Source organism: Borostomias antarcticus (genome assembly GCF_949987555.1).
Source record: "Borostomias antarcticus genome assembly, chromosome: 8".
NCBI lineage: Eukaryota > Metazoa > Chordata > Actinopteri > Stomiiformes > Stomiidae > Borostomias > Borostomias antarcticus.
The window spans coordinates 25,567,469-25,628,459 of record NC_140241.1 but is presented as its reverse complement, the minus strand read 5'-3'; the positions used below and the strand labels follow the sequence as shown (position 1 = coordinate 25,628,459).

The 60,991-nt window shown below is 47.3% G+C and overlaps 2 protein-coding genes across 2 annotated transcripts in view; both read left to right on the top strand.

The window, feature by feature from the left end:
- The first annotated feature begins 3,405 nt into the window (after positions 1-3,405).
- Positions 3,406-31,920, top strand: LOC311312079 (patatin-like phospholipase domain-containing protein 7). Its single transcript, XM_084441946.1, has 36 exons — positions 3,406-3,525; positions 3,824-3,870; positions 4,190-4,264; positions 5,086-5,173; positions 5,321-5,403; positions 5,871-5,959; positions 6,076-6,216; positions 6,353-6,512; positions 6,686-6,766; positions 7,238-7,366; positions 8,128-8,208; positions 9,283-9,418; positions 9,543-9,614; positions 9,759-9,847; positions 9,966-10,121; positions 10,384-10,461; positions 10,635-10,840; positions 11,830-11,961; positions 12,201-12,324; positions 14,416-14,529; positions 14,641-14,707; positions 14,897-15,046; positions 15,765-15,828; positions 16,498-16,666; positions 18,121-18,303; positions 20,018-20,136; positions 21,014-21,170; positions 21,495-21,611; positions 21,875-21,944; positions 22,152-22,268; positions 27,869-28,017; positions 28,374-28,526; positions 28,661-28,777; positions 28,960-29,044; positions 30,115-30,230; positions 30,399-31,920. Exons 2-36 carry the CDS (start codon positions 3,826-3,828, stop codon positions 30,588-30,590), a joined length of 4,104 nt encoding a protein of 1,367 aa, XP_084298072.1. The 5' UTR covers positions 3,406-3,525; positions 3,824-3,825; the 3' UTR covers positions 30,591-31,920.
- Positions 31,921-57,514: 25,594 nt separating this feature from the next.
- Positions 57,515-60,991, top strand: part of nsmfa (NMDA receptor synaptonuclear signaling and neuronal migration factor a) — a gene marked incomplete at both ends in the record, with an annotated part of 27,654 nt that continues 24,177 nt past the window's right edge. The window contains 1 exon segment of the mRNA XM_084441911.1: positions 57,515-57,585. Within this exon segment, the coding sequence (XP_084298037.1) occupies positions 57,515-57,585 (71 nt within the window).

Here is a 60,991-nt window from a genome sequence, read left to right as displayed (position 1 = left end):
CAGCCAGCTAAAAGACAAAGGGTAATCAGAAAAAGGGTGGAGAAATACAGAGATGTCAGCCACTTATCCATGAAATTACGCTGGGCTGGAAAGAGTTGCTTAAAACGGTTCTTGGCATTGGAAGATTTAGATGGATCGCCCTCTGGGTTAAGAGCCCAGCACGCTTACGCTGTGCCACTCTACGTCCCCTGTACAGCCAAGTAAAGGATAATAGGTAGACAGCAAAAGGGTTGAGAAATACAGAACTGCAGCCATTTACCAATAAAACTACACTGGGCTTGAAAGACTTGCTTCAAATGGATCATAGCAGAGGATGGTTTCGATCCATCAACCTCTGGGTTATGGGCCCAGCACGCTTCCGCTGCACCACTCTGCTTCCCCTGTAGAGCCAACTAAAAGACAAAGGGTAATCAGCAAAAGGGTGGAGAAATACAGAGATGTCAGCCATTTATCCATGCAATTACGCTGGGCTTGAAAGAGTTGCTAAAAGGTGGGCTAGGTAGTTTGCTTTTGGCTTTATCTGCTAAAATTGGCATAATATCCTTTCAGCTATCAGTAACAGAAGTGCTCTGAGAATAAACTTGGATCTTCGTGTTTACCGCTGCCTCTGTATTTTGGATTCAAAGAATGCACTTGAATGCACAACTTCTTTAGGTTTTCCTCCAGTCAACTTACTGCTTGTGTGTGTGAAGGGGGGGGGGGTTGTCCAATAAAAATTATTGAAATTGTTTTGGCTTGATTTGTTTCAGCCAATTAAATTTTAGGCTGGTCGATTACATACTTACGTGGGTCGGTTGGGCGTGTGATCTGCTGAGTGCTGAGCTGTATTCTGTCAATGTGGTTGACGAGTTCGTGCACAATTAAAGGCAATATTTCTACTCTCTCTCTGTATCTACAATCAGCCTTCTCACTAAGTGGCAGACAAAAAACTTTAAAAAGTCAAAGAAAAGGACGCTAGAGAAGCTGCACTTCTTACAAAGATCACCAAATTAACGGGGTATTTCACAAAAGCCAGCGATCCTACCCCACCTCAGCAGCAGCAAACAGGTGAAGGTTCAGCAACACCCTCGGACCCACAGCTGCCAGATCTTGGTAATTTATATTGTAAATTAGCTATATATAGGCTATGTAAAAGAAAAAAAGAAGGATTTGTGTAGTGTAATGGGTGTTAAGTGTTAGTACTATAATGATTTGATAAATTGCCCAGCAGAGGCTTGTTAGTGTTGCTAACGTTAGCTAGTAAGCTAGCTAGACTAGGTAACGTTAGATTGCTAGCTAGCACTAAACTTTCTAATTTAGCTACCACTAACTTAACGTTACCAAGAACTAGGCCACATAGAAGTAAGCCGGACACTTTGCTTTTTTCAAATTTTTGGCTTAGATGATGAACCGCGGCCACCATCCACCCCAGAAAGCACTGCATCTGGGTAAGTTGCCCTGCCAGTGCCACACCCACCGGAGGTGGAGCTGTCAGGCCAAAATCTGTCCGGGTGACGTAATTGCTTATCATTGCTGTGGAAACGTACACGCTTGTGTTATTTTCCTCACATTCCTGACATAGCTAGCTAGCTATCTTGTCATTGATATCAAATATTGGACGTTTCTAATGTACTTGTAATAAAATATGAAAAGAAATCCTCGGACTAGCACTAGCTAACATCGTTAGCTAACTTAGCTAGCTAGTTTGAATAGAACTGAATTTAAATACTACACTTATAAAGACAAAACTAGGTTGTTAAATCATGAGATATCTCAGAGAAAAAAATGGGGACCTTAAAGGAAAATGCTCGTTTTTGACAACCTGGACCTTATTTACGACATATTATAAGAAGTTTGACTCACCCAGATCACTTTTGTGTTGTTCGGAGGCCTGTAGAAGAAATTTAAAATCCAGCGCGAGCCAGTATATCCATGTAATGGCGGCGCACGGGGCATAGGGAATGCAGTTTCTCAAAATCCATTTTCGGCCGCTAAACGGTTGTTTTCATCAATCACATTGCATGAATCGACAGTTGATATTCCTCTACGCGAGCCATTCTTTCGGTTTTCAAATACGTGGTCTGTAGCCTCTGTAATATGATCTTTACAAGCCTCTCCCCCACTTGCTCCAGCACGCATGCGCACAGGCCAGCGCGCAGCCTGCTATTCTCCGGCTCACATTCTCTGCGCTACGATCGTAGTTGGTGCCGAGAATATTGTCGTCGTCATTCGTCAGCAACAATCCGATCGTAGCGCAGAGAATGTGAGGGAGCATAGCCAGTGTAAAGATCATATTACAGAGGCTACAGACCACGTATTTGAAAACCGAAAGAATGGCTCGCGTAGAGGAATATCAACTGTCGATTCATGCAATCTGATTGATGAAAAACACCGTTTAGCGGCCGAAAATGGATTTTGAGAAACTGCATTCCCTTTGCCCCGTGCGCCGCCATTACATGGATATACTGGCTCGCGCTGGATTTTAAATTTCTTCTACAGGCCTCCGAACAACACAAAAGTGATCTGGGTGAGTCAAACTTCTTATAATATGTCGTAAATAAGGTCCAGGTTGTCAAAAACGAGCATTTTCCTTTAACCTGGTCAAAGCCCTGGGCCCTACATCATGTTCATCCGGCCCTGTGTGCAGGCGGTGTCCATTCAGAATATCTTACTGTGCAGACGACACAGTACCTCTGACCCTGCTGAAGCTCTCTGAGTTCTCTCCTGTAAGAAGACCTCACACAGGTTCTTCAACACCCAACACAACACACAACAACATGCAGAAACCAACACGCGAGCAGAAACTATCTCAAAGGAATTTCTAACTAAAAGTCCCGCAAAACAATTGTTATTTTGTGGATTCATTAATCTGCGTGAGAAATGTGAAGTGTGGCGTGTGAGAGTGTGAACTACTTGAAATGCGTGTCTCACGGCCAATGCGTGAGTCTTGGCAACACTACTTTGCATTTTATCAGCAACTTTAGGCTGAAGAAGGAGCCAGCTAACAGCTACTACTAGCAATGTCGTGCAAAGCATTTGAAGCAACCACTCTATCATGCTCTAGTCTAGACACACTACATTTTGACAGCTGTGTCAATGTTTCCCTGATTGATTGGAACTGATGTCTCAATATTTTGTGTGTTCTTTGTCGTATGGCTGAATGTCTGTATGCGCACGTTATTCAATAAAAAAAAACAAAAAATAAAAACATTTTGACAGCTGTAGCCATAGTAACCAGGGGTTTAATGTAAACAGGAAGTATTCCCATGAAGGGAATGCATTAAACACCGACTCTGATAGGATGAATACAGCCAATTGGAATGAACGACACTGCTGGCAGATTGTGCGGTATCAAGGCGATAGCTGCGATTGGTGAGTGTGGTAAAATGGGTGGGGCCCAGTGATGGCCGTGTTAAGCGAAGAAAAGTTTTTTGCTATCACCAATGAATGCAAGAGCCTGGCTAGCAAGCTAGCAAACAATGTACGCTAGCTACGTCGTTGTAAAACAGACAAAACAGAGGTAGCCATCGAGAGCAGCAAGCCCTGGTAGGTAAACTGCCGCCAAGCCAAGTTCAACTAACGTTGGCTACCCAGCTAGCAGTTCCTCTTAGCAAGCTAGCTGTTATTTTATTTGCTTCATCAATAATGCATTGTTAACGTCAGCTAACGTTAGCTAATTACGTAACGTTACACGGGGTTGTATCGAGGAAGCTAGACGGGTAGCTAGCTAGCGAGACAGTACGCTAACGTTAGCTAGCTAGCTAGAGATTCACTCTCCAACTCCTGTCTCTTGTTGTGATTATCAACGATATCCCTCCCTCTCACCTTGGTCGTGTTTGTGCAGCAATGGATGAAGAGGATGACCAGTGTATCGTAAGCTGGCCCAGCTCGGTGAGTTATATCATCACAACCGACATGACTTTCTTTTAAGTTCTCTGCATTGATTTTCCTTCAGTCCAGCTTGAACCGAAACTTTGATTCAACGTATACAATGCACTAGGATAGATAACTATCACTCAGCCATTCAGCGTGTCCTCATCAATCCAGTGATTGTTTGCTTCTTGACCCAGACATAAATGTTACATTTGATGTGTTGTCTACTCCAGTTCCTCCCTCTGTAGCTGTAGCTCCATCTTATTTTATATTAAAGTAAAAGGAGATGACACATGGATCTAATGTAAACTGAAGTTTACACATTGTGTTTGTTCAGGTCCAGGTGCCAAGCGGGCATGAAATCAGGGCACGGGTGCAGCAGTTTGTGGAGGAGAGGATGCAGACTACCATGGTAACAGAACCTATACTGTCAAAACTTTTTCCAACATGCCAGGCTTGCAAAGGATTCACTTCCTTTAAGTATTGGTAGAATGTACTGGTGGAGAGATAGGACAGGAGGGACATTTACATTTCCAGTGTAGTTGGTCAGTGTAAGCAGCTCTCTGAGAAGCACCCACTCCCCCTCTCAGCCGGACCTAACAGAAGTGAGTTTGTTTACCGGGCTTTCTCCTTGTCAGAGCAGAAAGCCCAGGGAACAAGTTTACCAACACCCAGTGTCAAACTTGAATGTCATTGTGTGCCACATTAGAAATCAACGTCTTTAAAGTAGACCCACCTGGTCAAACACTGTTTGTAATACCCAACACTTGTCATTTCTGTATGCCACAGTTTTAGAATAGAAATGTCAATGATTTAAAAGCTGGTCTTAAATTCCTCAACAGAGGTTGTTAGCAACCTTGTCCATTAAAAACCTCTGTAGTAACATAGACCGTAGTGAAATTCCTCAAATAAGTTTGTTAGCAAAATTATCCATTAAGACTCCTGTCACTTAAGTTTTGAGCTTCAGATTGTCAGTCCTCACGAGTGCATAAATGTTGTGAGTTTTGTGTTTATTTGGATGCTCTCCACAACCTATAGATGTTGAACTACCAACAAACTTTCAACTTACTTTCTCCCTAATGTTAATCAAAGCTTAGCCATTTGTTGCATGTTAAGAGTTGCAGTGTATTGATAGTTAAGTCTATACAGATCATCTGTAGATAATCCTTAGGGGCCTTTCAGTTAGATTAGATAAGGAGTTGCGTGATCTGAGAGTGTTGTTTTGCTGTCTAGCTGACAGGTGTGCTGATCGGGGCGGTGATTGCTGTCTCTCTGATCGGCATCGTGGTGCTCTTACTCTACAAGAGATACAAGCTGGCCTGTGAGTAGTGATCCCATCAACTCACCTTCTCAGTGCAAACCTCAGCAAGGTTTAGATGACATTTTAATTGACACCTCTCTCTCTCTCTCTCTCTTTCTCTGTCATCCTCTGTTCTCTCTCCTCTTCTCTCTCCTTCCATTCTATAAGTTGGGCAGCAGGCTGGCGGGCCTCGTTATCGCTTTAGAAAAAGAGACAAAGTTCTTTTCTACGGCAGAAAGATTATGAGAAAGGTCAGTTACCTTTATTTTACAACCCTTGTCTCTTCAACAGTTCACTCATTTTCATTCCATTTTTTCATATTAGGTACCTCAACATACAAACGTACTTGGCTTACTGACTATGCTGCAGGGCCTTTAACACGCCAGTCTTCATTTCAACTCATTTGATTCAGATTTAGAATCTCTTCAGCATGATCTGTTTGCCGATCCAATCGGTCAGCGCAAATGTACTGTGTTGCCAGTGTCGAGCTCTAAGCTATTTTGCATAAACCCTGAACACTTGCTGGGGCCTCTATGGAATTCGGTGGGGACTGTTAAGATTCCAGATTATGTAAATAACAGCAGTTCTATTTTTCCCCCACTAGAGGGCAGCACAGTAAACAATATCACAGCCACTACCTGTGAGGTTTGTATCTCTGGTACCTCACTTCCCTCTATAGGTTAAATACTCCTCCCTCTCTCCATCTACTTCTCCCCAGGTCCAGACCCTGTCCTCCACTCCATCCCCTACCTCAGTGTCCAAGCAGCGCCCGCGAAAAAGACCCAAAGTTCTGAGCATCGCTCGCAGGTAGGATCTCCGAAAACAACAGACCCTCCACTCAAACTCAAATGATAGAGACCTGTGTACCGATGTCTGGACATGTTGCGTGTGTGCCATGTGTGTATGTCTGTGTGTCCTTGAAGGATCCTGCGTATTCGTAAGGAGCCCCCCACCCTGCAGCCCAAGGAGCCCCCTCCCTCTCTGCTGGAGGCCGATCTGACAGAGTTTGACGTCCAGAGCTCCAACCTGCCCTCAGAGGTCCTCTACATGCTCAAGAACGTCAGGTAAACGAGGATGTCCGGTATCTATACATAGACCCAAACACTGTCATTGTCTGTCACATTGTCACTGTCACATTCATTGTCCACTATCGTGTGTGTGTGTGTGTGTGTGTGTGTGTGTGTGTGCGTGTGCGTGCAGGGTCCTGGGTCACTTTGACAAGCCCCTGTTCCTGGAGCTGTGTCGTCACATGGTGTTTGTGGAGCTACAGGAAGGGGAGGGCCTGTTCCGACCCGGCGACGATGATGACAGCATCTACGTTGTCCAGGATGGACGCCTGGAGCTTTGCATCCATGAGAATGTAAGACCCCCCCAACCTCACTCTACCCAACACTGGTCATTCATATACAAATCCCAAAACACAATTTCAAGCCGTTTGGCCATGTACTGTACATTAACGTGTGTGTGTGTGTGTGCGTGTGCGTGTGTGCATGTGTGTGTGCGTGTGTGCGCGCGTGTGTGTGTGTGTTCCAGGACGGCACAGAGTCCATTGTGAAGGATGTGCTCCCAGGGGACAGTGTCCACAGCCTGCTCAGTATTCTGGACATCATCACCGTGAGCTTCAGCATCTGTCCTCCATCTGTCCGTCTAAACAGCCTGCCTCTGTCCTCTTCCCCCCTCCCCCCTCACCTGGATTCTCATCTGTTCATACCCCCCCCCCCCCCCCACACACACACACACACACCTTTCGGTATTCATCTCTCCGTCTGAGGGTGTATCACCCTCCCTCCGTCCCTGTCCTGTGCAGCTATACCTCTGTTCATCCGTCATTCTGTTTGCCCGCTGCTTTCTTCATCCACGTTATTTTGATTCTGTCCTTTTCTCCGTTTCCTCTCCTCCCCCCATCATGTTAATCCCCCATTGGCCGGTACCTGCATCCTGGTCTTTGTCACAGCGCCCTCCTCTCAGGTGTACCCTATCATGGCCTAGCTCTGTCGTACCCCTGTCTGTGGCTTTCAGTTCGGCAGGTCCTGAGCCAGCACCCTGCCCTCCCTGTCTGACTGTACCCGCCGGCGTGTTCCACAGGGTTACCCTGCCCCCTATAAGACGGTGTCTGCGCGCGCCGCATCTCGCTCCACTATCCTGCGTCTGCCCGCCTCCGCCTTCCAGTCCGTGTTTGAGAAGTACCCCGAGACTCTGGTCCGCGTCATCCAGGTAGGACCCCCGCGCTCAGGTCAAAGTTCAGATAAGGAATGAGGAAATGGAATGAAGTGAACTAAAAACTCAATCGGAGGTTAAAGGTGCCCGATGGAGTATCATTTTAAACAACACATTCTAGGGCTGGGTGGTATTGACGGTGACGGTCTAAATCTGTGGCACGGTGTAGCTTTTGGCTTTACTGTCAAACCGTGTCTCTAACAGTAAAGTAAAAAATACTAAGCGTGTCATCAATATGTAGTGATGACAGAAGCTACAAAAATGAACTGCGCTGTCAGATTACTCACTACACAACGAGCGATCATTTGGATGGATATAGGCGGCCTGAAAAAAAATGTATCCCCCCAAAACATAGCATGTGTCCTTGTGGTTTAATACGTTTTTTCTAGAACAACGTTATCGACGAGCCAATTGGAGGCATGCAACCTACTTTGCTACTCGGCATCTGCGAGAGTTATTGCGTTCTTAACATTCAAAGAAGAACACTTTGCGAAGGAATTATAGGTAGGAAATACATTCAGCATGTGTATTAGCTAGTCTAGACCACAAGGAAACCCAATGTTTTGGGGGGAGAAAATTTGAATGTAAACAAAAAATGAGTTTACAATGACGCTACATCAGTCCTCTTTAAATAGCTGCCCACACGTTGTCAAGTCATCATATTGTCATGTTTAATCGTGTGTGTGTGTGTGTGTGTGTGTGTGTGTGTGTGTGTGTGTGTGTGTGTGTGCGCGCGCGCGCGTGTGTGCGTGTTCCAGATAATCATGGTGCGACTGCAGAGAGTGACCTTCCTGGCGTTACATAACTACCTGGGCCTGACCACTGAGCTCTTCAATCCGGTAGGGGGTATACAACAATATGTCATATTCCAAGGAGCTGCTGTAGTGTGCTACACACATTCACACATATTCAACATAGTCAACAACACATGCACACACACACAAACTCATTTCACACAACGTTAAGCACAGCATCATAATTCCAATCCTACATAAAGTCATAAACCTCAGCGAAAATGAATAACATAGATCACAAACCTTCTAGAATATAAAGGAAGGCAACCTTTAAACCCACTAGGGATGTTAACGGTTAAACATTCCCTTGCTTGATTATCGACATTAACGATCAATTAACCGACCAAAAACATTTTGCGTAGTGTCCTGCAAAACCATTGGACAAAAAGATTTTTTCTGGTGTCCTGCAAACTCATTGGACGAGAAGCTGTAAAGCTGCATAGGAATCCCATGTGGGTCAGAGAGAGCATGCGTTTGCTGCCGCATAGTAAAATATTTCCTCACATTTGATAGGTTTACAATTCAAGATGACGCTGACCAATGTTAGATCGATATCAAATTCCACGTGACTGATGAAATTCTTAACAACCATTAATCGATTGTCGTTTAACCATTGACATCCCTACCCACTAGCCTCTGAGGGCTTTGTTATTGCCCTTGAAAGAGGAGGCCTGGGAAGCGTCACATGCATCCTGACCACACTGGCCTAGTCATTCATGCCTCCTGCTCCATTCAGAACACTTCCATTTCACTTTCTTTGTTATATGTTATACATTATGTAATTCATTCATTCATTCATTCATTCATTCAATCAATCAATCAGCTTTATTGAGAACACTCATGGTCCATTAAGAAACATGCAAATACACATACACACAACAAACATATTATTATTGTATATATTATGTTGTATTGATATACTGTATTGTATCTTCTACGACTCCCATCTCCTTAACCATAATCTATTCTCTGGTTGAGACACATTTCTTCTCTTTCTGCCGGTGTGCCAGTTGTTTTGATACATGACATTGCATGAAAAGCGCCTCCGTCAATCCCCAAAGGGACCTGAACGACCAGAGTACGTCTTGACAGATTGAACGGTGTGCTTTTGATTGACAGGAGCGACAGGCGGTCCCCTTGGTGGCCGTGGCTAGCGTGATTGGAGAGGGGAGTCCGGGCAGGTCGCCCCGCCGACCTCACTTCCAGGAAGACCCTGCCCTTCCCGGGGCCGCCGAGACCCCCCCTGCAGAAACAGGTCACACACACACGCCCACACGCACTCTCTCACACACATATACACACACACGCACACAAACACACACACACACACACACACGAGACCTGTTCATCCACTCATTGTTATCTTCTCTTTTGTCCAGATGGTGGTAAAGACAGCGCTGCCAATGCGTCCAGGAGGCCGCGCTCCATCTCCGGGCCTGCTGACAGCACAGGTCAGCCTCATCATAGGTGTTAACTCAGTAGGGCAGTTGGGCCACTTAGTAAGGGCAGTGGGGCCACTCCACGGTCTGCGACAGACCCATTCACACCGATAAACCCGCTCACACGCATCTCTGTCTCTGTCTGTGCGTGTCCAGGGGCCGTGGCGGGGAATGACCTGAACATGGCCTACGAGAGAGCCAGGGTCACCTTAGAGGAACCTCCCTCCAGCCCTGTCATCTACAAGGTGATTGATGATTCCATACCCTTGCTTCACCGGGCAAACTCATAAATAGTAGAAATTGAACTGATCCCCACTCTCTCTCTCTCTCTCTCTCTCTCTCCCTCCCCCTCCCTCTCCCCAGTCCATCCTGAAGAAGAGTGTGACCATGCAGCAGACGCCCTCTGTGGTGTTCCACTACACGGACACCGGGGGGCGCTGTGACCCGGCCCACCCTAGCAAGGTCAACGCCATCTTCCAGGCCGCTAAGAAGGACCTGCTGGGCATCTTCCATCTGCAGGTGAGAGAGAGAGAGAGAGAGAGTTATAGAAATAGTTATCCCAACAAATGGGTACCCATATCAGTTCTGATCTTAGAGGGTGTGATTTTTATTGGAGATTGTATAGCTTGAATGAAGAATTGTACTCTCACTGATTCTTTTCTGTCCCTTTCTCTGACTCTGTTTCTGTGCTCGTCTGTCTGTCTGTCTGTGTGTGTGTGTGCGTGTGTGTGCGCGCGTGTGTGTGCGTGCGTGTGCATGTGTGCGTGCGCGGGTGCGCCAGGACCCCAGTCTGTTGGAGGGCAGGGTCACCCTACACCAGGTGAAGGCGGGGTCGGTGGTGGCTCGCCAAGGCGACCAGGTCAGACCACAAAAATGTTTTATTTGGCTTTTTTCGTCATGGAAACGGTTTATCTCTCACGCCAGGTTTGTTTTGCACCCCATCTCAAGGCTTTGTCCCTGTGTGTGTGTGTGTGTGTGTGTGTGTGTGTGCGCGTGTGTTTGTGTGTGCGTGCGTGCATGTGTGTTCTGCAGGAGGTGAGTATCCAGTTCGTGATCTCGGGCGTGCTGCATGTGTACCAGCGGATGATCGACCGCGAGGAGGACACGTGTCTGTTCCTGACCCACCCCGGGGAGCTGGTGGGTCAGCTGGCCGTCCTGACCGGAGAGCCCCTCATCTTCACCGTCCGGGCTCACAAAGACTGCAGCTTCCTGTCCATCTCCAAGACGCACTTCTACGAGTCAGTCCACTCGCGAACACACTCATACACACTTACACACACACACACACATGCTTGTACTGGATACAGTATGTTCTTTCAGCTTTTTTCATGCAGTTAAGTTTTGTGTGTGTGTGTGTGCGTGCACCAAGCCCCCAGGGTTCGAACTCAAAAGTGAAGGTCTATTGAACCGCGCCATCTTGGCAAATTCCGCGTCGTTTCACGTATGACCGGTGACTTTTGTACCTGCGCAGTTGTGCTATTCTGGCCTACTCGCAACTGCGCAAGTACAAAAGTCACCTGACATACGTCAAACGACGTCAAATTTGCCAAGATGGCGCAGAATTTGCCAAGATGGCGCGGTTCAATAGGCCTTCACTTTTGATAGCGGTCAGTGAATGGAGTGGCTGTATCCAGTTCTATTAATACATCCATGGCGTGCACTCTAGACAGCCCTGAAACTAAACGCTAATGTGATGAAGATGGCAGCGTGCCCCTGCAGTGGAAGCAGTGGATAAGCACTGCATGTGCTCAGTGAGAGTTGAAGCATAATAGTATTATATCCTCTGTGAGTGTGCGTTTATGAGTGTGCGTCTGTGCGTGCGCATGCGTGTGTGTGTATGAGTGTGTGTGTGTGCGTGCGTGCGTGTGCACACGTGTGTGTGCGTGTGTCAAGTCAAGTAACACTTTATTGTCTTTACAGAGATTTTGCTTGGGCTACCTCCCCGCGCTGCCAGCCAAACATTTAACATCAAAACAGACAGAGACATACAATAAATAAAAAGTGTATAATACAGCAGCAGGAATAAGTACAGTCATATGAACAGTGTAGTTATTTCACTTCGTTCAGAAGTTTTATGGACAGGGGAACGAAGGATTTTTTGAATCTGTTCAAATTACGATGTGTGTGCGTGTGTGTGTGTGCGTGTGCGTGCGTGTGTGTGTGCGTGTGTGTGTGTGTATGTGTGCGTGTGTGTGCGTGTGTGTGTGTGTGTGTGTTCCCCCCTCAGGATCATGCGTGTGGAGCCCACGGTGGTGCTGAACGTTGCTCACACGGTCGTGCGCAGGATGTCCTCCTTCGTCCGGCAGATCGACTTCGCCCTGGACTGGATGGCAGTGGAGGCCGGCAGGGCCGTCTACAGGTACGCACACACACACACACACACACACACACACACACACACACACGGGGTATTCCCTATTGAAGACTTGAACCCCAGCAGTAAGCGGTCAGTTCCTTGCCATAAACACGATAGTAGGGAACGTCATTAAATCACTATGTGACCCATACAGACGATTTGGGCTCCTGGCTCTTGTTTGCGAGCGGGTCAACGTTGTGGTAACATTGTGGTAACGTTGTGGTTGCGTCGTCCTCGTCCAGACAGGGGGATAAGTCGGACAGCACCTTCATCGTCCTGAGCGGCCGCCTGCGTTCCGTCATCATGAAGGAGGATGGCAAGAAGGAGTTGACTGGAGAATACGGCCGCGGTGACCTCATAGGGGTGGTAAGGGTTGAAGGTCAAATGTCTTCTGCTGTTAATGATTAGTCGGCTCCTCTCTCAGACCTCTGTGTGGTTGTGGTAGATGTGGAGGCTCAGAAGCCGTCAGTGGAACAAACGAAAAAAAGTCACGCTGTTCAAGAATCGTCGAGTCCTGTCGACGAAAGCAAAGGGTATTTTTATCAGAGCTCACTACATCTGCAGGATCATATTTAAGCCCCATCTCTGGACTCTTCCTAGTCATATCTTAGAGGTGTGTGTGCGTGTGTGTGTGCGTGCGTGCGTGTGTGGGAGCGGGGGGGGGTCGGTCTAGACAACTGTCTGATTGTCCCAGTGAGATGACAAAGGATACAGTCTGTTAAACTCTGTTACCTTCTCCGTTGACACCGACCGCCACCTGGCCATCTGCCACGTCGCCATCCGATAGGCTGGCGTATCCCCCGCGGCGCCGCCCACGCCGCCAATAATACCCGGAGCCCAGCCGATGCCATGGTTACGGGCCGGGAGAAGGTAGTCGCAGCGATGGCATCTGCAGGGACAGGTAGCGATCTGCTCATCAGGGAGGCTGGCGCTAGGAGACAGGCGCTAGGAGACAGGCGCTAGGAGACAGAATTAGCTGGCGTGTGTGCGTCAGCAGTAGCTTATTAGAGATCCACTGCTTTGATAGAAAAGGTCACCAGCTAGCTCCAGAAATAGACACCCGGGAGGAACCTCAGGGGCTCAGAGCTAGCACCAGCTAGCTCCACCGCTATCCGAAATAGACGCCCGGGAGAAACTTCAGTTCCCAGTGTTTGGAGAACATTGGACCTCATTCCTGAACATTTTCTTAAGTGTCTTCTTAAATGTCTTCTTACGAACTTCGTGAGACCAACCCTAAGAAAGATCCCCACCGGATTCATGAATGGGTGGAAATGTGTTCCTAAACCGCCAAAGTGTTCTCAGCTGTGCTCCCCTTCTTAAGTTGAATGCGCGTTCTCGTACACCTGAATTTGCATACATAAATTCCCCGCCAGCTCCTTACTACAGGGTCGTGTGCACATAGAATCCCCAGACAGCGCGGAAAAAGTTGATTGATGTTCAAGTTCACGTGCAAATTCGACGTTTTATTTGTCAAGCAACAAACCAGTAAAATGAGCAGTGAGATGTTTCTCCGCTGGCTCTTACAACGTGCACACTAAGCTTAAGCAAGGGGGAAAAAAACAATACAAAATAACAATAGAAAACGAGACAGTATATGGACTTTTAATACAAAATGCAAAATATATAGCCTACATGAAAGGGATGGGATGTGCTGAGAGCAGATTTAATTGTACACTTTAGTTAAATGCATTAGTAGGCTACTTGTGGATATTGATAGGCCCTATATCTATATTATGTAGGACCATATGATATATTTAAGCTATGGATATTTACATGTTTATTTACAGAATGTAGATGTGTCCATTTTGACGACTATGGAATATAAGGTGCTGTTGTGCTGAGTCTGATTGTAGCGACTGAGTTTAGTGCTTATTTATTAATTCACTGCCATTTGCAGTATTTGTGGAGAGCTTTTATTTATTTTAGGACACCACAATGCCTTGTAGAATCATGACTATAAATGTGAAACGTAATTGGAAATTACTCGTATTAATGATTATGATTATTATTTCAAGCCTAGGATGTCTGTAGAATTGATGTGAATGCAGTCACCTCGGATTTCCCATAAATTCAGCCCTTGCGAACGGGTGCACTCCAATCTGGCCTACCTACCACTGCATTTCTGCGTTCTTAAATCCTGTTCTTAGATAAGAACAAATCCCAGATAAGAAACCATTCAGGAATGCCAAAATTGTCCCGGGAACTTCGTAAGTGGAGTTAAGAAGAAATTTCTTCTTAACTTCTTTTTAACTGCGTTCAGGAATGAGGACCATTGTTCTTGTAGTAAGGCCAGGGTGAAAGTACAGTATTCCCTCTCACTGAAAAAACAAATCAGACGTGAGGTTTTCCTTTCCACTTTTGTATCAGAACATTTGATCTGAGGTGTCCGAAGGATGATTGATTGACAGTGCCTTTGACCAATCGGACCCTGGGGTTCTCTATTGTGTGCCCGCCCAGGTGGAGGCCTTGACCCATCAGAACAGAGCGACCACGGTGCACGCTGTACGAGACTCTGAGCTGGCCAAACTACCTGAAGGGGCGCTCAGCTCCATCAAGCGGAAGTTCCCTCAGGTACACACACACACACACTCTCTCCGACACACACAGACACACACACACACACAAAAGTTCAATATGCTTTCAAGTATACAAACATACAAAAAGGTGTTTTATTTATTTCAGGTGGTCACCAGGTTGATCCACCTTCTTGGCCAGAAGATTCTTCAGCAAGTCAATGGTCCTCTCACAGGTGTGTATGTGTGTGTGTGTGTTTGCATGCGTGCATGTATGTGTGTGTGTGTATGTATGAATGTGTGTGTGCATGCATGTGTGCGTGTGTACGTACGTACACCTGGTCATCCGCCACGTGCGTACGAGCGTGTGTGTGTGTACATGTGATCTAACCCTTTGTACTTGTATGTGTGTGTGTGTCCTCCAGCCCGTAGCCTGGCCCTGCACACCCCAAGCAGTAAGTGGGACGTAGGGAACCCGGCCTCCAACCTGTCCACTGTCACTGTACTGCCTGTGTCCGAGGAGGTCCCCCTCACTGCCTTCACCCTGGAGCTTCAGCACGCACTCATCGCCATCGGTAAACACACACACACACACACTCATAAATGCACACTCACAGAGGATATAATACACATATGCTTCAACTCTCACAGAGCACATGCAGTGTAGGGCTGCAACGATTAGTCGATTAATCGATGACTAATCGACAATACAAATAGTCGCCAACAAATGTAATTGTCGTTATTGTCGTCTGGATAGTCCGAGTCGCACATGCGCATTTTGCAATAGCGTTCAGAGTTCACTCAGCAGGACAAAATAGTCAAACAATCGTTTCAATAATCGGTGACTACTCGACTATTGAAAAGTCGTTTGTTGCAGCCCTAATGCAGTGCTTATCTACTGCTTCCACTGCAGGGGCACGCTGCTCTCTTCATCACATTACCGTTTAGTTTCAGGCCTGTCTAGAGTGCTGAGCAGCCACAGATCTCTCTCTATATGGATAGGCTGGAGGCGTGGTGTTTATATGCCTGGATGCCCAGCCCTATCATTTAACCTGTCGCTGGAGCTCGTTGCTGGAGCCTGAATGATTGATCTTGATACTTAATGACCTTGGATAGATATAATAGGCTGAGGCCCCCTCCTCTCCTCTACACCCCATTGTGAGAGAGAGTGTGTGTGTGTGTGTGTGTGTGTGTGTGTGTGTGTGTGTGTGTGTGTGTGTGTGTGTGTGTGTGTGTGTGTGTGTGTGTGTGTGTGTGTGTGTGTGTGTAATGACTGATTCTCTCTCACGACAGGCCCCACTCTCCTGATGACCAGTGACACGATCCAACAGCGCCTTGGAGCAACCGCTTTAGACAAGTAGGCAATGGCCGATAAGAATGCAGATCAGGTCACAATGAAATTGATGATGAAACTATGTCTTTGGCTGTATTCCAAATTAGGGCTGTGCAATCGATACAGCAATACATCACAATGTTCATTTCCGCAATACTGTATCGATTTTCCACGGTACAGTATTGATAGTTTTTTTTTTTTTACTTTTTTTTTTTTTTTTTACTTTTTTTTTTGCACAAGGAAAATATACAGAACTATAAATGGTGCTCAGAGAGCACAGACTTCCGCACATGAATGCATTTCGTGGCTCTGTGCATGAGCACGTGCGTGCATGCGAACAGGACGTTTGGTATTGCTGCATTCGTTAGGTCGAGAGATTTATGCTAGTACAAACCCTGCGTCTCTGTGACCTTCCCATGTCGAGATATGGGCGTTCTTTTGCACACTTTGGATTGGAATGCCCTTCAATATGGCGATTATATTCACTTCAGCCCTACGCTTTGGAATACAGCCTTTGTCTGTTGTCTCGTCCTGTTTGTGTCACTGTCCGTCTCACAGTCCTCTCTCCCTGCCTGCGTGTCTGTCCATCTCCCTGGCTGTCTGCCTCACCGTCCTCTCTCCCCGTCCGTCTGCGTGTCTGTCCATCCCCCTGGCTGTCTCGTCTCATTCTCTCTCTGCATCACCCCGTCCCAGTGTGCATGAGTACCGTCTGTCCAGCTGGCTGGGCCAGCAGGAGGACATCCACCGCATCGTGCTCTACCAGACGGACTCCACGCTGACCCCCTGGACGCAGCGCTGCATCCGCCAGGCCGACTGCATCATCATCGTGGGCCTGGGGGAGCAGGAGCCCACCGTGGGGGAGGTGAGGGGATGGGGGGGGGCATGGGGAGGAAGAGAGAGAGGAGGGGGGAGGTGAAAGGGGGAGGGATGAATCCGACACAACTCTTGAGAATGCAGGTGAACAGTGGCTGTCTGGGTTATGCCACCGCTAGTCTCAACGCCAGACCCATGAGAGTTCTTTCGCTGATGCACTATATGAGCTATGCTAACTATGTCAGAAAATCAACTTGGGCACTGAAGTGGCACAGTATGTGGAGCGCAGCGATTCAACGTTATATTTGGGTCTGGAGAGAGACTATGCCACCACTATCGCATAACACGATACTGACAATAGCCACCATGTTTGAGAATGGCTCAGAATGGCATCTTCGTCCGCGCAGACAGATATAATGTATATTTACCTCTGCAGAGGTAGTCGAAGCTCAGAGGTTGGCGGTAGCTGGGGTAAGGTGGTGCGTGACTGTGTGTGTACCCAGCCAGGCCGGGGCAGGGCGGGGCCCCGGTGGCGCTGCGGACATGGTGCTACAGTACTGGCGTGGGGCCTGGCGGAGCAGGGTGCCTCACGGTGTTTGATGTGGGATTAAGGTCAGCTCGGAACATTAGGTCCTGTAATCATGGCTTTGCTCCGGGCTTGAACCAGCTTAATGGTCTGGACCGGTATGAACGGCATGGAGGCTGTTTGAACCTGCGAGATTGGGGAGGGAGGGAGGGAAGGAAGGAAGGAAGGGAGGGAGGAAGAGAGAAGAAGAGTGAGAAGGAGAGAGTGAGAAGGAGAGAAAAGGAAATGAGGAGGGAGAATGGTAAAAAGAGAGAGAGTGTTGGAGAGGGAGAGGAGGAGAGGGGGGTGTAAGTCAACCTGATGGGGAAAGTAATTGCCTCCCCTGAAAAAGGCCTGAGAAAAAGAATGTGTACACTCTAAAACGGATCTCATGACAGAAATGGAGAGGTGGATCGATATTTGCCATCAAGCACAAAATGAGTCATAGCTCTGGGGGATTATATCTACTGCCCCCTCTCTCTCTTTTTCTCTCTCTCTCTCTCTCTCTCCCTCTCTCTCTCTCTCTCTCTCTCTCTCTCTCTCAGACACTGTGGGCATGAGGTGAATGGCCTATTGACTACTGTTGTAGACAACAGTAGTGGTCTGTGTTTTGGTGGTTACAAGTGTGACCTTGCTGACTGTTTTTTCCTTGCTAAGCACTCTGGGAGGGAGAGAAACGCCACATCGCCACCACAAAGTGGTAGCCATTGTATGGCTTTTAACTAGACGAGGAGTTGTAGGCTATCATGCTTTTACTGTGGAGGGAAGCGTCATTCTGTGGGGTGGACAGGAGGGTGCAGCCCTGGACACGTGTTAATTCTGTTGACAAAGCAAGAAAAGTGCATTAAACGAGGATGAAGGCGGACGAGCCGTCAAAGGACCTTGTCATCTAACCTTGACCTTGACCTTCCCTGCCTGGCGTGTGACCCCTCTTCCAGCTGGAGCGGATGCTGGAGAGCAGCGCGGTGCGGGCCCAGAAGCAGCTGGTCCTGCTGCACAGGGAGGACGGCCCCCCGCCCAAGGGGACGGTGGACTGGCTGAACATGAGGAGCTGGATCTCCAGACACCTGCACCTGTCCTGCCCGCGCAGGGTCTTCTCCAAGAGGAGCCTGCCCAAACTGGTACACACACACACACACACACTCTCACACACACACCGTGTCATGCTCTTAGGGCTTAAACCTCATTACGGCGGAGCGTCGCAAGTGCGCGTGGCCTCCGGTGCAGACTGATATCCGGATGTGGAGGACCCCAGAGTGCACTCGTTTTCACTCGCCAAGGAATGCAATTCCAGCCGCGCGTTGGAAGATAAACTATCTGCTATGTTGTTGCTTGTTGGTTCAGTTGTTAGAAGTGTGTGCGATGTTTACCTTTTTAGATCCGCTCTCCCGAGTCGTGTGGATGATCTCAGTTGTTGACCTATGTTGTTACCGTTTTTGATAAGCTTTCGGGTCCATATCCGTAGGCTACATAGTCTAATAATTTGTATTTACCGTGGAAGATAGTACCTCCCTTGTTCTCTGTAAAGCGCATTGTGTTGCCTCTGGGTATGAAATGCAAATAAAGCTTTGATTGATTGATTGATAGTGAAAATTAAATTGTAGGTTATCCCCTGTTGTTAGGCTATACTTGTATGTTCAGCTGTTAGAGGGAAGCACTTGTACGGTATGTTTACCTTATTTCAGATCTGGTCTTGTGCATTCAGCTCCATATCCGTAGGCTACATACAGAAGTCTAATCATTTGTATTTACCGCGGAAGATAATGGAAATTAAAATTTAGGCTATCCCCTATATCCCCATTTTCTCCATCATAAACGGCATTAAACTAGACATAGTTTAAAAGGTTCCGATTATACTTTACATGTTCTTGAAAGGTAGGCCTACTAGAACGAAAATAGGCTACACACGAGATGACAAGTAGGCCTTGTATATTTTTTTCGTTCTATACTATATGTTGATACTGTTGGTTAAATTTAAATCGAATCGTTCATACATCGTCTTACTCGACAATCTGAAAGTGGCCCACACTATAGGCCCACACATGTCGAAATTAGACATTTGCAGCAATTTGATTTGTGGCCTGGGGACAGGTGTATTGAGACCCCTATATTTACAATATACATGTTAATAAGACGGCACATTAAACTGATTTACATTCATAATGCTCCGTTCATAAAAGGTAGCCTAGGCCTTAACAAAAAAAGACATGAGATGAAAAATAAGGCCTATAATTTGTGTTTTTTGTATGGTATATTTATGTTGATACTGTTGAAACTACTGTGTGTTGGCCAAATGCAATTAAATTGAATCGTTCACTATACATTGTCTTACTCAACAATCAGAGAGTGGAAAGTGAGTAGCCAAAACGTCAACATTTTGGACAACATCACTTTATTCTGACAAAGCAAAGTGACAGCAAACGTAGGCTAAAGGTGACACTGTCGGTGAAGGACTGGTGAAATTAGACAACATATGCATAATTTGGTGATAAAGTGTATTAATGCTGCCAGTTAAAGGAATGGACAATAGCTCTGAGGTAATCCATCAGGTAGGGCCTCTGACCCATAGGTAGGCACCATCGTCAGCATGTGTACGTGCATTTGTATCTTCCAGACTCGACTAATGCCCTTTTCTCTGGTCTTCCTAGTGGTGCTACTAGAAGCAGTTACACCCAGGCCCAGGTGGTATAAATACTGTCCCGTGCGCGGTGGTCATGCCAGTTTCAGGAACCTATAGGCTATACTTATGGAGTTAAATAACCCATTAGACCCATCCTCTCCTCCTGTTTGCCTCCCCTCCGTTCCCTCCCTCCATCCCTCCCTCCTCCCCTCCAGAGAGAGATGTACCAGCGGGTGTTCCAGAAGCCGGCGGACCGTCACTCCGACTTCTCCCGTCTGGCCCGCGTCCTGACCGGAAACGCCATCGCCCTCATCCTGGGCGGGGGAGGGGCCAGGTAACCTTAAACCTCTGAACTCACGGTAGGGTCGCTGACATCACAGCTGTACCCTGAACACCAAGTCATCCTTCTAGTGTCTAGTAGCCATGGATTAGGGCTTGGGGTCCTCTCTGTCAAACAGCGTAGTGTAGATGTCGCGTTCAGGTCTGTCCTCCCAATGCCTGTCCTAAATACTTGTTACCCCTCGCACACAACTACTGTCTTCACTTTTCTACCTGTTCCACCCTTTTTCATTTTGTCTTCTCATTTGTCTCTCCTCTTCTCCCTCTTTCCGTCTGTTGTTTTGTGTAGCTTTGTTCAGAATGGCTGAAGGTTGGTTCCTCTCGCGTCTGTCTCTTCTAACCCACTTGTGGTTCTGCTACGTGCTTCCATAAGTAAACTGTGTTGTCCTGTTGATCGTCTCTCGAGACTGTGGCTGGTGCTGTTGTGACACTCAGAAACGTGACGTTCCAGCCGAAAAATGGGTGAGCCTGTCCGGTACAGAGGTTGTGCTGAGAGGTGTGGCTACAGGAAGCTCGTTTGAGAGCAGTCCTCCGGGACTAGTCCCTAGTCCTCATTTCAGATTATGATGATGATTGTCGGAACTTCATCACATTCACATTCCTCTCACTGCAATTCAGTTCACATTATCTGTCTCTTTTTCTTTCTTTCTTTCTTTCTTTCTTTCTTTCTTTCTTTCTTTCTTTCTTTCTTTCTCTCTTTCTCTCTTTCTCTCTTTCTCTCTTTCTTTCTCTTTCTTTCTCTCTTTCTTTCTCTCTTTCTTTCTTTCTCTCTTTCTCTCTTTCTTTCTGTATCTCTCTCTCCCTCTCTGTCACCCATTCTCTCTCTTTCTCATTCTCTCTCGCTCTCTCTCTATCCTCCCCCTCCTCCCCAGGGGCTGTTCCCAGGTGGGTATCCTGCATGCCCTCAGCGAGGCGGGCATCCCTGTGGACCTGGTGGGGGGCACTTCCATCGGCTCCCTGATGGGGGGGCTCTACGCCGAGGACCGCAGCCACAGCCGCATGAGGATGAGGGCCAGAGAGTGGGCCATGGTGAGACACCATCCACCATGCCAGATCTAGAACCTCTACTCCTCTTTTTAACCCTTTTAGTGCCAACATTTTGAATATTAATTAGATTTTCCCCATATTACTAGAAAGCGCAGTTTCTCAGCTTTCAGGAAGTGTTGGAGTGACGGAATGTTTTAGAATTTTTGATCTGACACGCCTGTACAGGCGCCACTCTGTACAGATATTACTAATCCAGGTACCTGGTGAGGAGAGGGGAATGCATTTCAAGAGTATTCAAGCGAGGCCTCGCTCTCAGTCCTGTCGTGTGTTTGACCCGCCGCCCCCCGACTGTGTGCGTCCCCGTAGGGGATGACGTCGGTGTTTAAGAAGGTTCTAGACCTGACTTACCCCATCACCTCCATGTTCTCTGGCGCCGCCTTCAACTCCAGCATCAGCAACGTCTTCAAGGGCAAGCAGATCGAGGTGAGAGAGGCCGGCACCGGAGACTGATGGTGTTTAATCAGGATGAGTGTGTTCATAAGAGATGGTACTGTCGGCTGCCTGGTCATGATTTAGCGTCAGAGGTCCCGTTGAGTACTCTATGATGATGACTTGTTTACAGGGTTTGACACTCATGAGTGGTTTTATGGGTGTGCCTGTCGGCGGAGGGCAGTCAGATTCTGTGTGCTGCGTGTGTTCTGACCATGATGAGTGGTCTTGTTAATGTGACCCCCTGGTCCTTACAGGACCTGTGGATCCCTTACTTCAACATCACCACTGACATCACCGCCTCCACCATGAGAGTCCACACCGACGGTACCTGTCCCCTTCTTCGCTTTCTCTCTTCTATCTCTCTCTCTCTCTGCTGTTCTTTCTCTCTCTTGTCCCTCCTCTCTCTCTCCCTCTCTCTCTCTTTCTCTCTCTCTCTCTCTCTCTCTCTCTCTCTCCCTCTGTTGTCTTATGTCCTGCATTCAACTCTCAGTTATAGGAGCTGGTCTCTCTCCTCCTCTCTCCCTCTCTCAGGGTCTCTGTGGAGGTATGTGCGCGCCAGCATGTCTCTGTCTGGGTATCTCCCCCCGCTCTGTGACCCCAAAGATGGACACCTGCTGATGGACGGAGGCTACATCAACAACCTGCCAGGTCTCTAGATGTCCACATACACAGACACACACACACGCGCACACACTCGGGGAGAGGAGTCTTTACCCCCCTAAACCCTCTCACTTGATCACAATGAACTTCACACCATGCTGCCTCAGCCTCGAGGCGATTGGTTGCCCCATTCCGAGGCCCTAGTGGTCGATGGACCCGGTTACGGCTTCTTTCTGTCCTGGCCCTGCTGTGGTGGAACGAACTGCCCGCTGACGTCAGGACAGCAGAGTTGCTGCCCATCTTTCGCCACAGGCTGAAAACTCACCTTTTCAAGAAGTACTACCCTGACCCTCTTATCATCTATTGTATTTGTACTTGGCTGTTCTTGCACTTTTACTTCAGCATTAGGCTGGGCTGTTAGACATAGGCTGGGAGCCAGGTCCACCCCTCAGGTCACAAGTTGATAACAAGCACTCCCAACTCAGGGCCATTTGGTCTCGGGCCAAAAGAAAACCTTTGGGGGAAATGTTTCTGGTGAAATGATTTAAATGCAAATATTAAGGTACTTACTTACTTCTTTACTTAGGCCCGTCACTCCCAGTGGAACATAGGCCATCGATGACTCTTCTCCAACGAGCGCGGCTTAGGGCTATATTTTCTTCCTCCCCCCAGCTGGTTCCATGTCTCTTGAGCTCTGCCTCAGTGTCCCGTCTCCAGCTGTTTTCGGGCCGTCCTCTCTTCCGCTTCCCCTGGGGGTGCCAGGTCAGGGCCTGGCATGTGATAGTAGCTGCCGGTTTCCTCAAGGTGCGGCCAATCCATCCCCACTTAGGATCAGTTTGATGTTGTCCCTCTCGGTGGCGAATTTGGCGGCGATGATTGGTGGGTTCACCGGTTCCCAGCCTATGAGAGAGCGCCTTGCCTCCGGAGCCAGCATCCGGGCCACACCTTCTGTGTGTGGGGCACCCTCTTCTGTGAGACCGGAGTAGAGCACCATCTCCCCCGATGTTAGTCTCAGCTGCCCTGCTTGTATCCACCTCGTCTCGCACCGTCCCAGAAGAGAGATGTTGTAGTTTCTCATCTCCTGTGCTACCTGGACTGTCTTACCTGATTCGAACATCGTCCCGATGTTCCATGTGGCAATTTTAGTGGTTGTCCTGGGGGTTAGAAGGGGAGTCGGCCTTGCAGCTTCCTTTCGGCTTTGACTATGCTGCGTCATATACCTCCTTTGTGGAGGCCCTTCCTCTCCCCAGCCGTGTTGGTTTTGAGTTGTCGTCGTTGATGCTTCTGTAACTTATTTTTCTAGGTAGTGGTGTCGGCCCTACGCGAACCCTTTTAACCTCTGGGGTGAGGTGGTCCAATTTTGTCTCGCCTGTACCCCTTGACCTGTCCAGCTTGGTTAACCCTGCGAGGTGCTTGCGCACCTGCTGGCATAGCTCTCCGGGTCACTGAGGTACTCAAGCCACCGCCCCATGACCAGGAATGGACCGTGCGGTGGTAATATATAAAATAATAGTAAATATGAAGGTACTGCAACTGCATAAATAGTCATACAAGTATGACATTTTGCATGGAGTATCCCAAAACAGGGGGAACTAGCAAAATAAGATTCTCGGGCTTGCTGCCTTTCTATTTTCAAATATCACCCTACCCAAAAAGACAAAAAAAAGTCTGTCCGCTTGACAAATTCTCATCAGAAGTGATTATTTTCAAACACTTTATTGTACATGTCACTGCCTCACTTGTATAAACAAAACATCCCAAGTTTATGGATATGAGCTATAGATATGAGCTCTTCTAGATGGCTTTCTATCTAGAAGATTACACTTCCTGTGGCCAAAGGTCTTCACTGTAGGCCTACCTCAAATCGGAGAAAACTGAATTTTCAATCACTACCCTTCCAAATGGGAGTAAGCATGTTTCATGCATCTAACAATACATTAATATGTACTGCTATGCTATCTGAAGTGAAGAACATGAAAATAATTCATTTTTGTTCTTAGATCTCTTTGCTGCTTATCTATGCTGCAGTCTGGCCACAAATCATATTCCCTTTTTCCTTTTTCAAATTGCTATGAAATATGTATCTTTTGTTGCAAAACGTATTAGAAAATGAACGGAAGAGTATGTTATCTCTTACAGAGAGGGGTCTGGGTTGCTGCATGTTCAGCTCTCATACACAGGCCCAACCCTGCGGGTGAGTATAGTGGTTATGTGTGAGTGCTTAAAGGAGTAGTAAAGGGAAAAATCATGTTTAGCCCTGTTTTAAGGTTACTTATGATCATATACAATGGTTCAGATCAAAACTAGCACTTTTGAGAAAGTTGATAATTGCTCTATCACCGTTTAGGTCATACAATGGATGTGGGTGGGCACCGTGAAAAATCATTCAAAAACATGTTAAACTCTCGATTTCTGTACTGCACCAAACAGAAATATTTTAACCTGTACTAGTCGGATACATGCCAGGGAAGCCAGGAATAGGGCTAAACATGAAATTCAGTGTCCTTATCCTTTAATTGTTACAGTTATCAATTGTATTCAAGCACATGTTACGAGATTGTTGTAGTGCATTAACATTTACCGGTTGTGCAATGTGTAAAACAACAGAACAACTACTACACCTGACTGGCCTGCTGCCATTATTCCCCAGCTGGTTTGATGCAGCTACTAGCCTTGATACTGCTGGTATCCCGGCTGATACCGCGGGTAGCATAGGTTGATGCTAGTGCACGCATGCGCACAGCGTGCTGGAGCAACGATTGCGCGCTGTGCGCATGCGTGCTGGAGCAAGTGAGGAAGCTATTTTGTTTCGAAAGACGTTTCTAAAGATCATATTACAGAGGCATGTGAAAAACCACAACAGGCCTATGCTCTATGTAAGCACAATTAGCGATTCATAAAGACAGATTGATGAAAACAACCGTTTCGCGGCAGAAAATAGATTTTTAGAAACTGCATTCTAAGTGCTCCGACCACCGCCATTACATGGATATACTGGCTCGTGCTGGATTTTAAATTTCTTCTACATGCCTCCGAACTACACCAAAGGGATCTCGGTGAGTCAAACGTCTTATAATATGTCGTAAATAAGGTCCAGGTTGTCAAAAACGAGCATTGTCCTTTAATCCACCGTGTTGACCAGGATGTTTCAGCATAATCATTTTACTTTATGATAGTCTGTGTAGTTATGATTTGATTTTGATCTCAGTTCAGCTTTCGACACAGTCGATCACTCCATCCTGTTAAACCGTCTATCAACCCACCTCAGCATCAGCGATTCTGCACTATCTAGGTTCACCTCTTACTTAACTAACAGAACTCAGTGTGTCTCATATAAAAGCTCTTTGTTCACTCTACAGTAAACTTTGGCGTTCCACAGGGATCGGTTCTTGGCCCGCTGCTTTTCTCATTATACATGCTTCCTCTTGGATCCATTCTCCGTCGCTATGGTATTCCATTTCATTGTTATGCAGGCGACACTCAAATTGACATACCGCTCACTCCCGATGACCATTCACAAATCATTCATCTAGAATCCTGTATACACGCTGTCACAAGTTGGATGTCCCACAACTTCCTAAAACGTAACCCAAATAAAACTAAGCTGCTTGTTGTTGGCCCCAAGAACAAACTCCCTTGTCATGCAGACCTCAATCTCACCTTAAATGATTGCAGAATTACCCCTAGCACTATGGTTAAAAACATGGGCATCCTCCTTGACTCCAGTCTATCCTCAAATGCTCACATTCAAGATATCTCCAAAACGGCCTTCTTTCACCTCCGTGAAATTTCCAAGATCCGTTCGATGATAACCACTGCTGATGCCGAAACCCTGATTCATGCGTTCGTCTCATCCAGACTTGATTATTGTAATGTCCTTTTTTCTGGCCTACCCATATACACTACTAAAAAGTTACAACTTGTTCAAAAAACTGCTGCCAGAATCCTCACTCGTACCAAAAAATTTGATCACATCACCCTGGTTCAGGGTGTCACTTCACTGGTTACCTATCCAAGCTAGATCTAATTTCAAGGTCCTACTGTTTTCTATAAATCTCTACATGGTCAGGCCCCTTCATATCTTTCAGACTTTATCACCCCTTACTCTCCTTGCCAAGCACTTGCCGTGCTCCCTTCCTCTGGAACCAGCTTCCACTCAGTGTCAGAAATGCTACAACCATTCAATTGTTCAAAAACCAGACTTAAAACTCATCTCTTTACACAATACTTTGCCCCTACAAATTGATCTTTATGATCGTATGGCAGGGGGGGCTTCAATAACTACCTCAATGGCTCAAGCTGTTATTGCACGATTCAATGTTTATAGTGTTCTATTTATATATTATATTGCACAATTTATTGTTTATATTGTTCTATGTCACCACTTTGATGCCTGCACGGTATATTGCTTGTCGTTTTCACATTTGTCTGTCTGTCCATGTTCTTGTCTGTTCATTTCAGTGTTGTTATTCATTTTGTTGTAAAGTGCATTGAAGCACCTCGGTGTGATTTTGCACTCAAAGAATAAATTCAATTCAATTCAATTTTGTAAGGATACATAAACACTTAAAGGAGTAGTAAAGGGAAGGGAACTTTAAGCACTCACACATAACCACTATACTCACCCGCAGGGTTAGACATGGATATGAGACCTGGACATGCAACAACCCAGACCCCTCTCTGTAGGAGATAACATACTCTTCCATTCATTTTCTAATACGTTTTGCAAAAAAACATGAAGACATATGATTTGTGGCCGGACTACAGCATAGATAAGCAGCAAAGAGATCTAAGAACTAAAAATGTGTTCTGTTTTATGATTGAACTGTGTTGTAGTTTCTCCTTTTGGCTTTATTTAGTGTTTATCTGTAGGTTAATAAAGTTTATTCTTCTCTATTGATGGTTGGCTTCTTGATAACTAGTGATGACTGTACACTACATGAATGTATTGATCATCTACATGAGTGTATTGATCATCTAGACAAGCATAATATATGGTATTTAAATTAAATACCATTCAAAAGCCTTTCCTTCTATAGTATTCACTTTTCATGTTCTTCACTTCAGATAGCATGGCAGTACATATTAACGTATTGTTAGATGCAAGAAACATGCTCACTCCCATTTGGAAGGGTAGTGATTGAAAATGTGAGGCAGTAACATGCACAATAAAGTGCTTGAAAATAATCACTTTTGATGAGAATTTGTCAAGTGGACAGACATATTTTCTTTTGCCTTTTTGGGTATGTTAAGGGTGATATTTCAAAATAGAAAGGCAACAGGCCCCAGAATCTTATTTTGCTAGTTTCCCCTATGTTTCAGGATACTCCATGCAAAATGTTGTATGACTTGTATGACTATTTATGCAGTTGCAGTACTTTAATATTTGCATTTACATTTGGTTAAAAGTGTCCGCTATATGACTATAATGTAATGTAATACCAGTTTTTCTCTGCGTTACTCTGGGTTTTATTGATTATAATCAACACATTGAGAGCCAAAGGACTTGGATGACCCTATAAGGGGGGGGGGGGGCATTACCTCCTTCCTGGCAGCGTACTGGGGGGAATGACAGCTTCATGCTGATGTGATCCACCAGAGCGTGGCGTCCAGATCATGTCCTGACACCCACTCCCCTCTTCTCCTAGCGGACGTGGCGCGCTCCATGGGGGCCAAGGTTGTGATCGCCATCGACGTGGGCAGCCAGGACGAGACCAACCTCACCAACTACGGCGACGCGCTGTCGGGCTGGTGGCTGCTGTGGAAACGCCTCAACCCTCTGGCAGAGAAAGTCAAGGTGAGGGAGGGAGGGATGGGAGGAGGGAGGAGGACTGTTAGTCTGTAGAGTGTGAACACATCATTAGGGTTAGTATCTTTACTAGTTACGAGAGTGAGTGAGTGAGTGAGTGCGTGCGTGCGTACGTGTGAACACAGTGTCACTGTGGAAAAGATAATTTTTAATTAAAGGTTATTGAAGGTTTTTATTAGCTATAAAAACTATTTGTGTCTCTAGCAACAGGTACTTGTGGACTTTACAGAGGGCCGCAGTATTGAGACTGCGGTGACTGCAAAGGGCCAGTCTTGTCGGCACAGGTGTTATCTCGCCCTCCGCTGGTACTGTAGGCGCTTTGACCTCTGCCCTCTGCCGCCCAGGTGCTGAACATGGCGGAGATCCAGACGCGGCTGGCCTACGTGTGCTGCGTCAGGCAGCTGGAGTCGGTCAAGAGCAGCGACTACTGCGAGTACATCCGGCCGCCCATAGACAGATACCGCACGCTGGAGTTCGGCAAGTTTGACGAGATCGCCGTGAGTCGCCCCGCCCGCCTCAAGTCTCCGCACCCGGCCGCCCGTGTCCGTCTCTCGCTCTCCCTTTTGTCTCCCCTTCACAAGCTCACTTTCTTCTGCCCTGTGTGTGCGTGCGTGCGTGTGTGTGTGTGCAGGAGGTGGGCTACCAGCATGGGAAGACGGTGTTTGACGTGTGGAGCCGTAGCGGAGTGGTGGAGAAGATGCTGAAGGACCGGCATCAGGAGGAGTTCCACAACACACAGAGCAACAACGTGAGACTGGGAGGGCGTGTGTGTGTGTGTCTGTGTCTGTGTGTGTGTGTGTGTGTGTGTGTGTGTGTGTGTGTGTGTGTGTGTGTGTGTGTGTGTGTGTGTGATAGAGCGAAAGAGAGAGTGCGCGCATGTGTGTGTGTGTGTGTATTGAATGTTAACCCCCCCCCCCCCTTGTCCTGCAGGTGGTGACCTGTCCCAACACCTCCTTCACTGACCTGGCCGAGATCGTGTCCCGTATCGAGCCCGCCAAACCCGCCCTAGTGGACGGTAGGAGACCTCCGGCCGGGCCCGTGGCCGCGCTCTGGGTCCCGGCTGTCCGGCTACCAGAACCAGACCCTCCCCCCCTATCCCCCTCCCCTCTCACACCCCGTCTCCTCTCCACTTTCTACGGAGAGCCCGAACAGCGGCGTGTGCTGTGCGAGGCGTCCGTCGGACAGCCAACTGCCCCGCTGCGGCCCTCAACCGCCGGAGGGGATGAATATTTATGCGGGGCTTGTTTGCGCTCTCTGCTCTTCTGGCTCTCACCCCCCCGCTCTCTCTCTCTCTCTCTCTCATCCCCCTTTCCTCTGGCGTTGGCTCGCTGCCTCTCTTCCGTCTCTGCCACGGGCGAATCTGGGAGTCTTCTCCTCTGCTCCCCTCTCCCTGTGTGTGTGTTTTTGTGCTATTGTTTGGGCTTTCTAAGATCTAAGTTTTTTTTATGCTGCCAGGCTCCATTAGTAGGCGAATCTGTTACACGGCACAGGAGGTGGTTTGGTAAATGATGATTAATGTGTCGGTGTGACGCTGTGACTTCGGCTCCTGTAGCCTGACTCGGATGAACGGATGAAGGTTTTGGGAATAAGCCTCATCATTCGTCTATTACTGCCCAGTCAGTGGCAACGAATATGATTCTGATTCGGCCGACACCTTGATTCAATCCAGACTCCGTGAAACAGCTACAACAACCCAGCCCGTCGCTGCAATGTTCTAGCAACCGCTCCCCCGAGAATTTGAATTTGATTGGTTGAAAGAAATGCAGTGTTTTTTGCCCTCTATTCCCGAATGGTAATGAGTCCGGCCAGACCTTTCTCCAGTGCTGGCACGGCGCAAACAAAGTGTTGAGATAGGTCTGGCTATGTGAGACTATGGTCCCTATAACTCAGACCCCTCCCTCTCTCTATCCCTCTCTCTCTCATTCTCTCTCTCTCTCTCTATGTTTGTTCCTGTTCCCCTCCTCCATAACTCTTCCCCTTTGCCCAACCACTTAACTCACTCTGGTGCTCCCTCAAATTTCTCTCTCCCTCACCCATCCCTCTCTTCTCTCTCTCCCTCTGCCCTCCATGTGTTCTGTCTCTCAGAGGAGTCTGACTACCACACAGACTATGAGGAGGATGCGGTGGAGAGCGCCCTCTCAGACATTGAGCTGAGCGGTCAGTACGGCGAGCACACAGAGGGGGAGGAGACTGCTGACACGGTGCGGACACGCCCCCACTACCGGGCACTTCTGGGTTTTTGTTTTCACTGGGACAGAGAGAAAGAAAGAGATGACTTTCTCTTCTTATTCTCTCTCCATCTATCTCTCGTTCTCTCTCTCTCTCTCGAACCTGTTCACATCGCTTACGTTCTCCATCCTCCTCCTCAGGATGAAGAGCTGGATATGCGCCGCGAGCCACGCCCCCCGCCCCCCGACGGCGTCCTCCTACCCCCGTCCCCTCCCCGCTCCCCCCAGCCCCCTGACCACAGCCCCCCCAGCTCTGCCTCGCCCACCCTCCGAGCCCGGAAGTTCCGTGTCAGCGGACCAGGACGCGAAGACCAGCCCCCTCCCAGCCCCTGAGGCCGGCCCCGCTGACACACGGACAGAGCTGTGACCCACATACAGACGGCACATCCTGAACCCGTTTCCTGTACGCATATCTCCCCTGTGTGCGTCTTCTCTCTCCCCGACTGCTAGACACACTCGGGCGATAGATGACGTCGGTTTACACACGGTCAATAGCAATCCACCTGGTCTGAATCACCGCGGCGCAGTGTGAGGTCGTCCCAGCGGTCGAAGGCGTCAGCGTGGTTTATGGTTGCGCCAGCGTGGTTTATGGTTCAGACGTGCACACTGACTGAGCGCGGCAGCCATGCCGTCACATCCAAGCCCCCTCTCTCCTCCGGGTCTCTGCTGTGTACTCCGTATCTTATCTGGTGTGAATCAAACAGACACAGCCCAACCAGCAGCACGCACACACACACACACACTCTCACACACTCTCACACAGTCTCCAGATGAGCTTGCTAGCATTTATGCACGGGCAATCTTGTACAGCTGGACAATCTCCCCAGCCCCAATGCATAACCAATGATTTGATTAATATTTCGTTATCCAGTAGCAGTACTTAACTCTAGCTTTTTTCACACACACACACACACACACACACACACACGCTCCAGATGAGTGTGCTACTGTAGGATTTATGCACAGGCAATCTTGGACAGCTGGACAATCTTCCCAGCCCCATGTGTAACCAATGATTTGACTAATATGTTGTACTTATCAGCACTTACCTCTAGCACTAGTTTATTCTCTCTCACACACACACACACGGACACACACACAACATGCACCATTAAGCCTATCAATGCAAGTATTTGTATAACCTGATTAGGTAGCTACTGCAGTGTGAGCCTCTCAGGTATTGCAGCAGTGCCTCGAACCCAGCTAATGCTTGTACCAGTGGCCTTACATGTAGGCAGTAGCAATACTACATATCTAATATATGAGATCAGTAGCCCTACAGTAGACAACTGGAATACAGAACATTTGAGCGTGTAGGCATGTTTAAGCTCGTCCCAGTGATTTCTATCTAGCGATTGTTTGATTGATACTGTCCGTTTGGCTGACGCTCGCCCTGACTCAGAGTTTTGAATAGTTTCCAATTTCCTGGCCTGAGTGGAGTGGTGCCCCGGCAGCACAATAGATGAGGCTCATTCCTTTGGTGAGTGGAAACTGGATGACGCATATGAAAGTGCTTTACCTGAAGTATGCAAATGCACAGTGAATGTAACAACCCCCCCCCCCCGAACAACAAGTCAGACCGTGCCATGGTGCCTCGAACGGTGACTACCACGCGCAGGCGTCGGTTGAACCTGAATGTTTTTTTTACAGTTTGCCAACAATCTTGTGAAACGGCGCAAGTTGTGTTTGTGTGTATGTTATTTGTATCAGATATGTCATGTTTCGATAATGTAACAGTTTACTAATAATAAATCACTTTTGGTGACCTGTGATCTTGAGCCTGTGGAGCTATGGGGTTGATCTCTCGCTAGCCTGTACATCCCAGCCTTCGATGCAGCTCAGGATTACCAAGAGATGAAACAAAGGTAACCTTTTGCTATGGCCTGTTGTATAATACCCTGCAATGAGGTAAGAGAAATGCAAGCCTGGATCTGGATTTTTCTCCTTTAGGTGGAGACATTGTGCCATCTAGTGTGAGGGGGGGGGGGCTGGGGGTGTGGGATGGGGGTATAACATCAAAGACATTATAGCATCGAGGACGGAAATCAGGTTGGTGTGTTTGCAGGCCAAAGTGTGTGTGTGTGTGTGCGCGCGTGTCTGAGGGAGGGAGAGGTTTAAGACCTGTAACAGTGGTGCTGGTTTAATCCTGTGTTATTGATGTCTCTTAATGAGGTTTTTCTCCCACCCTCCCTGGGGACAGTGGACCAAATAATTCACGCCCATCAGAGGGATTTTGGGGTCAGAAAGGGGAGAGAGAAAAGGATGGGAGGGAATATAGACGAAAAGGAGAGCTGGTGCTGGAGACATCAAATCAACATCACAGAGAGAGAACGAACAGGAATGTGAGGTGATTGATCAATGTGTAAAACTAGTGTCGGAGGGAGAGAGTGTGGGTGTGTGTTTTGTGTCTGTGGAGGGCAGGGTGAAGGGAGAGGTGTGTGAATGAGACGTCCAGTGCTGACCAACTCTAGAGAGAGGGATGGAAGGATGAGGAGGAATAGGGATCAGGAGAGATGGTCAGCTGGAGATGTGGTTAACAGGAGATATGGTCAACAAGAGATGTGGTTAACAGGAGAGATGGTCAACAAGAGATGTCAACAGGAGAGGAGGTCAGCAAAAGAGGTCAACAGGCGAGGAGGTCAGCAGGAGAGATGATCCAACTATAAACATGGAATTGGAGTTGATTTATGGAAGGTCTTGTCTACTGAATCATAGCAACTCATGCTATACCTCCTTTCTTCCATAGGATGCTTTTCATCCTTCTCTTTCTCTCAGCCCCAGGCAATCCATCCATATCTAATTCCTTTTCACCTGCTGTGCCCCCTCATTGAAACTGGGACAGAGATGACTTAAACAGGCAAGTGGGTCACACTTATTGCTCCAGGTGTTGAAATACCTCTTTGATGCATGAGCACAAATATAAAATCACACACAATAACACGCTCACATACACACAGATAAATATAACTGACCGAAATATATGGCACGGTAGCACATCTCCAGTTTCCAGTCGACAAAAATACTAAAATCCCATTTCTTTTTTGGTTCACATTATAGTACAAACATGCAGTACCATGCCATATGTTTTGGTAACATTCACATTTTTCGGTTTAGCACTCCATTGGGAATCCCAACCTACTTTTTCAATTAAATATAACTCCCACACATGCAAACACACACACACATACACTAATTGAATCCCTCAGACTACTCCACATGTTGACATTGAATTTTAACGTTTGATCTAGTGGGTTGGTATGTTGAGAGCAAACCTTTTTTATTTCAAAGTAATACCAACTGGTTTTAGATTTCAGGTAATTGTCATGGAGAACAATTACCTGGGGACGTTAATCATTTTCATATTCTATAGTTCAAGCTTTATTGGAGCGGCACGTAGCTCGGGAGGTAGAGCGACCAGCTGGGGATTACAACGTCCCCGGTTTGCTCCCAGCATTGTGCTGAAGTGTCCTTGAAAAAGACACTAAACCCCAATTTTGCTCACTTGCGCCACGGTGGCGTAGTACCCAGATAGCATGCGGATGTGTAATGAGTCTGGGCCATATATGGGCCGGAACTAAGCCACAAGGGCCAGATCTGGCCTGTATATGGCCCAGATCCGCTTGCTATCTGGGTAGCCTACCTACTGTGCACCATGAACATTTTGCAACAGGACAGCATGGATTCGGAGTCGGAATATGATTTCAAAGATCTAATAAAAATAATGCCCTATTATGCTTGACATGTTTGTTCATGCTTATTCCCTTAAAGAGGAACACATAAGCTGAACGTAGGCTGCAGCATCACGTTGATAAATTGGCAAACATGTAAGTTACAGGCTACGTCCGGATATGATTTGGAAAGATGTTCCTGTAGCCTACAGTAGGGGTAGAATGTTGAAATTTGTAGGCTATATATACAAATGTGTTTATATACAGGGGCCAGTCTTATTATGAATCAATTCTAGGCTAGTTCGTATGGTAACGTTATTTCAAATCACCACATGACAACCACACACGTCATCAGATATCCATGCGCGTAATAATGACCGACATCACAATGGCTATATAATTCTATATAAGTAGGCTAATTCCACAGAGTTGAATATTGTTTCAGAGTTAACTTCACATTGACGGACAACCGCATCCTTATACAACACGATTAATCAGCAATTCATATTTGAAGACTATTTGAAGATATTTGAAGACTTTTAAATATAATACCACCTGTAAGTGGTAAGTAGGCCTACATTTTATTTCTAAACCATGTGCTGTACAATAGGAAAATTTAAGAAAATAGGAGTAAAGGAACAATATAAAACATTACTGTACAGAAAAAACTATACAGAAGGCAAACACTACAAAACAAAAGTGTTACGTGTTAGTGTACGGACCAGACATGTAATGAGGACGCAGTGGGGAACAGAAGCTGTGGCGCGCAGAAAATAATTGTTTCTTGCACTCTGTCTCAACAGAGCCCCTATGGATTCTAAATATATGGATAATAAATCCATGGGTGAGGCCTCTCCTTCAAACGGTTCCAACTTGCAGGAGGTAACCTAACACTATGTAACATCATCTTACAAAAATTATATATATATATATATATTCCAGTTGATCCATTGACGCAGTTTTGTCATCATTGAACCTGTCTTGCAGAAAAAAACGATTGAGCTCGTGAATGGCCAGAAACAGGGTGACCATAAGCCCATTGAGGAGGTCATCAAGGAGGACATTGTGGCCCCCAAGCCCATTGATGAGGTCATTGAGACCCCCATTGGCATTGAGGAGGCCAGTGAGGCCCCCGAGGACATTGACAAGATCTTTGAGGTCATTAAGGAGGCCTTCAAAGAGGTTGAGGAGTTCATGGAGGAGGTAAATGAAAACCCCAAGGTCCTTGAGGAGGTCATTGAGGCCCCCAGGGTCATTATGGAGTACATTGAGGCCATCTGGAACATCATGGACGCTATTGAAGCCCCCACCGTCATCGAGGATGTCATCAAGGAGGCCATTGAGATCCCCAAGACCATTGAGGAGGTCATCAAGGAGGACATTGTGGCCCCCAAGCCCATTGAGGAGGTCATTGTGGCCATTGAGGTACCAAAGGTCATCGTGGAGGCCATCAAGGAGGCCATGGAGATCTCCAAGGCCATTGAGGAGGCCATCAAGGAGGCCATTGAGGAGGCCATCAAGGAGGCCATTGCGGTCCAGCAGTCAGCAGGTTAGACATTTTGGGTGTTAGGGCATCTATTTCTATATATCATAATATGATCTATATTTCATATCAAACAATTTTCCTTCTCTCTTCTCTACACAATACTCAATTTAGAGATCATTTTTGCAGAGGAAGTGAACAACAAGAAAAATATGATGAAGAAGAAGAAGAAGGGGGTTCGTAAATTCTTCAGCGGCCTCTGGAAGATCATGACCTGCTCCTCACAGATCCCAAAGGATGACTGAAGTTGACTGAGAGCAGCACCAGCAACCCCCCCTCAAACAATAACCATTCAATCCTTCCAACCAGACCCCAACCACCCATGCAATCCATTCAATCCCCCTGCACAATCCTTATGCCTATCCAAACCTCCTCCACTATATCAATATACTCCATAAATATATATATATAAATCAATAAATATGTAAATCAATAATAAGTCATTGTTCTTTTTTCCAGATGTCAATGCCATTTTATTTATATAGCACTATTCGTAAAAAGAGACAGATAAAAACATAAATCATACCAACACAGTGAGAACAGATTTAAAAGAAACTATAAAAGTAAAAGCATTTTAGGATAGTGTAAAATAGAATAAAAACTATAAAACAGAATTCAAATTAAGAGCACAAAGATATTAAAACAAGTAAAACTATGTGGTAAAAGCAATGTTAAAAAGTTGTGTTTTAGGATCTTGCTTAAAAATTACCTGCCTCTTAGTCCTGGCTCTAGGGACCATTAAAAGCTCAGTGTCAGAGGACCTGAGGGACCTACTGGGTGTATATCTTAAAGCATATCTGGTATGTATTTAGGTGCTTGATTATGTAATGACTTATAGACTAATAAAATAATCTTAAAATCTAAAACTGACAAGTAACAAGTGCAGTGTGTGCCCTCCTGGTCTTAGTGAGGACATGTGCTGCAGCATTTTGTACTATTTGGAGTTGGCTAATAGCTTTCCCCTCACATCGCCACGGTGCGCTCTGTCCTCCTCTAGGGGAAAGGACAGGGCGGTGTGCGCTTCAGGCTCACGGGACAAGAGCATCAGACCCTAGGGGGTCAAAGGGCACACTCTGCTGACGGGGCGGGCCTCATGCATTCCCACCGGGGCACGGTGAGGCGCCTGGCGGCCCCCTGCTGGCGTCCGACTCCTCCGACCGCACGGCGAGGCTGTGGGACCTGGGGAGCGGAGGGTCTGGGAGGGGCCTGACCAGCGCTGCCTGTCCTACTAGGCTGACGTGCTGCTCGCCGGCGTCCCCAACAAGGTCAGCGTCTTCGGCTCCAGAGGTGAGTGGGGCCGTCACTCGTCACCAGGCTCCGCGGCATCTTGTCAGTTGAGACGCCATTTTAACCTGTGGTGGTCTGGCAAAAACAGCCACAAAATACAAAGAGTATGAATAGGGATGCAAAATTCTGGGAATACTCACACACTTCCCACAGGGATTAACAGGAATGTATGGGAATTAATCAAATACAAATAGTATGAAGACATCACGCAATGTTACTTGGTGAGTCAGACATATGCTATCGGCTGTCCCTGATTGATGATGTCACACAGTGGCAGAACCCCTGGTGGAGCGTCTCCATCTCCATAGTGAGGCTGTGCTGTGCCTGGCTGAGGACGACAACTACATCATCTCCGGCAGCCAAGACCACACCGTGACCACAGCCGAAGGGCAGGAACGCCACTCCAGAAACTCCAGGTACACGCAAACACACACACACACCACACACACACTCCGAGGTGACAGTTAGTGAGCGGGATGTGCATCCGTATGTCTGTCTATGCTGATTGGATGGATTTCACACTCGCGGCACCACAAGTCAGGTCAAGTCATCTTCTCTTCTTACAGGTGCACCTACTGTACCTTGCGGGCCCCCGAGGACGCTGTGCAAACCGGGCTAGCGTCAATGGAGTGAGTCTCTTTCTTCTTTCAGTCTAAAAGACACTCAAATATTTAGGACATTTTATTGGCCTCACCTCTCTCCCTCTTCCTCATTCTGATGCTCTTTGTCTCTCTCTCCCAGGTGAACGTGAGAGCAGGACGCCTGGCCGCGGCCTCGGGGCACCGTGTCGAGGCGTGGGGAGCCCCGAGAATTGGAGGGGTCGTCAACAAGGGACCCACGCTCACCTGAATCCACGCCACTGTCCAACAAGAGAACCCTTGTTGAAAGATACAACACAACCCCTCAGAGCAGAGAGAAGCAGGCCCAGCTACCCCTCTGTCCATCCATCCCTCCATCCATCCCGCCATTCATCCCTCCCTCCATCCGTCCACTCTGTTCGTCCGTCTGTGCTGTAAGAGAATACCCAGGCCGCTGCAAATCCACCACCATCAATTCAGTTGACTGAAGCTATGGCCACCTGTTCACTGGGGCCGGGTTGAGACTAGGTCTTATTCCTGCAGAGGACAGAACAGGGTTGGGACCAGGTTTAAGGTTGGGGAGACAGGTTCAAATCACTACATTCTAGTGGCCTTAAACCAACACCTATTTTACAGCCTAACCGACATCCTCTTACTCAGAGCTAGCGGCATGGACGTCGTCTGCAGCCATGGGATCTAGTCTCGTTCGGTCAGAGCAGAGCCTGCTTGTGTAACAGCCAGTAGCATGTTATGGTCTTGCTCTGCGCGCCACAGCTTCTGTTCCCCACTGCCTCCTCATTACATGTCTGGTCCGTAAACACTTTTGTTTTGTAGTGTGTTTGCCTTCTGTAGTTTTTGTATGTTTTATATTGTTCCTTTACTCCTATTTTCTTAAATGTTCCTATTGTACAGCACATGGTTTATAAATAAAATGTACTTACCACTTACAGGTGTGTTCTTCATCTTATATACGTATATTTGGCCCTCATGGGGTAGCCAGCGGATGCTTATCTGAATCATACAAGAGAAGAGTTATTGGTTGGCTGAACTAGACGGGAGTGCTCAGGACGATCATGACTGACAGCTCAGCCGGTCACACAAGATGTCATACTCTGGCTACCAGGACGCTCTCCAAACTCTCTCCAAACGCTCTCCAAACCCTCTCTCTCCCCACCCTCCATGAGAGAAGAAAGTTACTCTGTAGGGACTTTGCACTGAGCCTCCTGAACTCCCCCTTCAAGAACTGGCTCCCCCCCCTTCAGAGCCCAGGTGTCCGGTCGGCACACCAGACATGAAGCACACCTGCAGACACCCAGGACAAGAACCAAAAGATACAGGATGTCTCCCATCCCCTCCCTGACAAGAATCTTGAATAACCATTTTAAATATTGAATGTTTGTTCTATTGGTAATTTGAGTTAGCCTAGGTTTAATGTAAATATTCTTGTAAAATACTCATGCATTTCAGTTTTTAACTGCCATACAAATGTCAAATAAAAAACTTGAACTTGAAACTTGAACTTGATGTCCACCTGGGGTCAATCTCCTCTGCTCTCCTCCGCTCCTGTCCTCCTTTGGTCTTTGGGGCAGTACAGTTAGGATCAGACCGGTGGCTGAAAGGTTGCTGGTTCAAATCCTGAGCTGGGCCACTTGAAAAGATGGGAACTTAATCGGTGTCTCAAGGGCTGTTGGGTGAGTTCCTATCAATAATTGACTAACATTGTGCCTGCTAATGGTGACATTGCGAAGATTAGAGGGGAAAGAAAACAGCCTTGGTGGGAGCCTGTACTGATGGTAGTCTCTCTCCAGACTCAAATATTACATTGAATTGCTGCGCTCTGCATACTACATAATAGAGTCTGTGCCACTTCGCCACCCAAGCAGGTATTCTGTTGGCATATCGATGGGTCAAAATTGAAAGAGTGACAGGTCATAGCAGCAAATGAGAGACACTAGCCCAGGTTAGGGAATATCTATGGGTGGGAACGCCTGATTGCGAAAGTCGTTACTGACTGGTGTCGCCGGGATTCCGGCGCTACCAATGAATTGCCAGGATTTGAACACCAGATTTTTGCATGAAGTGTCCCAGTACCATAGAGAGATCTGCAGCATGCAGTAACATGGTTTTGGTCTTGAGACTATGGAGTCAGAGATGTGCTTGCCCAGTTTCACGTGCTGCTTCCTGTCAGACAGGAAGTCTGTGGTCTACCTGCAGGTGGGGTCAGGTAAGCGCATGCTCCAGAGTGAACGGGAAGATGGTGTTGAAAGCAGAGCTGAAGTCCATCAACCAGCTGGAGAATGAAGTGAAGGGCCATGTTTACTGCATCATCCACTGACCTGTTGGCTCTGTAGGCGGACTGCAGGGGGTCCAGGAGAGGGTCTGTGATGCATTTGAGAGGCTGCAGAACAAGGCACTTAAAAACCTTCATTGCTACAGTGGTCAGGGTGATGGGTCTATAGTCGTCCTTGCTTTCTTGGGGACAGGGATGATGATGGAGCTCTTGAAGCAGGCTAGTACTTGGCATGTCATAGTGAGTTTGTTTGCTTCCTTCCTTCATTCATCTACCCTGGCATTCCCCTTCCCCTTACTTTTTTTGACCTCTCGTCCGTCCTTCACGTCAAACAGCTAGTAGAACTGGATGGGCCAGCTGACCGCACACACGCGCACACACACGCAAACACGAGCTGCAAGCTAGCCTCCCATAAAGGTCTCTCTCAAGGACATCTGCAACCAATGTTAGCTAGCCCAGTTCGCCATGCACTAGCCTACTTTGCGTGTTGGCTACCGGGTTGCGAGATTACTTTTCGCAGTTTAGCAAGAACACCATAGAGGTTAGGGTTAGGGTGAGGGTCAGGTGTAGGGTTAGGGGTTAGGGTCTTAACCCTAAACTCAATGGTGTTATCGCTAAACTGCGAAACGCGTAGACACTCCCGGGTTACATTTGGCTGTGGCTATTGGCCTATTTGTAAATATAGTCACCTCACAGCAAGAAGGTCTCTGGGCCTTTCTGTGCAGAGTTTGCATGTTCTCGCCGTGTTCGCAAGGGTTTCCTCCCAAAGAACCCAATACGAAAAACAGATGCTCTTCGGTCCCTGACCAAGACCTGGACCTGGATAAGACCCTGGGCGCCATGAATGATGGCTGCCCACTGCTCCTGGTTGCCCCTGGAGGAAGGACAGCTTGCAGCTTGGATGGGAGAAATGCAAGTAACAATTTCCACCCGTGACCCCCGTAAATTGTGTGTGCTGTGTCACTGCTTACGGTGTGTGTCACTGTGGCCGAATAAAGACCGACCCCCCCCCCTCGGGTCCTGTAATTTATTAAATCACTCTGAATTATCTGGGTGTTATTAGTTTTGTCTGTTTTTGTCACATGTCTGGACGCAATGTTGGAACAGAAAAAAAAATCCCTGACAAAATAAATTTTGACTGAATTCTTCACTTTGTCTGTGTGCAGTCATTGTAAGTAAGCATCTGCTTAATGACTAAAGTAATGTAGAACTGTGTGTATGTGGGCCCTAGCACTCTGCCCCCCCCCCCACCACCACCACAAACAAACACACACACACACACCTCAGCCCAACTCTCCATGTGTCTGGCTGAGATAACGTGACAACAGTGTTTGGTCCCATCACTTGACTGACACCAACACTCCCATCACTGTGACATCAGCCAATTGCAATGTTCTCTTCCCAGAGAATAGTTCTGTTGATGGATGGGTTTCTCTTTAAAAGAGAATCCTTACAGCCATTATGGAGTCGGGCGCTGTAGAGGTTCTGTTGAGAGCTGTCATGCTGTGAGTGAAGTTGTCTGTTTCTCTGCAGTGTTCGATAGAGCCAGTAGATGAGCATGTTCTAGATTAGATTAGTGGAATTGTACAGACTGTATTTGATCGACCTCTCAAAGACATGAGCTCTGATTTGTGACCAACATTACCTCTTGGCCAGAAGTTTGCAGAGTGGATTTCAGGTAATTCACAATTCCTTTAATCTTAAATCTGTTTTAGATTTGGTATTCAGTCTGGGTCGTATCAAGGCCAGGCTCTGTCTGGGTAGGAGTCTGGCCCTGGTTTTACCTCAGGATGAAATCAAGTACTGATGGAGAGGAATTATACTTAAGCAAATCATGCCTCCCGGTTGTCTATAATCCTAATGTAATCACGCACATCAACACACGCACATGGTGGGGTTGCTATTTATGTAAAATCTTGCCTGTCTGTCTCTGTCATGAATGTCATTACTATTCCAAAGTGTTTCGAACTGCTTGTATTGAAGGTTGAACTGGGGCCTAGTAGCTCATTGTTTGTGATTGGTGTCTACAGGCCTCCCAAGAGGTCAGTGCTATTTACAGAATCTCTCATATACTCTTTGCATTCAAATTCTGAGATGATTGTATTGGGTGATTTTAATCTGGACTGGCGGAGTGTTGATTCTGATTACCTGAAGGAAGTGAGTCAGTTGATCACTGAGACTACTAGGCCGAATCCTAAAAATTATGATAAATCTACTCTTATTGATTTAATCTTCTCTAACAGATGTGACAGAATTTCTGCTTGTGGTGTTTTTGAATTGAGTATAAGTGACCATTGTCCTACGGCTTGCGTTAGAACTATAAAGTTGGTGAAAACACGGCCATGTATTGTTTTGAGGAGAAATCTTAAATCCTTTATGATCAAGCCTTTTTGTATGACGTTATTGACTGTAATAGTTTCTGCTCAGTTGAGTCTGATGACTTGCAAGTCACCCTTGACTTTTTTGTAAAAACATTCAATCACTTTGTAGATAAAAAAGGAATTAAATTGCATCATGGTTTTCTAGTGATCTGTCTACCTTGTTTAATGATAGGAATTGTGCCTGGTCCCGTTCCAGACGCACAAGGGATACCCAAGACTGGCTTTCTTTTACAACTCAGAAATACATGTACAACAGCTGTAAGGAAAGTTAAATCTGACTACTTTTTGGATTTAGTCTCTAACTCCTATTCAAACCCTGCACAGTTCTGGGGTGCTGTGAACTAAAAACAAACCATCTAGTTCACTGCCCTTGTCTATTAATGTCGAAGATCATGTAATCTCTGATCCAAATTATATTTGTTAAGCACTTCACTGAGGCTGGGCACTTATTTGATAGGTTGTATACTGGGCTGGCTCCCTTGGATACTGATTCTGGTGGCATTCCCCCTTTGGCACTTGTCGCCCCGCTGTGACGTAGCAGCCTTCAAATCCGGCCTAGGTAGGATGCAACCTTTGAATTGGGACAGACCCATGATCTTCACTGGTGGGGGCCGGTGGGTAGCCTAGAGAGGAGTACACCGTCCCTGACTGGCTATGACCAAAAGGGGCGGAGCCTCACCACCACGCCACTATTCACGCCACAGAACCCACTTTTCAGCCCCTGAGTGGGCTAGAGACACACAGTCTTCAATGGTGGATGCATGGAAATTTCCCGGAGGTCACTGCACTGTCCCCGACTAGCTGTGACCCAAGGGGGCAGAGCCTAACCAGCACACCACTATCCACGCCACGGGCCCCACAACTCAGCCCCTGAGTGGGCTAGAGACACACGGTCTTCACCGGTGGAGTCAGGTAGGTGGCCCGGAGAGGGGTACACTGTCCCCGACTGGCTCTGACCTGAGGGGAGGGAGTCTCACCACCACGCCACTATACACGCCACGGGCCCCACAATTCACCCCCTGAGTGGGCTAGAGACACACGGTCTTCGCTGGTGGGTGCATGGAGATTGCCTGGAGGTCATTGCACTGCCCCTGCCCGGCTCTGACCTGAGGGGGCGGAGTCTCACTACCACACCACTATTCACGCCACGGGCCCCACAACTCAGCCCCTGCGTGGGCTAGAGACACACGGTCTTCACCGGTGGGTGCATGGAGATTGCCTGGAGGTCAACGCACTGTCCCCGACCAGCTCTGACCTGAGGGGGCGGAGTCTCGCCAACACGCCACTGTCCACGCCACGGACCCCACAAATCAGCCCCTGAGTGGGTTAGAGACACACAGTCTTCGCCGGTGGGTGCATGGAGATTGCCCGGTCCATAGTAGTACTAGCAGTAGCTGTTACATACAGTTGCAGCAGCTAGCCCACCTCACATTTTCCCCAGGAAATGTACTTTCTAGTTATTATTATTAATATTATTATTATTGTTGTTGTTGTTATTATTATTATTATTATTGTGTACTGTATTTGTTCTGTTGTTATTTGTGTATTTGTGTGAACTCGTCAACACTGTAAATGAGGGAAACCTCAGTGCTTTACGAGTATAAATAAAGGTTTAAAATGAAATGAAATACACAAACGCACTTTCTCACACACACTCATACTTGTAAACAAACGATCTCTCTCATACACACCCACAAACCCGTAGCCTTTCTTTCTCTCTGTGTCGCACATAGACACAAACACACATTCTCTCTCCTTCTTTCTCAATCACTCACACCAGATTACTCCCAGCCTTATCTGTGTGGTGTCCCTGGCGGCCTGCTCTGCTTCCTGGCGTGACCAGGAGGGCTCTCTGTGGGTCATAATCACTCACTCCCATCTCCCCGACAACAGGTGTCTTTAATTACACTCCAGTTACCCCGGGAGACCTGCTGATATGGTGAATGGATGGAGCCCATCCTTCAGACAACAGCACAGTCGGTCTTCAGCACCTCTGGGGGGCTTCCTGAGCCAACTGTGTGATTGACAGGGTTATTAGCCTATCGGATTGTGTGGTAGGAGACAAAGGGTGGGTCCACAGCTTCAGACAAAAAAAGACACACGGCGAGAGAAAAGAAGTGAAAGTGTTTCCTGGATGGTGTTCTGTTCCCCACATTGGTAAACACACTCCCAATAGTTTGACCTACAGTATTAAATACATTTTGATCATGCATATGTCTGGAATTATAGAAGGAACACAATTGGTAACGCCACCCCCTGTCCTCGCCTTTGAAATGCAATCATTATGTATCTGTAATGCTGCAAGCTTGACTGATATATAACACAACCTGAAGACTGCACTCCCTCAGTTTGAATTTTGTGTGAAACAAGTTCACACACCCAAATTAATCATCGGCAGTCAGTTTCAATTTGGGCTGGATCGTCCAGAACCCCAGCCAAGCCATGCTCCCGATTAGATCATTACATGGCCAGACAGTCACCCCGTATCATCTCTCTCTCTCTCTCTCTCTCTCTCTCTCTAGCTGTACATCAGCCACTGTTACTGCATCAGATCAAGCACGTGCCAGCTCTGCCCATCACTCTGACCACTAGCACCCTGTCTTCTTCACGGTCTCTGTGTTTCACACCTGCTTGCCTGTGCATTTGGACGACATGTTAGAACCTATAATATTGATCTTTCTGCTCACCCACGGATGGCTTGCAGCTAATTGTTTTTCTGCCACAAATCTGCAGCACCAGATAATGGATGGCCTGCTGTGTTAGAAATATATTCTAGTCTTTGGTTGAAATGAGTTATCTCTGTTGGTGGTCGGATAGTTTGATGTGGAAAGAAATCTGTTTATTCTCAATGTCTTCCAGTTATTTTTTTTTACTCATATCTTAATTTCACCCCTGGCAAGAAGAAAAACAAACATCTGTGATCTAATGGTGCAGTATGCTAGCAGAACAGAACAGCTTTGAAATGTAGATTTAAAAGAAAACTATTGGTGAGTGCAGCAAGATTGAACAAGAAAGAGAGAGAGAGCAGGAGAGAGGGAATAGCTATTTAGTGAGACGGGGAAGTAAATAGAGTTGAAAGTGACCGCTGAGCACATATAAGCAAACAAAGTGATTCGCTCTCAAAATGGCCGCTTGATTACGGCACATTGTTGGTGGTGTTGTTGTTGTTTTTTTGTTGTTTTTTTAACTGCTGATATTCTTCTCTTCTCCTCCAGAAAACACCCCACATACCCTGCAGGTCATAATATATCTCCTGATTAAATATTTCAACTCAACCTCAGAGGTCAAGGATTCAGATGTCTCTTCTTCACCCAAATAAACTGTTGAAAAAGGTCACCTCACGTGCAGGTTTGCTGATACTCAGACCTGGGCAACCTTCAAGTTGAACCATTTACGGTGCCACTGAACACTAACACTGTCCCCCAGTTTGTGTCCAGACATCCAGAGAGCCTTTGATGTGAGACGTGCCGGTCTATGGCTTGTGGTGTCAGCACTCGCAGCAATAGGTCCCCAAAGACCTTTCATGTTTAGATTGGGGTCATCTCTTCAAAGAGGTCTCATCAGGACCAGAGTACTGATGAGTAATGTCTGATGCCTCTCGTGAAGAGATCTGAAGAAGCCTCTCTCATTGGAGACCACCTGAAAACTCAGCTTGGAGGTCTCACTGAGCAGTCTAACCCCCTGGGGCAGCTAGCAGACTTGTCATACAGAAGAAATCATAATGATGACATGTAAGGATTTGTGATCAGTGTGTGTGTGTGTGTGTGTGTGTGTGTGTGCGCGCGCGCGCATGGATGGGTGGCCGTCAGGCCCTATGGTACTGGATAGCATGTCACCCCCAGTGTCTCCCATAGCTCATCCCTAGATGACCACTCATTAATCATCCTCTCCTCCCTCATCTCTCGCTTTCCACACAAGTCCATTCATCTCTTCCTCTGGATGGGCTGTCACCATTCACTCCATTATTCATCTAGATAGATAGATAGATAGATAGATAGATAGATAGATAGATAGATAGATAGATAGATAGATAGATAGATAGATAGATAGATAGATAGATAGATAGATAGATAGATAGATAGATTCATATCTAATATAATATTCAAACATCTATCCGTGTATATCCCTTATTCAGCACACACTGTTTTCTCTCTCCCTGTTTTTCCCTCCCCCCCTCCCCCCCCTCCCTTTTCACACATCTCTCTATTCCTGACTTTGGTCCCTCTCCATCCTGTCTTAGTGTCTAACAAGTAGAAAGGGGGAGGGCGAGAGATAAAGAGAGAATTGGCCTTTTCCAGTGACTGTTGAGCAGTGCCACGTCTCAGTGCCCTTTGTCATCCTGTCCTCCTCCTGTGGTTCTTGTCCTCCTCCTGTGGTTCCTGTCCTCCTCCTGTGTCCCTGCCGTCCTTGATGTGACTCCCTGTGTCAGGGTCACACACACACACACGTCACTGTCAGAGTCTGCAGGGCCAGCCCGGAGCAGACCTGCCCTTCCACAACAACATTGTCATGCTCAGAAAAGAACACACTGTTCCTAGTAGAGCCAGTTATGCTCTATGAGCCAGGGTACAATGTGTGTGTGTGTGTGTGTGTGTGTGTGTGTGTGTGTGTGTGTGTGTGTGTGTGTGTGTGTGTGTGTGTGTGTGTGTGTGTGTGTGCGTGTGTGTGTGTGTGTGCCTGACATCATCTAGCTGCATTACAACAGCGTTCGATGCCAGCTGCTTACACACACACACACACACACGCACACACACACACACACACACACACACACACACACACACACACACACACACACACACAATCTTCTCCTGGAGTCAGGGTGAATGAACCGAGGGAGAGCGTGCTCGTCAGGGTAAGCAGAGACAAATCGGACTCCCATTCATCTTTTAGCATTTGGGAGGACAGCCAGCCAGCAAGTTTTTTTTAGAGTCTTCTTCTTCGTGTGGGCTTCGTTGTTGTGTGTGTCCCCCCCCCCCCCCCCCCCAGGCTCGGGGCCGAGGGGCTATCCTTTTCACCCGGGCTATATATCCGGCCACACCTCCAGGAGCCATGTCACCGTTTCGTCATCCACACCGGTCAGGCCATGCATTCCGTTGGGGGTCCGGTATATCGGACAGTCCTGGATGACATGGTCTGCGGTTTGTTTCCCGCCGCCACACTCGCACGCCACACAGGATACCAACCGCATTGTTTTGGCGCTGGCGCCCCAGACTGATCGGACCAGTCGCCTGGTCTATAAAGACTTGAGTCTTGAGTCATCAAAGTCACTTGATCTACGGTCGATCTCCCGAGTCGGAACCCGGCCTGCTCCTGATGATTGGTTCGACGCGTGCGTAGATGAGACGGTCGAGGATCTTATGTGTTATGTTATGTTATTTTTATTTATAATGCGCCCCCCAACCAACTGTTACATCAGCCCGGGGCGCAGCCCAGGTACAAAGGGAGACAAACAAAAACAAAGGACTGCAAACGAACAGATTAACAAGAAACGCCAGGAATTGGAGAGTGGCTGGCTGCTGTCGGGCGTAGCGCCGCCATCATGCTTCCTAACAAAGCGCTTCACAATACAAATAACAGATAAAAAGGAAGAAAGAGCGACATACAAAATGCAATACGACAATTACGACATACAAAATACAGTACAAGGCAATTACAATCAGAGGGAAAGGAGGGGGGTGCGAGCGAGGGGATGGAGTGCGGGAGGGGGTGGGTGCGTGTGATGTGCGTGTTTGTGTGTGTGTGTTTCTGAGTCCGGGAGTTCTTGAAGGGGATACATAGCAGAGAGATTGGGCGGTAACTCTTGGGGTCCCCGTTCAGGCTTGTCCGACTTTTAGAGAGTGTAGCAATGGCAGTACAGGGTTTGTCCCTGACGGGGGGCAGAGATGACTGGAAGACATTCAGCTCAAACTAGCCAAAAGGGACAGATTGGCTTTCTACTGTATGTATTCCCTTCATCCACCACTCTTTCTTTACATCCATCCATTCTTCCTTCTGCTCCTCCCTCCCTCCCTCCCTTCCTGCTCTCTGTGACTGTTCATTTTCCCTCTAGTTCACCTCTCAGAGAATCAGGCCATTGCTGCCCAGCCAACCGGTGAGCAGCGCAATCTAATAGGCACAGGACCGGGAATCCGTCACTCGGGAACGATTTAGAAGTGAGGGAGGGAGGGAGAGAGAGAGAGAGAGAGAGAGAGAGGGCGGGGGATGAATGGAGGGAGGGAGTTCTGCAGTGCCAAGGTGAGACAAGGGTGGGATAGGCATGGGCGTCACGTACGGCGAAGGCCTCCCTCTCTGTACACACACACACACACACACACACAAACACACACACACAGTCCCTGGCTGAACCTAAAGAGTAATCTGGAATGCCATTAATCCTAGGATGCAGTCTCGGGAGCGGTAGTGAACCCAGTGGACTGGCTGCGGTGGAGTTACGCCACCTAACAATGCAGTAAATTCACAAGCCTACCCTCCTCACTCAGGTTTTATCTACGTTCACATACCTCAGAGCTCATTCCAACACCCACCAGGTTAAACATATAAATAAATAAAAAATCTGTTTACTTGGCCATTCGCGGCACACACACAAACACGTGAGTGAGGGCGACACAGCACATGGGTCACGGGTGTTAATTGTTTACTGCATTTCTCCCATCCAAGCTTTCCTCCTCCAGGGGCAGCCAGGAGCAGTGGGCAGCCATCGTTCGTGTCACTCGGGGACCAACTGACTGCTCGGTCCAAGTCCTGGTCAGAAAAATGGACTGAAGAGCATCTGTTCTTTTGCATGTTTTTCGTACTGGGTTCTTTGGGGAGGAAATAATTGGGTCTTGCAAACACGGGGAGACTTCTTGCTGTGAGGTGACAGTACTAGGTATTGCACCACAGTGCTGCACGTAAGCGATTTTCTCAATGGTCCTGTTTATTAGCCACATGTGACACACAACACACGTGTTGTGAGTCGAGGGTGTACCACACCGAGCCACCGTGCCACCCACCTGAGGCATTTCCCATGATGCATTTAAGCGTTAATTAGAGCTTGAACTTAGCTCAGTGTCTTTAAGCCCATGCATGCGCTGGTGCTGGAACATTACTTACTGTGTCGCCATCAGAATACTATAGATGGACACAACGCTTGAGGATCTCATTATTACAGTAGCACATTAATTCATTTTGCCATAGAGATGTTACAGTATAATGATAAAAGACATGCATGGCTGGGCAGCAATTGTAGGAGTTAATTGGATGCGCAGCCTTGGCTTTGCCCTGCTTTGTGAGATGTCTTCAGTAAGACCTGGATATGAATAACAATGGTAGTGAATGCCCTCAGCCGCACTCCAGCCCACCTCCTCTGCCCCCCCACCCTTTGCACCTGTCCTTCCTGTGATTACTGGGCCTGACACATCTCCAGTAATTTAACCACTCCAAGCCCAGGCAGCAGTCCACACAAACACACACACGTGCATGCACGTACACATGCGTGCATTCACACACACACACACACACACACACACACACACACACACACACACACACACACACACGCACACACACACAGGAAGAGGAATGGGGTGAGAATGTAATGTAACCATTTGACCTTAACTCAAGGAGCTTAACCCTGGCTGTCTTCTGCTGAGCTGACAGAGATGCTTTATCCAGTAGCATCCTCATAAACACACACACACAAATACCCACAGACAACCACACACACAGATTAGAGCTACCAGGGGGTAACTTTGTAGAGTCTAGTGCCTCATCATTGTGAGAACACAGTGTAGAGCCTCTGGCAGAAGTCTCCTTGTGGATAGCGACAAGACTGAAGTCATGAGGGTACACAGACACATTGCTGCACACAGAATTGAGTTCTAGAATCTGGGCTTCCCTTAGTATACAAGGTACTAGTATACTACTATAAGCAGAGTACAGGGGGAGGAAGAGGAGGTTTAGGAGGAGTACGAGTCGGTTCTGGAGGAGAAGGAAGAGGTCTAGGAGGAGTGAGAGGAGGTGATGCACGAGGATGTGCAGAGCGAGCGTAGCAGCAGCAGGTGCAGGAGAAGAGGAGAAGGTCTAGAAGGAGGTGCAGGAGAAGAGGAGAAGGTAGAGGGGTGTAGGAGGAGAGGAGGTGATGCAGGAGGAGAAGGTACAGGAGGAAGAGTCAGATGTGGTGCCGGAGAAGGTACAGGAGGTGATGAGGAGGTGAAGGTGTAGAAGGAGGTGAAGGAGGAGAGGATAAGGTGTAATAGGAGGAATAGGCCTGCCAGCAGCTGTCTCCGCCTCCCATAATGATGGGGATTAGGACCTTTAAGGACCTGCGTCATAATCACCCAGGTCCCCCTCCGCCATCCACCACTGTCACGCGCTGGAAATGTCACCGAGGGCGGAGAGCAGAAGGGGGGTTTCCCGTTAACCGGGAGAATGACAATTACCCTCCCACCACCATTTAACCTGGAGGGTTGGTGACAGGAATGGGAGATGGAGGCAGGTGTGTGTGTGTGTGTGTGTGTGTGTGTGTGTGTGTGTGTGTGTGTGTGTGTGTGTGTGTGTGTGTGTGTGTGTGTGTGTGTGTGTGGTGGATGAGTCACCTAGGACAACAGCATCGCGTGCAAACATGGTGTGGTGTTTTTGCCCATCCTTTTCTCCTTGGTTATGCTGGTCATGTTCTGTCCATTTTGCTTTTACCCTCCATGTAGCTCAATAGGCTGGTAAGTTTTGTTCAAAAGATTTGAGCAACCTTTCCTATATGTTTCCTACATTTGAATCACATCAGCAGGTCCACAAATTAAAACAACATTAGAGCTGAGAGCTGGTGTTATGGCTAAGTGAAAAAATCTCACTCCAAACTTTTGGTCAAACTTGCCCCTGATATTATGATGCGTACATAACTCTGCCTTGTGCATGTTTTTCTTCCTCTTCCTTTCATTTTGTTCTACCTTGGGCTCCCGAGGGCTTAGATGTCTTCTTGTTAGTTAGTAGTACGTTTAGTAAATTACAATGCAAATAGCTGTCAGGTAAACGGGACTACGAGAGTTCCAATGGGGATTTTTGCATGAGCAAGCTGTTCAGCGTGAGCTGATGTGGATTTGTATTATGTTTTATTTTTTGCGAAACGATAGCAGCTGCCGAAAAGCTGAGAAAATTTTCATTTATTTTTTTCCTCTTGCTCGTGTGCCCCTCTGGCCATTTGGCACCCTAGGTTGCCGCCTATCTCGCCTTTGCCAAGAAACGGCCCTGACCACTACTCTACTTGTGCAGTGGAGATTGAGAGGTTGGTTTTGGTGTCCTTCTTCCAGTCCCTAGTGTGGGTTGGGGTTAGAATAAGGGTTGGGGTTGGGACAGGATCTGATCTATAAGGCAAGTGGTACAGTTTGGAGTGAAAGGGTGAACATGTGGAGGTTTGGGGTATAGTCCCATAATGTGTGTGTGTGTGTGTGTGTGTGTGTGTGTGTGTGTGTGTGTGTGTGTGTGTGTGTGTGTGTGTGTGTGTGTGTGTGTGTGTGTGTGTGTGTGTGTGTGTGTGTTCACTGCCACGATACTGTGTATGACCCACCACTGTAGATTAGGGACGGGAATTGGCAGGCCCCTCCCAATTCAATACTATCCCGATTAAGGCTGGTTAGACAGCATCTTGTACTCAAGTTTGCCTCTACATGGTGTGTCAACCCTACCTTTAAGCATTTCCCAATTTCCCACCTACCCACACAACCTGTATGTCCTCTCCAACAGCAGACTTCCCACCCCCACTGACCCATGAGGAGGTGCAAAATGATCCGTCACAGGGAAACGTGGGGGCAATCCATCCTGGTGAAGGGGTCCGCAACCTCTGACCCCCCCCCCTTGGCCTTCTGACGACACGTTAAATCGGGCCTAATCCCTCGTGTGACAAGGCCTGCCGCCTGCATTGTCCATCAGTTGGCCCGCGATCCGTGTTGATCTCATCCCCTGCCGCCCCACAACTAGACCTGTGACCTGGTACGGTAATGTTAGTGCCTCCAACACCGGCCTCCAGACTACCTGACCTGTACATCCTCCAGCCCTCCTGGCCATGGGAACGTCACAATCTCCCTTTTCTTTAGGAAGAACAACACTCTGTGGGATCCAGTGGTACTCGCCCCAGAAGAAAAGTGAGAGATGTAAACAGAAGCTGTGTTGGGAATCGCTCCCTATTCACTATATAGTGCACTATATAGTTCGTCAGCCATTTTGTTTGTAGTGTCCGAATTCTCCACAGAATTTTCGGTCCTATATAGTCCACTATTTATTACCCACAATTCTCCTTGATTTCCAGGGAACAGCGCATGTACCCTACATTTTCTCCATTCCCTAGGTAGTTCACTACATGGTGAAACCCATATAGGGAATAGGGAGTGAGGGAACGAGGGAGCGATTCCGAACACAGCTAGACAGAGAGAGAGGGAGAGGCCTGCGGGCAGCTTATTCAGCGTATTATCGCCTAGCCCCTGGATGTGCTCATAGTGTTTTAATAACTACAGTACGCTGGGCCACTTGGTAATTAGATTCACAGCAGGCGTATTACAGTGAGATTGATGTGGCGCAGAGCATGTGTGTAGGGAAAGGAGAAGGGCATGGCTGTGTGCTGGCTGACCTTGTTTAGCTGTTTGTTTACACCACTGGCTTCGGCTCGATAGAGGAGAGGAGAGGGTGGAGAGGAGAGGAGAAGAGAGGGGAGGAGAGGAAATGAATGGAGAGTAGAAGAAAGGAGAGGGGAAGAGAGGAAAGCGAGTAAAGAGTGTGTGGCTCTCCATCAGTGTCTGAAGGTAGAGTGGGAGAACAGAATCTAGGTTTATGCACACACACACACACACACACACACACACACACACACACACACACACACAGACTTTTCTCACTTTCTGCTTGGCGATTGCATTATCCATCATCTGTCGAGGAGAATCACCCCTCCTTGGACACATTTCTATCTCATCCCTCCCTTTCTGTCGTTTTACCGCTACCATTTATCTGCAGTGGGCTCCAAAATTACTAGCACCTCTGACAGGCAATGCGCAAACAATATAGAACAAAACTCAGTTGAAATGGTTAAAATCTGTTTACAGTGTATGTAATAGCGAGTGATATAGTGAATGAGAATAAGATGCTATTTTGTTTTACATGCATAAAAAGATGTTTGTTTAAACAGCACATAAATAAAGTTGATATCTATCTATTTAAATCTTAGTTGGGATGTGAACCCAGCTCTACAGATTACTACAAGACCATGACCACCCAGCCACCAGGCAGTGTGGTAAACCTGACAAAGACATGTTTTGTTCTCAATTCTTGTATTTGCCTAGTGATTCAGGTAGCATATGATTTAAATGTAATATGACAGGATCCAGGCTAAGAAAATTTAACTTTTCCTAATACAGTGTTTATCAGATTTGTTTCTCATGAATCAGAATCATTTTGTTTTACATGCATAGAAACATGAGATCAATCAATCAAAGCTTCAAAGATAATATTGGTTGCTTAAACAAAATTAATAAAGATGATATCTTGATTTGGCTCCTCATTGTAACAAAGAGCCAACATTCTCTAAAAAAAACCTGACAGGTTTTTCAGGACCAGAACCTAGAATTAAAAATCACTACTGCAAAGCCTTAACCGCTCAGCCACGGGGCAGTACGGTAGACCTGGCAGAAGACATAATCATGAAGTGAAGGGAAATGGTCCATGTATGGCCACATTTTGTTGTCCTTTAATTTGTGTATCCACCCAGTAATTCTGATCTGTTCCAAAATGTAATGGGTTCTAAGTTGGCACAAGCTACACGCTTCTACTGAGTTTCATGAAAATCGCTCTGGTAGTTTTTGTAAAATCCTGATAAATAATGAACGAAAGAACGAATGAAAAAAAGAAAGAATGAATACAACTGAGTGAAAATATATAGCTCCTCCCCGATAATAAAAAGGGGCATTGGTGAAAATTGATGGCATAATGAATTCCACCAAGTATCAGGCAATTTTGGCTGACAATCTGGTTGCCTCCACGAGAAGGCTGGGACTTGGCTGTAAGTGGACTTTCCAACAAGACAAAGACTCCAAGCATGCCTCAAGATCCACAAGATCCAGTTCTGTGACAAGATAATCAATGTTCTGCGATGGCCGTCTCAGTCGCCAGATCTCAATCCAATCAAAAACCTGTGGGCTTAGTTGAAGAGGGCGGTCAATAAATGCAAACCAAAGAACGTGAAGGATCTTGAAAGGATCTGTCTAGACGAATTGTCCAAAATCCCCCCAAATGTGTTCCTTAACCTTATCAAACATAGGAAAAGACCCCATGCTGTTATCCTTGCCAGAGGTGGGTGCACTAAGTACTAAATGAGGGGTGCCAATAATTGTGAAACCTTGATTTTGTTTAAAAATTGTTGGTATTAAATAATTGTTATGATTTTGGTTGTTTCCATTGAAATATCTTTAAAGTACATTGCACACTTGTTAATTCAGTTTCTAATTATATTCTTTATATTTTTCATGTATTGTTTGTGCACTGCCAGTCAGGGGTGCCAGTAATCTTGGAGCCCACTGCATCTCTTCATCTCCCTTCTCTCCTCCCTCTCTCTGTCAGGTGAGCTGAGGCCTCACCCATAAAAAATACACACCCGTACAGCACCACACTTCATGTAGACTGGAAATCAATAAAAATGCAGGGCTTTGTTTTCTTTTATCGTTCATTCACGGCGTGTGAACGGGGCGGCTGTATAGCTCAGGAGGTAGAGCGGATTGTCCAATGATTGTAGGGTCTTGTAGGCAAGATACTGAACCCCAAATTGCTCCCAATGAGCAGATTAGTGCCTTGCATGGCAGCTGCCGCCATTGGTGTGTGAATGAGAGGCCTTCATTGTAAAGTGCTTTGGATAAAAGTGCAGTCCATTTACCATTCATCTTCATTTTCTCTCTCTCACACTCTTATTCTGAAGAGATTGATTTTGGCTTGCTTTCTATCCTGCACCTCGTCTTCTGTAAGTCCATTCATGCACATATTTTCTGCTCCTCTCACAATGACTCCTGGGAGGTCCATCACAGTGTTATGAGGGATGAGACACTGACCTTGGCGCGTGTTAAGAGCTCTGTACAGTGAGATTGAGCTGCAATGCCTGGCTGAGCCCCCTCACCCATTAAAACCTACCAGGACTGTCCATTTCCTTGGGGACAGCCGGACTGGGCAGCACTGGGGGAAGTAGATATCCCACGGGTATGTGTACGTCTCTGAGAGATATCAGTCCTATACATCTCCCGTCAGCACCATGCAAAGCTACTTGTCTTGAGTCTTTCAGACCCTGTTTGAGTGCTCTCTGATCTAACATGGTTGGATAGGTAATCTCTGATCTAACATGGTTGGATAGGTAATCTCTGATCTAACATGATTGGATAGAATAGGATTATTTGTGCTCCATCAAAAACCTGTTGCCAATCTAGTATGATCAGATCAGGGATTTCTCAGAGGAATGGAGAAAAGAAGGATACATTTTAGGAAGATTGAAATGAGGTCCCAGACCTGTGTGTTCAGGACCATGGACAGCTACCAGTCATCTGTGTGCCGTTTCAGTACCATGGAGAGCGACTCGCATGTTCTCTGAGCGTGACTCCTTGAGGAGTGTGTGGCCAGCGGCTTCTAGACCATCTTCTTCACATAGGAGCTCTTATAGAGCCTGAAATTCTGGAAAATGGCAGCATGGTTTTCCTGAGCGTGGTTTTCCTGAGATTTCCTTATTGATGAGGGAGAGTCCAGATGCCCTAGTGGTCAGTGGGGCTGGTCAGGCTATGGGAGCAGCAAGTCTATCTGTAATCAGCACGGGCCGCGATATCAATCAGCTGTTTCAGCAGTCGGACACAGATTGCTTCACAAGGTCAGAGGAGACAGGGATATCTCAGACCTGGGAAGGCCCTAGGGGGTAAGACACTGGCGTTTATGAGCGGCTGAACTGAGCCTGACTGGTTTCTCGCGTCCTCCCCTCTTCTCCTCATCTCTTTGGTTTCCCCTGCTTTATCGCGTCGTCCATTTTCAATTTGCCGTGTACTCAAATGTTTGTCATCATGCACACGCATAATCGGGATACACACTCTCTCTCGCGCGCACACACACACACACAGTGCACGCACCCTGGAGTTTTCTCCATTGTGTTGACAGCAGAATCCCTGCCGCACCCCCACTCTGCCGTCCCCTCACCCCCGCCGTCTCTCTCCTTCCCCATCAGTCCCCTCCCCTCTCTTTAGTGTGTGGAGCCACGCTGTCCTGTCGCTCCTCCATTCATTCATTCATCCCTCCCTGCTCACCCTCCTTCATCTGTAGTCTGTCCACACGCGATCAGTCGCCTCACAACTGCCTGGAATTATTTACTGCTTAACTGCCTCCAGCCCATGGCCGGGCCAGCACCGGGTGCTTTGTTTTATTTATCGATCTCTATCCCTTTTGTCTTCATAAGTGTGTGTGTGTGTGTGTGTGTCTGTGTCTGTGTATGGGTGGGTGGGCGCGTACCTGATGGTGTGTGTAGCCTATGTGAGTCACTGTCTGACCGCGAGTCTTTCTTCCACTCAGACACACGGCGACGCGCGCACGTGCTCGCACGTGCGCACGAGACACAAAGCCCAAGGGCATCCAGCTCGTTCAGTTTTGATTAGTGAATTGATTGATTGATTGATTCAGTATGTGAAGCCTAATGACCCATTACTAGCTACTTTGTCCTCAGTCTGTGTTTATTTACTGCCTGCCAGTGTGTGTGTGTGTGTGTGTGTGTGTGTGTGTGTGTGTATGTGTATGTGTGTGCGCGTGTGTGTAGACATCACGCAATCAGCTGACTGCACACAATCACCTCATTCTATCACCTTTTACTCTTTGTGTGGAAATGATGTCCAAACATGATGGATAGGCTATAACAATTCAATTAACCATTTTTGCATCTTACAGAGGCTACACAACACATTCCTCACCACAGGATTCTTATATGGTGCTGTCTCATTCCTCCACCCCTGCCCTCCTGTAAGCCTACATGCACACACACACACACACACACACACACACACACACAAACACACCTGATGATCATGAACCACCACGAGTCCGAGGCACCCGTCCCCCATCCATTTTCTTTGGTCCAGATCAATGAGAGAGAGAGAGAGAGAGAGCGAGAGAGAGAGAAAGAGCGAGAGAGAGAGAGAGAGAGAGAGAGAGAGAGAGAGAGAGAAATCAGAGCGTGTCTGTGTGCATTCTTTCTGTACAAGTTGACAGCCAGTGCGCATCTACCCCACACGCACGTAGGCTACTCTGAATACATCAGTAAGGGGAGGCAGACGTTTGAGGCTCACCTTGGCTTTCTGGCATTATCTAACCACGAGCATGCGGACCTGAAAACACCAGAATCCCTGCTACCGTGGATTGTCCAGAACCGTAGTCTTTCCTGGATTTCCTTCGACCGTCTAGTGTTTTCTCGACGCATTTCCCTCATCCTTTGGTCTTTGGAATGAGCTGTTTTCCTGACCGCGTCGTCTCCATGCCAGCATGGGAACTGCCGTGTCCAAACGGAAGAATTTAAGAAACGATGCGATATCTTCAGTGGCAGCAAAAGTTAGGTGAGTGCCCCCCAACCAGAATGGCATCGTCTTTAGCGTTAATAGTGCAGTCAACATTGAAATATTTGCAGTTACAAATTGTGTCATAACTCTGTTATTTTTTGCCTTTACCAAAGATAAGTTATTACTCATTAATGACGCGTAATTACGCGTTTATTAATGAATGGGAATCGTTCCTGCTACTCACTATAATTCCTACCGAGAGAGGAGGATCGACATCTCTCGCCCGCCGCTGCGTCTGCTGCCAGCCAGGTACATGACTGGGTTTCATAAAGAGCGACGGGATTACACAGTTTAGGCTATTGGTAGAGGCCAGGGTGTCCGAAGTATCTTTTTTTGTTCAGCCGTCTGTCGCACATCTGGCGCATGCAGACTTGGCTCTTCTCCGAGCTAGAGCGTTATCACGCGAGTTAAACTAAACCACTTCATTCTGCGTAACATGGTGTGGTTCATATTTGGTTCCTAAAGCGCACCAGTCGGATACGACATAAGCCTTTAGTGAAATTCAACAACGCAGATTCTGGACTAGACTATCGGCTAAAGCGACGCATGTTGAATGAGACAGTCTCTCCCCAAAACACTAAATGCTCATTTTGCACAAAATGAATAGGCATACAAGTCCATTAACAGTTTACCACAGTCATTATCGAGAAACAAAGGGGGGTTCGATTGTACATTTTATCCGGTCTCCGAGGAACGCACGCTCCCAGCGGGCAAATTATCTAACTATCAATTTATCAATAAGACGCAATTGACTCAGCCGCCTCTGGTGATCACCAGTCAGGGTGAGTTACGCGCCGGCGTTGCAGAGGGCAACAAAATGCCCATAACGCCACGGTTAATTCATTCAGTAACGAAAGCAAATGCTTCTGTTTGGCAGACGTCTAGGGCCATACGACTGGCTTAATGACTCAATCGCGCTAAACCATTCTCACATTTAAGTAACTGTTAACACGTGTAGTAAGTCTTTCTGGCGGACTCGAGCTACTTTCAGGCAGCACTGTAGCTTTTCGTGTACATGCAGGTCCGGTTATCCCTCCCTGCTGCCCAGACAGAATAGCCCAGACCCGCAGTTTCTTCAAGCCATTCCATCTGGCGGTGGGTTCCAGAGATGAATGGGTCGGGTCTAGTGTCTGGTCCCTTTCCTCCGCACCGTTAGGAAACGAAGGACCGTACAGCAGGTAAAATGGGACAGGACAGGCTTTGCTTTTCACGGGGATCGATCAATGATTTAGAACCTTGAAAAAAATGGGAAAAAGGGGAGAGGAGTCCCTTTTAATAGAGGTCACTGAAACGACCTTGACATCCACGTGTAGGCTTGACTGCATCGATGAGTGTTGGAATGTTCTTAATTCATCGTGTGTGTGAGAGAGACCTTGATGAGCAGTGTGTGTGTGTGTGTGTGTGTGTGTGTGTGTGTGTGTGTGTGTGTGTGTGTGTGTGTGTGTGTGTGTGTGTGTGTGTGAGAGAGAGCGAGAGACCTCTGGATGTGCACCCCAGAGTGCGACAGGCTGCTTTGCACACTAATCACACAAAGGGCTATGACGACAGAAAGACCCTGCTACGACCCTGTAGTATACTGATATCATGCAGCAGACACACACACACACACACACACACACATGCACACACACACTATTTCCACCATCTGATATGTTTGTACAGGCACAGTAGACCCTTGAGGCTGGCTTCATTCAGCCTCAGCCTCGACTCTACTGTATCACCTCTGAATCACATACACTATTCATCAGCCTCCTCTCACCTGTTCAGCTCATGAATGCAGGATCGTAAACAGTACAGCACACACACACACACACACACACACACAGGCTCACACATCCTGTGTCTGTGTTTTGCAGAATGTGTCTGTGAGGATTGGTATTCAACGCTGTGGCCACATAAAGCCATTTGGTGTCAGGATCTGTGGGCTGAATGTGCTCTACACACACACACACACATGCACACACACACACACACACACATACACACACACACTGCTGTACTGTCCTGCTGGTTCACCGAGCCCTGTTCTTCCGTTGATCCATCCATCCTCCTATCCTGTCCTCCTTCTCTTCGTCCACCCTCCTGTCCCCTCCTCTCTCCTCCCCTCCTCTCTCCTCCCATCCTGCTCTACTCCCAGAGGTCTGTCTGAAGGGCAGTCTGGGTCCTAGCGCCCTGGGAGCATTTTCCCTCTGTCTCTCTCTCTCTCTCTCCCTCTGTCTCTCTCCCTCCCTCTGTCTCTCTCTCTCTGTCTCTCTCTCTCTCCCTCTCTCTCTCTCTCTCTCTCTCTCTCTCTCTCTGTCTCTCTCTATAATCTCCCCCCCCTCTCTTCCCCACTCATCTCTGAGAGTTTTTTGCACCATCACCTGTGCGTCCAGGGGCGGCACATTCCCTAGGCAAACAAGGCAATTGCCTAGGGCGCCGAGGCACTAGGGGCGCACAAATCTCCGCTAGCCCCCCCCCCCCCCCCTATTTTGCCTAGGGCGGCCAATCGCCTTCCGCCGGGCCTGTGTCCGTCCCTGTCTATCCTGATAGTGCACCAGATCCATCTCCTCACATCACCTCAGCTCAATTCCCGTCTTGGACCGTCTTCACTGACTGACGCGCCAGATGGTTTGCTTCGCATAACCGTCTGGGAACTCTCCATTGGAAACTCTTTGGGCAGGCACTTTCAAAAATACTTGCAAGGTAATTAGATGAACCACCTGAAGAAAAATCGGAAAAGGTCTATCGCGTGCTAACTTTAACCGCTCCTTGCTGTCATAAACTCGCCCAGCGTAGCTGTTTGTATTTCAAATTCCTCTGAACCAACGCTGAATCGGGCCTAATTTTGCTGACTATAGACTATAAAATGAATAAAATAATGCCGATCCGTTTCTGCCAAGCCTGGTGATAATACTGCCTAGACTGGGGATAATACTACCTAGACTGGTGATAATACTGCCTACTGTAGACTGGTGATAATACTGCCTAGACTGGTGATAATACTGCCTAGACTGGTGATAATACTGCCTAGACTGGTGATAATACTGCCTAGACTGGTGATAATGGCAAACCGTTTGCTGACTATAATAACCGTTTGGCACGCAGACTGTGGGGAGTGTTTCTTACTTATTTTTATCTCGAGTGAAGCTCATGACATTGCACGCGTCGCTTTGGTCGGTGTGTGTGAATTAGTGATGAAGCACCCTCATGGCTCGTGCATGAATCATTCATCAATAGCTAATTTTACGCATGATCCTTGGCGAAGATACAGAAAAACAGATATGCATTGGCAAAAATAGAATATTGTCAAAATTATTCATTATTAATTATTATTTTTGGAGGCCCCCAAAAAATGTCACAAATCTTTATTTTTTCAGGGGAGCTCATGCCTTATTAAGGGGAGCCAAGCCCCTCCTAGCTC

Excerpts from the sequence above, each read along its gene's own strand:
- LOC311312079 (XM_084441946.1), top strand. The coding sequence starts at position 3,826 with ATGGATGAAGAGGATGACCAGTGTATCGTAAGCTGGCCCAGCTCG. Across the intron at positions 14,530-14,640 it reads TCAAGCGGAAGTTCCCTCAG|GTGGTCACCAGGTTGATCCA; the intron begins GTACACACACAC and ends TATTTATTTCAG. Across the intron at positions 30,231-30,398 it reads GGGAGGAGACTGCTGACACG|GATGAAGAGCTGGATATGCG; the intron begins GTGCGGACACGC and ends CCTCCTCCTCAG.